This window comes from Malaclemys terrapin, chromosome 11 (genome assembly GCF_027887155.1).
Source record: "Malaclemys terrapin pileata isolate rMalTer1 chromosome 11, rMalTer1.hap1, whole genome shotgun sequence".
NCBI lineage: Eukaryota > Metazoa > Chordata > Testudines > Emydidae > Malaclemys > Malaclemys terrapin.
The window spans coordinates 10,626,940-10,699,028 of record NC_071515.1 but is presented as its reverse complement, the minus strand read 5'-3'; the positions used below and the strand labels follow the sequence as shown (position 1 = coordinate 10,699,028).

At 44.8% G+C, this 72,089-nt stretch overlaps 1 protein-coding gene across 3 annotated transcripts; it reads right to left on the bottom strand.

The window, feature by feature from the left end:
• Positions 1-52,484: 52,484 nt before the first annotated feature.
• On the bottom strand, positions 52,485-67,448 carry LOC128845548 (mitotic-spindle organizing protein 2B-like). Of its 3 annotated transcripts, none has more exons than XM_054044354.1 (4): positions 67,181-67,448; positions 66,979-67,103; positions 62,524-62,712; positions 52,485-52,875 (listed from the first exon to the last, which is right to left on the bottom strand). In XM_054044354.1, the coding sequence occupies exons 1-4, from the start codon at positions 67,348-67,350 to the stop codon at positions 52,718-52,720; spliced, it is 642 nt and encodes a 213-aa protein (XP_053900329.1). In that variant the 5' UTR covers positions 67,351-67,448; the 3' UTR covers positions 52,485-52,717. The 3 variants fall into 3 exon arrangements, with proteins under 3 accessions (XP_053900329.1, XP_053900331.1, XP_053900332.1); XM_054044356.1 differs by having other exon boundaries at positions 62,575-62,712; XM_054044357.1 differs by lacking the exon at positions 62,524-62,712.
• Positions 67,449-72,089: the final 4,641 nt, after the last annotated feature.

The following is a 72,089-nucleotide window of genomic DNA, read 5'->3' as shown; positions in this document are numbered from 1 at the left end:
ACAGTGTTGTGAAGGAGGCTGTTAATGTTATGGAGCTTCTGGTGGAAGTTGGCGTGTCCTGGATAAAACCGGCCCTTTGTGTGGTGAACTGTTTGAGGATGTTTTTTGTGAGTCCTGATATTCCTTCAGTAAGAGTGTTGTAGCCAGATAAGATGGATCTGCCTGGTTTTCCTTATTTGTGTATCTTGGGAAGCATGTAATAGGTCCCTGGATTGGAAAGGGTTCACGAACGGTGAGGCTGTAGAGATTCTCTTGGAGTGGTTTGGGGAAGGAAGGATTTGATGACATCCTTAAACTCCTGGGTGAATAGTAGTGTGCAATCTTCTTTGATTTCTTTATAATAGGTGATGTCAGAGTTGTCGGTTGGCCTTGTTGATGTAGGTCATTGAGGTTGAGAACTACAATAGCACCTCTTATCTACTGGCTTGATCACTATCTTGTGGTTGGATTTCATGGATTGTATAGCTATCCTCTCAGCAGTGGAGAGATTGTGGTGGATGTGATGTTAACGATTCAGTCAATTTTTTTCCTGAAGCAATCAACGTAATGATCAAGTGTGTGGTTTCATTCTCTGTGAGGAGTCCAGTCAAATGTTTCTTTTTTCTTATGACTATCAGTGGGGACGTGGTAGTTGTGGGTGATGTAGTCTTTGTTGTGAAAGAATTCTTCTAGTTCTCCACGTGAGTATGGTCTCAGGTTCTGTGATGGAGCAGATGATCAGTCCCTTGGCGAGTACACAGAATGTGGTTCTAGTTAGGGGTTTTCTTGATAAGTTGATGATGATAGGGTGTCGCTTAGCATCCATGTAGTGAGTCCTGGTTTCTCTCGGAGATGGTGTTCTGTGGGTTGTGGAGTTGTTGTAGTTGGTTTCCCCTTTTTGTTTTTGTGTTGGATGGCTGTCATCAGGTTTTTTGATATTTTGGGTTTCTTGCATGATCTCCAGGCAGGTTTCCTTGGTCATCCTTCCAGTGTGTGGGAAGCATGTAATGATTTCTTGTTTGAGGTAGTTCCTTCTGGAGATGTGAGGTACAGGAGATGGTTCCTCAGTTTTTTTTGAAGTCCTTCTGCAGAGCTGTTCAGCATATTTGAAGTTGTATGTAAGGATCAGAGGGTTATAGATGGTGACTCCTCTGGGGATGATGTTTGTTTCTTGCATTTGCTCAAGAATTCAATGTCACTGGGAAGTTTGGTTTAATTTTTCTTCATGTTGTGGAAGAGTTGTGATAAAGAGCATACATAATTTACATCATCTTGGAATGGATAAAGTGTTTTCCATGCATGTTGATTTCTAATTCCCTCTTTAATCTCATTCATGTGTGTATTATAACATACGTACACCATTCATTAAATCATCCCTATTCATATATTCAGCTTTGAATCCAAAATGTAACATGAATATAACACATAATGAAACCATCAATAAGTCCACATAACAAACCTAAATAGTCATATGACATTATTGTAACCCTCACTTCACTGGTCTCCCACTTCCGTCCACTGTTTGATCTTTTCACTAACTGCGACATGCCTATAATTAGATTGTAAACTCTTTGAAGCAGTGTTTTGTCATTTTATTTGCTTGTAAAGCGCCTTGCAATCAACATCACAGTCAAAAGACATACAAAGGTTCAAAGCCTCCAGTTGTTTGAGAACCATATCTGATCACAGAAGCACAAATCTAAGCTCCACGGTACATGTTTCAAAAAAGCCAAATTCCTACAACAAAAGCCTTTCGAGGGGTAAAAATAGATCTTGGTAACTAACAGAGGTTGGTGGTTTTTAATGCTGTTCAGCAGTTTCAGATGATTCCGATAAAGTAGATCAATATACTACTCCCAAAATAAACTTCAATAGGCCAGCAATCTCCCTTATTCCAATCAGTCTAAAAACAGCTACAGAAATTCACACAGTCATTAGCCTTACTGCCAGACAGACAGAACTTACTTTAAAATAATCCTTTCATTAGGGCTAGCGGGAACTTTAGTTCAATTTCATCAAACAGTTTCTTGTCTTTGAAACAACAACAACAACTTCACAGGTATTTATAACCAGAAAATTATTTGCACTTTGATCATTAAAAATGATGGGAGGGGGCTCATTGTAAGTGAACAAACAGGCTATGAAAATTAAGGATCCATACATACCATGTTTACTTTGTTCACTTTTTTGACAGTGAAGTGTAATTTAATGTTTTAATCACACGATAGTGTAATAGTAAGTGTACTGTAACATACTGAAAAGCAAGAGTCCCAGTGATATGATCAAGTGAGAATTAATGATGTTACAGGAATTCTCTCTCTGCATTTCAAACCATCTATTACCCAAGGAAAACAAAGGCAAGGATACTAAATCAGTTTTTTTAAAGTAGTCTACCAGCCTGGCTGAGCTAGTTTAGTAAAATCAGCAGCATTAAGCACCTTTCTATTTGTAGAAGTTTGGATTTTTTTTAAGCATGAAATTAGAAAAGACTCCTCATTTGTGTGACTGCGTTAATGGCTGCATACTGCCGAGACAAATCCGTGTATGATGCTACAAGAGGTATCACAATAGTTACACAGGGTTGAAGGAGGAATTACTCCTTTTCCACGTGAAAGTTTAAATCAGATGTGTAGTTTGACAGAGTTAGAACTACAGTTTTGCAATAAAACTCAATACTCAAAACACTGATAACCAGTCATGCAGTTTTTTGATGTATTCAAGTTAAGGGCTTAGTATTTTAAGTTTCCTTTCACACTTAAGTCTCACACACATATAGTGATTTCTACATCATGTGACTGTCTTGCTGTTTAGAGTGCTTGTGCATTTACATGGTATACTCTTTTGGGACAAGGACTGTCTTTGTTATGGGTCTGTACAGCGCCTAGCACTAGGGGTCCATAACTAGGACTCTTAGGCACTACAGAAATATAAATAGAGAATACACTAAATTCCTGATAAAATTCCCCATATGAAGAGAACCATTCTAAGCCACACTTAAAATTCTAGTCTTTCAAATGGAATCAATCCTCATACCTCTTACTGCTGCAGCTGCTGGTCACCTGACCTCGCATGTCATATCCAACAACGAAGCCTCTCTGCCTGAAGTCTGAAAAACACCTCTCAAGGTATTTGTACATTCCCTGCAGCAAAACAGAAGCATGAAGAGTTAGGTCCATGATAGTGCACACAGCTCAAAGATTACTCTGTTTAGAATTCATTATGCCACAATAATGGGAATAAGACTTGCTTCACTAGAGCTGGGTTAATGATAAAAAATGAGCATGAATAAGCATTGGTTCAAATTAGGGTGACCAGATGTCCCGATTTTATAGGGACAGTCCCGATTTTTGGGTCTCTTTCTTATATAGGCTCCTATTACCCCCCACCCCCTGTCCCGATTTTTCACACTTGCTGTCTGGTCACCCTAGTTCAAATAGACAGAAAATCTGCTTTAATGGCATTTGCAGTACAAGTACATTTTTGTTCCTAGAGTGTTCACAGGAAGAGAAAGGTTGCAAATACCCACGAGAATCTAGTCAGGGAGCAGAAACAGATGACCAGACAGAACAGACAGAAAATTAGGTAACAAATCCTTGAAGCAGCAAATACTTGAGATTAATCCACAGGATGAAACATGCTCAAACCATCTGTCAGATAATTGTAAATAATGAACCAATTCATAAAAGAAAAATCTGAATAATTCACACACACTGTAGTGAGTCGGTGTGGCTCCCCTCCTGTCCAGAAGAGGGAGCCCACGTGCCGGCACCAGAGTGGGTGGGACCACCACCGCCTGTCCCCGCCCCCCGGAAGTCAAGGGGCGGGACAGGAAGTATAAAGGCCGGCCGCCAGAGCTCAGTTGGGTCTCAGCCACCACAGGGAGCAGACGTGCGGCCGGTAGCTCCTGGCCAGGAGACCGTCGAAGACCGGGGCTTGGACCCTGGCTGGCCTGAGCTACCCCGGGCCCGCTACGAGGAGGAGCCGCCGGAGCCCGTTCACGCCCGCCACTGGGAGAACCCCTGGGAACCGGACCCCACTAACCCTGAGGGTGAGACTGGACCCGAACCCCTTCGCCCCTGCTGCTATCCAGAGGAGCCGCCTGAGGACCATTGGCCGGACTTCCCGGCAGAGCTACCAGACTTGCCGCCGAGCCCGGGCAGAGAGGAGCCCATGGAGATGGACTGGCCCGATCCCGGCGCAACGAACGAGGTAGGCTTTGAGGGGGATCACGGAAGTAGCCCGGGGGTAGCCGACCCCGGTCCGGCTGCAACTGAGTGTGAGCCTATGTCAGTGTGTTGCGGCCTGGATACCCCACTGACCAGCAGCGGCAGCAACCGCTGTTAGGGCCCCGGGCTGGAACGCAGTGGAGTGGGTGGGCCTGCGTTCCCCCCTGCCACCCCCTGCACGGGTGGCAGGCTTCCCCCTCACCCAACGCTCGGCTACAGCAAGCCTAGGCGTACCTTACCAGAACTATCTGCTCGCTCAGCCCCTGCAACAAGGGCCTGAGCCTAACTGTGTTTGCCCCGCCCTGATCCAGGGCCTGGGCTTTGAACTATTTGCTCGCTCAGCCCCTGCAACAAGGGCCTGAGCCTAACTGTGTTTGCCCCGCCCTGATCCAGGGCCTGGGCTTTGAACTATTCACTCGCTCAGCCCCTGCAACAAGGGCCTGAGCCTAACTGTGTTTGCCCCGCCCTGATCCAGGGCCTGGGCTTTGAACTATTTGCTCGCTCAGCCCCTGCAACAAGGGCCTGAGCCTAACTGTGTTTGCCCCGCCCTGATCCAGGGCCTGGGCTCTGAACTATTTGCTCGCTCAGCCCCTGCAGTCAAGGGCCTGAGCTTTAACTGTGGTTGCTCCGACTCTGCACTAAAGAGCCGGAGTTTCGGGACTAACTGACTACTTGTTCCCACAGTAGTGAGTCGGTGTGGCTCCCCTCCTGTCCGGAAGGGTCGAGCCCCGGCTAGGACCTACTACACACACAAAAGGGCTACCTTTGTTATATAAGTAGTTCACTTAAGTCTTCGTGCTTGTGTTTAGAGCACAATCTACGGAACAGAATATGTACTAGTTCTCACTTCTTATCTAAAGTAAATTATCCTTTCAACACTGCACATTACTTTAGAAAAATATGACTCCGTATACAACAGTCTTTCATTACAAGTGAATTTACACACCTACCCCAATGGTGAAGCAGTTATCTCATAAGTGTATTTACTTCACCCTGTTTATCTTTAATAGGATATTTACTACTGATAATGCTATATTAAAAATATGTCTAGCATGGTCTGAATATTCAGTTATTTACTATTTAGATATTAGAAGTTGTTTATGGCAATTGTTGCTATGTAGCAAATGTATCTAGGAGCACTGATGCATGCAGTAAGCACCATTTTGATCCCCAGTGGTGAGAGGCCCTCTCTTAAAATGAAAATGAAAAGCTGCCAATTCCAAAGTGTTTTCAATAACGTCACCATCTTATTGGATCTAGTTTGAACCAACTGCTTTTCTCAAAACTTCCAGTTCCCTTCAGACAGTGGAGGATATGGGAGATGGCACTGCCTGCACTAGAAGACAGAATGGTTACTTACCTTATAGTAACTGTGGTTCTTCAAGATGTCAGCTAAGATGCATCTCCAATTCTAAATGACTGATGAGCAGAGGCCCATTTGGAAGATGGGATTGAGGAGTCCTGCTTGCCACTAACTGCCTTACAAAATTCAGGTATGTGGATGTTTCTAAAGCACACTTTAGTGGAATAAGCTTTGATACCAGCCATGTGATAGCAGCTTGAAATGCACTGTAATCCACTTAGGTTCAGATATTATCTCGGAAACTACTTGTCCCTTAGAAGCACGAGAAATGGCAACAATCAAAACAACAACAACAACAAAAGACAGGAAGTGTCTGAAGGGCTCTGTCCTATCACAGGCCTAAAAACAAACATCTAAAGTGGGGGAATTTCTTCTCCACTGGAGAGGAATGGGGTTTTGGAATGAAGACAGGTATGTAAGGGGACTGTTGCCCCCTTACTAACATTCAGTGGGGGTGTTTGGTTGCTAGCTCCCAGCACTAAAAGGGGAAGGGTCGATGGCAAATCAGGAGCCTGAGACTGACAGTCCCCAGGGGCAATGGGGAGAGGCCAATGCTCCAGATCAGCCTGATTGACAGGGTGGGCAGGCTAATCAGAGAGTCAGGAGGCCAGGGTGGGTCCCGTCCTCCGTGTGAACTGGAATGGCCTGAGTCAGACAGAGTGGGGCCGAGCTAAGGAGAGAGCAGGGGCCCGAGCTAAACTGCTGGAAGCAGAGCTGCAGCCCCAAAGCCAGAGCACAGCCCAGAGAGAGCAGCGCTGCCCTGGGAACAGAGCTGTAGCAATCAGAGGCAGAGGGGCCAGACAAGCAGCCAGGGAGCAGGTCAGAGCTGGGAGCAGAGTCACAGAAGCAGCCTGCAGAGCAGACCTGTGCTGGGGGCAGAGCTGCAGCAACCAGAGCCAGAGAGGCCAGAGAAGCAGCCCAGGGAGCTGAAGGCAGAGCAGCAGCAGCAGCCGTGCTGAGGCAGAGTGGAGCTGGAGCTGGGGCTGGAGCAGTCCGGAGCTGGAGCTGAGGCTGGAGCAGTCCAGAGCTGGGGCTGGGGCAGTCCGGAAGCCGGGTGCAGTCCGAGTGCGGTGAGCAGCTGGGGAGAGTGAGGGGGACCCTGGGCAGTGGGCCCAGCACAGGGAGACGCCTCAGCCAAGAGGCCTTGCAGGCCAGACTTGCAGGGGGACCATAACCCCGACCGGGCGGGGGCGACGCTGGGAAGAAGGGTCCTGCCACCTAGAGCCTGAGAGCGTGTGGCCACCACCGGAGCAAGTGTCCAACCCGCAGCGTCTCTGCAGCACAGACAGGGCCTGAGAAGCAGGCCTGGGACCTACAAGGAACAGACTAAACTGCCCTGACGTTCCAGAGACACTGGTTGTAATGTTCCCTGCCACAGAGCAGGGTGATGTGTTTTCCTCTAACCTTTCCCATTTTTCCTTATTCTTTTTTTAAAATTAATTGTTAATTAAACAACTTGTATTTGCTTTAAATTGTATGAAATGATCAGTGGGTCAGGGAGGTGCCCAGTGCAGAGAGAGTACCCCGGAGTGGGGACACCCTAGCCCCTGTCCTGGGTGACCACCGCAGGGTTGGGGGTCGAGCCCCCCAGGAATCCTGGGCCCAGCCTTGTCGGGGTTTATGAGGACTCTGCCAGACAGGAGAGTGGAAGGGGAGTCCTCAAGGGCAGGGAGGCCTCTGGGTAAAGGAAGTGGGAGCGAGGACTCGGATCCTTTCGCTAGCCCTCTTCACCGGGGTAGTGCAGAAGCCAGGAAAGTTCCCCACAATAGCGGGACCATTCCCCCGCTTACATAACTTAGGTTCAGATATTATCTCGGAAACTACTTGTCCCTTAGAAGCACGAGAAATGGCAACAACCAAAACAACAACAACAACAAAAGACAGGAAGTGTCTGAAGGGCTCTGTCCTATCACAGGCCTAAAAACAAACATCTAAAGTGGGGGAATTTCTTCTCCACTGGAGAGGAATGGGGTTTTGGAATGAAGACAGGTAGATTGGTTCAAATAAGTGTGACAAGTTCAGAAATAAATTTGGGATGAGGTGTCAACAACCACCTTATCTTTACGGAATATTGTGTGAAGGGTCAGCCATGACAGCTTGTAATTCGGTGGCGGCGGGTTAATTTGAAGGAACAGCAGTTGACTCCTGGAGAGAGGGAGAGAAGATTCTTTGGGTGGCTTCTGTGAGGAGAGGAAGCTCCACTAGGTTCTCTAAAGCATAGAATGTCCCTTTCAGTGCAAGAACTAGAAAGGTTACTGACCATTGTTATGTCTAGTCAGGTTAAATAAATTTACTGTTTATCAAACCAAGCAGTTGAAAGTGTAGTCAGTTGGTGGGTTTTGGAAGGGAATTGCAAGGCCCTCGAAAACAGAATTAGGATAAGCAGCCAAAATAGACACGTATCCCGAGAAGACTAGGGAGGTTAAATGGCTGCACTAATGATCCACAGACCCTGATAAATATGGTGTGTGCCCAGGAAGGAGCAGGTCATGACAAGAAGGTTTTATGTGTAGCCTCATGCCCTTTTGGGATGCAGGCCCTTGTATATGGAGGTGGTCCAGGTATGCACTGCACCCTGTTCCTGATGCAGCTGTGATCAATGTCTTTGTAGGCAGTAGTGTGGAGAAGGGTACCAGCGGGTTTGACCACCTGTTCGGTACTGACAGACTGGGAGCCCAGAGTAGAACTGGCATGCTTATTTGATGTTTTGCAGTGTGATACATTGACTTTAGCCAGCCTTTAATGCACATAGATGAAGTCTGCTTAGTAATGTCACATATGTGCAAGCTAACATGTGGCTCAGAAGTTTGTGGCAGGTATTTTCTGTGGTGTCAATCATCTGGATAGAGCAAAATCTATACTTGGGAAAATATATTTTTGCTGATTTTGAATAGATTGACGTTTCTAAAAACTGATACGCAGAGAGATTTTTCATAGTTTACCATGTGGCTCAGCTGTCTGAATTCAGCCAATCATCCAGATATGGAAAATGTGAATGTCATCTCAGATGTTGAGTACTACTGTGTGGATCAGAAAGTATAATTTGCTTTAAGAGTAGAATTTCACTTTGGCACCCTGGTACAGAATCCCCATATACACCAAGGCACAGAAATGTGAATTAAAGCTGGAAAGCAGAAAGAATAATCAAACTCTGAATCTCCTTGCTTGTATGGACTTGGATTGTGAAACAACATTAATGCTGGTTAATTTCCAACTAAACACATCTTAACAGACTGTAGTAATCAATATTTAACACCACGTTCTAGGCTCACACTTGGGAAGTCTCACTATTTAGACATCTTGGCTTGTAATATCTATTAATAATTATTATTCTCATATATATATATATATATATATATGTCTGTGTATTTATTTTTGCTTACTTCCAATTATCCCTGTGTATATGTATATATCTCATTTGTGTGTTACGGTCACTTTGCAGATGGCACTGCATTGCTGGGGAATGCTTACTCTTGAAGCTGAAGCTAGCAGGAAGTATTTCCATTTACTACTTCCCCCACCTCTTCGTACGAGCATTTGTTCCCTTCCTCAATAGATATACTCTGAAATGTCCAGGGGACCCTTACCTTCTGCCAGTGTTCCAGTCTGTTCTGAGGCTGGTGATGGAGGTGGGGAAGGAGGCAGATTAGCTGATTCTTCAACTGCTAGAGATTGAACAATGCAAATGAGAAAATGAGATACAGCAATTAATTCCTGTGAAACCATTAGATGCTGAGTACAAGCTGCAATTCTGGCCTGTTCAGAGAATTCTTAAATGGAGGTTGTGCCTAATAGATTTTCAGATATACTCCCTTTTTCAATGTATTATTTTAAACCTATAATGAAAGGAAAACCTTTCCTTTCAGGTGCCCTGCCTTACGTTCAAGAGTCTGGTCCCAGGGTATAACAAAATAAAATAAAATAAAAAAGTATCAGTCCTTTGTGTTTATGTCCCATCTGTTAGCCAGATCAATACTATTGTTCATTCATGATTTTGAGAAAGCTTCATTCACAAACCTAGGATGGCAACATATTTAAATCAGTGAGATTTTAAAGATTCAGTTCGATCATATGGAAAAGGGATAAATAGGCACCCAATCCCAAGCTTAGTTTACCTTTGGGTAGCTGGACAAACAGCACTTTGCTGGGTTCTTACATTATTACAACCTGGGTATTTTTTTTTTTTTGTTTGTTTCTGCTGGGTTCAGGGCTAGCTGCATAATATATGCAAATGTTCCTTGTCAAAGTATGAAAGGTACCAGCTGGAAGCATCACCAAGGAAGGAAAACAAGTCGATGGGGAACTTCTGTCAGCCACCTGATCATGGTATTTCATCAGAGGAAGGCGCTATATTGAAGCCTAATCTAAGGTTTTAGATTAATTCCCAATTAAGGGTCTTATCCTGTTCCCACTGAAGTCAGAGGAAGTTTTGTCAATGGTTTCAGTAACAGCAAGATTAAGCCCTAAACAAGGTATCTCTCAGGTATACTCAGATTCTTCATCTGATTTCACAGAAATAGTTTTGAGAATTTCTTCAGAGTTAGTACTGGGATCTATCAGGTTTTTTAAACTTTATGCCATAGTATTTCCTGGGCTGCAAATGATTCCAGCAAGCAACTAGGTCTCAATTTATGATTTAGGGCGTGATCCCCAGACCAATGAAATCAATGGAAAGACTTTCATTGACTTCAATGGATATTGGACCAGACCTAGTGCCTCGAATACTTCCTCTTGAGACTGGCTTTTTGATCCCAATGCAGATCATACAACCACATTTAAATAACTCACAGATATACTTTCGTACCTACAGGCGCTGTAACAGAAATCATTGCAAACATATACGTTGTTTCTCAGAGTATGTTGAAGAATGTCTCAACACCCAGGCTGTGTAATTAGTTCTGCCCTCACTTAGGCCCAACTCAGCAAAGGAGTTAAGTGTGCGCTTAAATTCCATAGATCTCGATAGGACTTAAGCAAATGCTTAAAGTCAAGCCTGCGTTAAGTATTTTTGCTGAATTAGGGACTTTCAGGCAAAATTGCACCTCAGTTAACAAGCCACTATCATAATAAACACAATAATAACAATAACGGTCGAAGTTGCTCAGAGAATGTAATGCAGACCTGGTGGGAGATGGACTAGTGAGGATAGGGTCAGCGAGGCAGTCAAAGGTGCATGATAAATTGGGGAAATATGACATTTTATTTATTATCTGGTTACAAAATTTATCCCAGGGTTCTACAATTTATCCATGAATATCAGCACCACCTTTGTGATCTACATGCATTATATATTGTGACCTGATATTAATAATTATATTTATATACAGCTGCACACACAGAGATACCTTCCCCACTCTTGCAAATGCCTTGTTTTACCTAAAGGTAATGGTCCAGGCTGATCTTTGTGCTGGGCTTCTTTTTCCTGTTCACCTTTCAGGACTGCTACAGCTTCAGCTGTTACTACTTGGACTATCCTTGCAGACACTTCCCTCTGTGATAGTAGCAAAATTAACAAAACAAAAACGGTGCGTTAATAAGAGTTTTTAAAAAAACGAAATTGAGTTTGGCTAAAACTTTCAGAGTCAGACTCATTCAGATTTTTTAAAAATGTATTTTCTTTCAAATATTTAGTGAAATCATTAGAAATGAAATTAAAGGACCAGATTTGCAAAAGATCTTAAGCCCCAGCACTCCTATTCTTCTCAGAGGGAACTGCTGGGTGTTGAAAATCTGTCCCTGAATCTGTAAATGTAAAAGTAATTTTGAATCTTACTCCTTGGAGCAAGGACAGTATAAGACATTACTATTAATCACTGCTTCTCATTTTTGGTATGGGAGATATATGCAGTAATTGCAGAACTTTAAAGTGAGAATTTATTAACTGTTTAGGAAGATTTTTCATGTGCAATTTTGCGACCATGGCATTTTCCAACCATGGCCAGGATGACAAGCTGAGATGGATTTTCTGGCATCTAATATATTGAGTTATTTCTATTTTTACAAGTGCTTTGGATTGTATTTTTCCTTCATTAACATACAGTTAGTGTGCATTCAGGGCACTGCACCTGAAGACATTGAAGGGTATGCTGAGGAGGGACTTAAGAAAGAAGGGCCAATGACATTTCAACAACATTAAGATGTATACTTTATCCGCCTCACCTTTTTCAGGGCTGCACCATGCAGGCAACTCTACTTTTGAATCACAGATCTGAGAGCATGCAAATGTATTCCATGTGATACCACTGTCGGGGATGACAGAGGTTCATAGCAATGTGTTTGAGGTGCAGACTTTGCCTCCTGACCACTCAGTTGTGCCATCGAAGCTCAGCCAAAACTAAGGGCCTATACTGCCCCCGGAGGAGCAGAGCTGCTGCAGCACCCCTTGATGAAATGCTGCATGCTACGTGGACTCGTGTGGAGGGGTGCTGAGGTGGGGCCATGACCCAACTTCTCCCCTTTGGAATGCTGTCTGCCCCTGGGGGAGTAGGGAGTGAGGAGTCACTGCGCTCTCCTTAGTGCTAGGAATGCAATTGTTCCTGGTCCTTACATGGGCTGGAAATGTTCCCTACACCCTTCTTCCCATCTCTTTAATGCAGCCAACATGACCCTGATTTACGGACTGATCCAAAGCCCAGTGAAGTCAACAGACGTCTTTCCACTTCAAAGGGTTTTGGATCAGAACCTTATTCCACTATGAACGTTCATACAGTTACACATAAGGCACATTCGTTTTGGTTGAACGGCCGATGCTATCACAGGATGAAGATCACCGAAGAGAAATTAGTTGGGTACTTTTCAAGCACAGCATCTGTTGCTTTGTACAACACAGCAACAAGGAAATAGCGAAGAAATCCGTTCAGTGCAATTTACAGCCTGGACGTTTCCTTTTTGCTTTTAGTTATTGAGGAGGGGATTTTCAAGCCATCTCGGGGATTTGGGTGCCCAATTCCTATTCAACTGAAGAGGAACTGGGCCTACAAATTCTCATGCAGCTTTGAAAATACCACACTCAAGTCATTTTAATACATGCAAAAACTTCTCCCATTTGTAACTTAGTGCCTTTAGATGGACTGCATGAGACTTCCACATCTGGTAAAAATGTGGCCTGGAGGACGGTACGCTATTACCCAATGAATTTACATAAGAACATAAGAACGGCCACACTGGGTCAGACCAAAGCTCCATCTAGCCCAATATCCTGTCTTCTGACATGGCCAATGCCTGGTGCCCCACAGGGAATGAACAGAACAGGTAATCATCAAGTAATCTACCCCCTGTCGCCCACTCCCAGCTTCCGGCAAACAGTCTAGGGACACCATCCCTGGCCATCCTGGCTAATAGCCATTGATGGACCTGTCCTCCATGAAATTATCTAGTTCTTTTTTGAACCCTGTCATAGTCTTGGCCTTCACAACATCCTCAGGCAAAGAGTTTCACAGGTTGACTGTGCGTTGTGTGAATAAATACTTCCTTTTGTTTATTTTAAATCTGCTGCCTATTAATTAATTTAGTGCTAATATGCATGAAGATTTTATAATACTTCTTAGGCTAACGGCCCAACACTGAAATGGCAACTGCAAATGCAGCTGCAGGATTCAGGCCTAAATTTGCAAAGGATTTGTTAAAGGCTGTCTTATGATAACTCTTACACACAGTGAATAGCACCTTACTCCACGTGGAGTCCTATTGAGGTCAATGGGACTATCCATGGAGTTAATACTACTGACCGTGAGTACGGATATCTCAAACCCGGCCTTAGGGGTGCAGTGGGATGTAATCAGGCATGCAACTACATATGGAAATAGCCAGGAAGATCTGCCTAGTTGCCATTTTAGGTCCTTAGGGCCAGATTTTAAAGGTATTTAGGCACCTAAATCTCACTGAAATAAATGAGAGTTCGGTGCCTACATATGTTTAAAAATCTGGCCTTTAATGAAATAGCAAATTGATAGTACATGCATCCAATTGCAGAACCATTTACAAAATAAATAAACCATTATGTTTCCTGCCATGCAGCCCCTCATACTTGGGAGGAGCTCCCATAAATATCTGCAAAACTAACTCATTATCCTCCTTCAAAACCCTCCTTGAAACTTGACTTTGCCACGTGAGGCCTACAAAATATTTGAGAATGATTTGGCTTCTCGTGTGCTGACCAATATTGTCTCATTGTTTCTTTGTACTTCCCCATCTGTCTCTATCCAGCTGTTTCCTCTTGTCTTATACATAGATTGTAAATAGTTTGGGACAGGGACTGTCTTTTTGTTCTGTGTTAGTACAGTAGCTAGCACAGTGGGGTCATGGTTCCTGACTGGGGCTTCTAGCTGTGACCGAAATACAATCAATCAATAAAATAAAATTCAGAGAAAAGTTGTGGGTTTCACATCTGCATATCTATCTACACTCCCTGGCTCATTAACATCCAGATTCCTTTCTACTTACAGCCATAGTCACTGTATTTTCCAGGTATTCCTGTCAGCAGGTGGGAATTACTTTCAGACATTGAGGGCCATTCTACATGGTGCTGAGTGCCCTCACATGCACTGAAGCCAACTGAAATCATAGCAGACTCAATGCCTTGCAGTTTCAGGCCCACTATATGCATGGCCCAGACTTGCCCTCAGAGTCTTACCAATACAAGCATTTCCACTATGTACCCATAAAATTCAATGTTGCTGTGGATGCCAATTGCTTTACTACAAATTAAATGCAACCCATCAGTGTCCAACGATGATGATATCATGGAGCATCCAGTGAGAGCAAGGATGATAGCACACCAGATATCATTTCCTTTAGTATGGGTGAGCAGGTGGAGAGGGCGTATATTTAAGTCAATGCCCTGCACATAACTTTACAGCAACTGCTTTCGCGGGCAAGTAATGCAGGCTACTAGATTTACAGTTGACCTACTATCACCTTTAAAGTTTAAATGAACATTCCAAAAGGTTTCTAAAATAATCATTTTTTCTCCGTGTTTTTCCTTCAACAAGACTGAGTTTCTTCTGAGAACTAGAGATATGGCTGCCTGTCTTCCACAGTCACCTGAGTCTAAAAAAATGCTGGGACAAAGCCAATGTTAATTTCTTTACTGCAGAAACTTCATATGTAATGAGGTATCAAGACACTTGCAGGCAAGGAATATTTCCCTCACAATTGTTGGTCTTCATAACTGACATAATTTACTCCCCTCTTGACTGGTAGCCAGAAGGGCAACTGATAATAATAAAGTTTTACTGACTGCAGCCAGCAGTAAATGACAATGGAAGAGTACGCCAGTCCCAAAATGCATCCAGAATATACCAGGCAATGCTCCATTTTGCCACCCAACCTCTTACATAACCATAGCAATGCAATACTGACCGTTCACCAATGTTACTCAATATTGTGTGTGGGGGTTTATGAGAGTGACTCATCTTCCAAAGTTGACCTGTGTAAATAGCTGTTTCCACTGACTAGAGAATATGGATTGTTGATTTGGAGCCCATGGTTTCCCTTCTGAAGCATGTACAGAGTGCAAAGTGGAAGAACTGCACAGAAAAGACAGGAATGGGGGAGTGGTAGCTCAACTGCACAGTCTATCTGCTTCTTGGCAACCTCTGGTAGCCCCTCCATCACAATGCCATATGGTTAAGGCTCTGGGATACTTTGTATAAGTAGACTGGGTATGCAGGGACCAGGGAACATCCATTCTGTATTACATGTTCCCCTGCCTAACCAGTAGTATTTCCCCTACCTTTTCGGGGTAGGAAATTAATGACACCAATAAAGATCCAGGCTTCAAGGGACTTGGTGGGTGTGAAGAGCAGCATGGAGCTTCACAGATACCCATGGATCTGTGGGTGTGGGGGGATAGTGTCCTGGGTTCCACTGCATAAAAGAGCCAGGTACTCAGTTGTCAACACAGACCAGTAAATCCTGGCCCATTTTATTGTTTTTTAACCCCTTTACAGGTTTTACCCCAGGAAGAAACTACTTTGTCTGGAGTTTTCATGAAGTGGCAATTCTCAGTACTTACTACCTCGCTGAAGAAAGTAACATCACTGAGTCATTTACGAAGTTGTGCTGTTAGCTCAAATCAATCCCTGTACTGGGAAAGTTTGCACAGAGAACCAACTCCGGGTGCTGCTGCATGCCTTATTCTGGGAAAACAGGATAGAAAAGAGGAGCTATTTTCAGAATAACATTTTAAGGAAAGACCACAAGAGATTAATTTTTCAGATGCAAACACTAGCACACAGTGAGATGAATACACAGCTGGCACTGTGGATTATAATCAGCAAAGCACAAAAGTTGGAGAGAGGAAAGACCTAATAGGTCATTCTTTGTCCATCTCCCACCCAGCACAGGTCTGTTCCCAGCAATATAAGCTGAAACCCTATTAAAAGTTACCTTCCTTGCTATAAATTTAGACTTCTTTGCATTTAATCGTTCTCAACAGAGTGAAGGGATCCTCCAAAGGACTGCAGGTAGCTCCTACCATCTCAGTTCCTATTCTCATTCCATTTCCCAGAGGCAAGCATTATACTGAGAAAAGAGAGAGAGAGAGAGAGAGAGAGAGAGAGACTGCCCTTCTGAATAATGGAAGCTTAATTTCAGACATCCCCCAAATAAATATATAAATTGCCTCCGAGGATTTTTATCAAGCAAGTCTCACTTCACAGCACTCCACTGATGGATATTTTTGGTGACATGGGAGATACAGGCAGTTCATCAGGAACAGTGATTTTGCTGTTAACGACTGCTGGAAAAGGACAGACACTTTTGTACTAATGCACCCTATAAATAGCCGATCCAGTGGGTAAGTCAGATACTTGGAGGGTAGCTACTGAGACTCTTCATCATTTCCTCATGGTTCAGTGAAAGTTCAAGGAAGACGAAAGATAAATATCAACGACAAAGAAGAGTACATCCTTCCTGCCAGGATGCCAGGCATCATGGGAGCTTTGCTTCTGTTAGAGCTTTTGTTTCTTCAGAGATTCCCCCCACACACACCTGTTTAACTAGAAACACATTGTCTTCCTCTACTTTTCGACACTGAAATGACAGCAACAGGTACCGAGTGATGCAGAACATGAGTTTCTCAAAGGCACTAAAGATTCCAGCTTCGTGTGTGACTTTACTTGAATGGAACAGCGAAAACTCAGCTTCAGAATGTTTTCCTCTCAATCAGCCACTTCCCTTTTTTATTAGGAGAAGGGATGCTCACGCTGATGGGATGTTGATTTAGAATTTCTCTTTGTAAACTTGCTAAGTTTGAATTTTGAGAACATGTCAACAGAAACGATGGGCTCACTAAAGAAAAAAGCACTGAGAAGAAGTCAATGCAGCTACACTGATGTACACCAGCTGAGGATCGGGTCCAGAATATATTTAGCTAAGGAAGAGATGAAACAGCTAAATGGAGCATGGAGGGTACAGAAGACAGGGACTGCGATAGCGTTACCTCAATGTCATTGGTTAATACATAGCCCTCCATCATGGACTCAATAGTGAATGCAACATTATGAATTACCTTCTGATGGCTCTTTAAAAAACCACCTTGACAACTGGCAGTCTCAGCAGAGAGGCCAAGAACTAATAGGCATGAGGACTGAACTTCCTTCTCACCCTCAGAGTTGTCACTTCTCATACATATTGAAGCATATTGCCAGGTCACTGTGAGGAAGTCTGCACGGCTGCTGCCAATGATATTGTAGCTGCTCTCTAGATAGAAACACAGAACTCCAGTCTCCTGTGCTGGTATGTTTCAGGAGCACTTTTGTTTCATTCAAATTCATTTAAAACAAAATTAAAGCTCAACTGAGTCAGGGATCTGTGCTGCTAGGCTAGAAAAAAACGGTTATCTACCTTTTCGTAACTGTTGTTCTTCAAGATGTGTTGCTCATGTTCATTCCATTCTAGGTGTGTGCGCACCCACGTGCACAGTTGTCAGAGATTTTTGCCTTAAAGGTATCCGTAAGGTTGGTTGTGGCGCTCCCTTGAGAGCTGTGCCCATGTGCTGGTATGTTAGGCACCATCGACCCTATGCCCTCTCAGTTCCTTCTTGCCAACAATTCTGACAGAGAGGTAGGAGGTCGGGTAATGGAATTGACATGAGCAACACATCTCAAAGAACAACAGTTACGAAAAGGTAGGTAACCATTTTTTCTTCTTTGAGTGCATGCTCATGTTGATTCCATTCTAGGTGACTCACAAGCAGTATCTACGGAGGTAGGCTCGGAGTTCACAGTCTAGCGACTTGCAGCACTGCTTTACCGAAGCCAGCATTGTCCCGTGCCTGCTGGATAAGTGCGTAATAGGATGTGAACATGTGGATGGATGAGCAGGTGGCCGCCCTACAGATGTCCTGAATAGGCACCTGCGCTAGGAAAGCTGCTGAAGAGGCTTGTGCTCTGGTTGAGTGAGTGGTTACAATCGCTGGATGGGGCACCTTTGCCTGATCGTAACAGCAAAGTATGCAGGCAGTGATATAAGAAGAAATTCTTTGAGTGGACACTGGACAACCTTTCGTCCTGTCAGTCACCGTGCCGAACAATTGCGTCAAATGGCGGAATGGCTTGGTCCTTTCAATGTAGAAGGCTAGCGCCCTCCTGACATCTAGGGAATGCAACCTGTGGTCCTCATCTGACTTATGCAGCGTTGGAAAAAAGACAGGTAAGTAAATGTCCTGGCCCGTATGAAACTGTGAGACCACCTTGGGCAGGAAAGCCAGGAGCGGCTGCAGCTGGACCTTGTCTTTGGAGAAGTCCGTATAGGGCAGTTCCGAGTTAAGCGACCTAGTCTCAGAGTCCTGGCGTTTCCATCATAGACAAGGTTTACAGTTTGGTTCAGTGATATGAATATGATATGATATGAATTGTTCCAGCACCCCTTCACGTGGCCTACCCTGAAGGAAGAGTGAGACCCCTTGGGGGTCTGGGACACTGAAAGGTTTCCTCCAAGAGACTGTTTAAAAGCAGGGATGTAGCACAGATGCTGGGAGGTGGATCTTCCCATATGCAAGCAGCGTTTCAGATCACTCTGATGCCATCAGTGAGCGGTCTTAGGCTCCTCATATAAGAGAGGAACCATCTCTGGTTATTCTTTCTATCCACAAGTCTATCTTATACTAGTATGATGAAAATGGATCTTGAGCTTGCAGTACCAGTGGACTATTCCATGTAGCTTCTATACAAATATGACCTGTTTATGGTACGTGCAGAAGTTTAAATTTAATCTGCTGCAAGGCACAATGAATGCTCTAGGAAGAAACTGGAAGAGAGGGATGTTAGGAGGGAAGGTTAGGAAAGAAATTGATCTTCTACGGAAAGAGACAGAGGCTGTATCAGATAGCATATGCATTCACAATGCCACCAACAAGAAATTAACAGTGGTTTGGATTAAAGTGAAGGAGAATTCAGGCTGACAGTTTGCAAGCAGAAATTAAAACAGGGTTAAGGAAAGATGCAAATAGTTACAAAGAATTAAATAACACCCTCCACCCCCTCCTAATTTTGCTAAATTTTAGGCAAACACAAGAAAAGCATGGTGAAGAAATCAGCTGTATGTGTGCTTGTGAAACTGGGAAAACACAACATTTCAGACAGAATGCTCCCGTCAAGAATCTCAATAGGGTGCAGAACAGTTTCCTAGGTAACCAACGCTAATTACTGCCAAGGTGGAAATAAGTCAACAATGAAGGCACTGAGTAGTTTGCAGTTCTCAGCTAAGCAAATATCCTAAATAAATTCCTTGAATAAGGAAAGAAGAAAAGTTACTATTTGCTGTCTATGACTAATTTGAAATGTAAATAGGGCCTGTGGAATTCCTATTTTGCTGTATTGCAATTCACAGTGAAGGCCTAAAGACCAGAGAGCTATTCTGTTTGTTACTAGCAGGGCCGGCTCCAGGCACCAGTCCACCAAGCATGTGCTTGGGGCGGCGCCTGGAGGGGGGCGGCGTGGCGGGGCGCTCCGGCCAGAGAGCGGAGCCGCAGCGGGCTCGCCGCCCTCCCCCTGGCGCTCTGGCCGGTGGGGGAGAGCGGGGCCCCGGCCGGGCTTGCCGACCTCCCCCCGGCGCTCTGGCCAGTCGGGGAGAGCAGAGAGCCACAGCGGGCTTGCCGCCCTCCCCCCAGCGCTCTGGCCGCCGGGGGCTCTCCGCCCTCCCCCCGGCACTCTGGCCACCGGGGAGAGCAGAGAGCCCTGGCCGGGCTCTCTGCCCTGCTCCCGGCACTCTGGCCGCCGGGCAGAGTGGAGAGCCCCGGCTGGGCTCTCTGCCCTCCTCCCGGTGCTCTGGCCGCCGGGGGCTCTCCGCCCTCCCCCCGGCGCTCTGTCCGGTCGGGGATTGTGGGCCCGCGGCTGGGCTCGGCGCCCTCTCCTGCCGCGTGAGGGGAGAGGGGGGCAGGTTTGGCGGGTGGCTTTTTTGCCTAGGGCGGCAAAAAAGCCAGAGCCAGCCCTGGTTACTAGACATCCACCCAGGGCCTAAGCCTGAAGTCTTGACTCAGGCTGAGCTCCCTCTGAAGTCAGTGGGAGTTTTGCCTGAGTAAAGACTGAGTAAACAGTGAAAAAAGATCAGGATTTCACCTAAAGACTTTTTTGGTAGGAGCATTTACAGACAGGAAATAGGAATCACAGGCCAGATCGCAGTTGATGTGAAGTAGCCTAGCTCTGCTGACTTGAAAGGAGCGATGCCGATCTAACCAGTTGAGGATCTGGCCCCATGTTTTCACCTGCTAGCTGATGGCTACAAAATAAGTTATTGCAACTCCATCCAGCGACCCTGCAATATGTGAAAATACAACATCGCATTCAATCATCCTCGAGGCTTCAAACACAGTGAGGCAACAGACCAGGGAAGAGGACGAATCAGGGGGATGGAAATAGGCTACCGGCCTTTCACCTTTAACTCACTGATTTAGTCTTGACCCAGATGGTGGTGATTGGAGGCAATTACCTGTTTGGTGGCCTGTGACAAATAAACTGGGGGTCTGCCTCAGTCTATTTCCTAGTTATCAAGCGTCCACATCATGATAAACACGACATGCTAATGGACATCCCTGGATGCAGTGTCACCAGAGCAGCCAAGAACTGACCCTGTGTAGAGTCTGAACTAGCCTCTCCTTCCGAGAGGGGTGGTCCATTGAGCTAAGTGGTTAGACATATCAGTGGGGTGTAGCTGCGTGCTGAACTGCATGTGCTGTGGATAAATATCGGACTCCAGACACTTGGGTTTTTTCCACATTAAGGGCAATATCCTCTCCCCTATGATAACCCACAGTAAATGGGTTTAGTGAGAGGGTGCTCCTCCTGGGATGTAATCCCCTGTCGCCTCCTCCTCCTCCGGCTTTGGAGTGCCTGCAGCCTCACTCCTCCAGTAATCTCTGCAACTGTGCTCAGTTCCTATGACAACTGACTTTGCCCTGTTGGGAATTCACCATCCCTGTATATTCAGATTAAAAAGCAACACTCAAAAAACCTCACAGACTAACTGCACTGCTGGAATTCTGAATAAGGGACTCCTTTCAGCTGCAGTCCTTCTGCCTTTAACCTCCTGGTCTTCAGGAAGCCACCCTCACAGGCATTCTCTCTTCAGGAGTCACTGCTCCAAGCCTTGCCCAAAAGAACTGATGTTAGCACAAGTGTTTTGCCAGCTAATTAATTTTAAAGGCTATTTCCCCCCTCAAAAACGAGTGATATTTGGAATTAGCTATGTGACAGATGATGTCCTGTTCTACAGAAAAAAGCAAAAGCCTATCAACTCCTCCAGCAGAGGGAAGACATCAGGAAAAAAAAATGCCACAGGCAGGAAGGAGAGAATTAAACATTGAAATTAAGAATTCACCAGTCTTATGCCACAGGCTGGCAAAAGGAAAGTTAAGATCGTGTAAAGGGCAGTTTTACCCATGTATCTTTTGTCTCTGGGTGTATAATACTTAGCCCTTTTCATCCATAGATCACAGAATACCCCAATTTTACAGGTAAGGGAACAGAGGTACAGGAAGATTAAGGACAAAAGAGGCCAATGATTCTGAACACCTCAGTTTTTGAGAGAGACACTTTGATTTTCCTTAGTGCTGAGTACCCAGCACTCAAAGCGGAGGCAATGGAATCAGCAGGTCAGGTGCCCCGCGTCTCTGAAGACCATGCCACAAGGCATCTCAAGCTGAGCACCCAAAAATCAAGGCATTTGAAACCAGTGGCCACTTCTGAACATTTTACAGTGAGTGACTTGCCTAACTCCCTCAGGGAACAGATGGGCAGGATCCCCTGGGAGAATAACATGAAGGGCAAAGGGGTCCAGGAGAGCTGGCTGTATTTTAAAGAATCCTTATTGAGGTTGCAGGAACAAACCATCCCGATGTGTAGAAAGAATAGTAAATATGGCAGGCGACCAGCTTGGCTAAACAGTGAAATCCTTGCTGATCTTAAACGCAAAAAAGAGGCTTATAAGGAGTGGAAGATTGGACAAATGACCAGGGAGGAGTATAAAAATATTGCTCAGGCGTGCAGGAGTGAAATCAGGAAGGCCAAATCACACTTGGAGTTGCAATTAGCAAGAGATGTTAAGAGTAACAAGAAGGGTTTCTTCAGGTATGTTAGCAACAAGAAGAAAATCAAGGAAAGTGTGGGCCCCTTACTGAATGAGGGAGGCAACCTAGTGACCGAGGATGTGGAAAAAGCTAATGTACTCAATGATTTTTTTGCCTCTGTCTTCACGCACAAGGTCAGCTCCCAGATTGCTGCACTGGGCAGTACAGCATGGGGAGAAGGTGGCCAACCCTCTGTGGAGAAAGAAGTGGTTCGGGACTATTTAGAAAAACTGGACGTGCACAAGTCCATGGGGCCGGATGCGCTGCATCCGAGGGTGCTAAAGGAGTTGGCGGGTGAGATTGCAGAGCCATTAGCCATTATTTTTGAAAACTCATGGCGATCGGGGGAGGTCCCAGATGACTGGAAAAAGGCTAATGTAGTGCCCATCTTTAAAAAAGGGAAGAAGGAGGATCCGGGGAACTACAGGCCAGTCAGCCTCACCTCAGTCCCTGGAAAAATCATGGAGCAGGTCCTCAAGGAATCAATTATGAAACATTTAGAGGAGAGGAAAGTGATCAGGAACAGTCAGCATGGATTCACGAAGGGGAAGTCGTGCCTGACTAACCTAATTGCCTTCTATGATGAGATAACTGGCTCTGTGGATGAGGGGAAAGCAGTGGATGTGTTATTTCTTGACTTTAGCAAAGCTTTTGATACTGTCTCCCACAGTATTCTTGCCACCAAGTTAAAGAAGTATGGGCTGGATGAATGGACTGTAAGGTGGATAGAAAGCTGGCTAGATCGTCGGGCTCAACGGGTAGTGATCAATGGCTCCATGTCTAGTTGGCAGCCGGTTTCAAGTGGAGTGCCCCAAGGGTCGGTCCTGGGGCCGGTTTTGTTTAATATCTTTATTAATGATCTGGAGGATGGTGTGGACTGCACTCTCAGCAAGTTTGCAGATGACACTAAACTAGGAGGCGTGGTAGATACACTAGAGGGTAGGGATCGGATACAGAGGGACCTAGACAAATTAGAGGATTGGGCAGAAAAAAACCTGATGAGGTTCAACAAGGACAAGTGCAGAGTCCTGCACTTAGGACGGAAGAATCCCATGCACTGCTACAGACTAGGGACCGAATGGCTAGGTAGCAGTTCTGCTGAAAAGGACCTAGGGGTCACAGTGGACGAGAAGCTGGATATGAGTCAACAGTGTGCTCTTGTTGCCAAGAAGGCTAACGGCATTTTGGGCTGTATAAGTAGGGGCATTGCCAGCAGATCGAGGAACGTGATCGTTCCCCTTTATTCGACATTGGTGAGGCCTCATCTGGAATACTGTGTCCAGTTTTGGTCCCCACACTACAAGAAGGATGTGGAAAAATTGGAAAGAGTCCAGCGGAGGGCAACAAAAATGATTAGGGGTCTGGAGCACATGACTTATGAGGAGAGGCTGAGAGAACTGGGATTGTTTAGTCTCCAGAAGAGAAGAATGAGGGGGGATTTGATAGCAGCCTTCAACTACCTGAAGGGGGGTTCCAAAGAGGATGGAGCTCGGCTGTTCTCAGTGGTGGCAGATGACAGAACAAGGAGCAATGGTCTCAAGTTGCAGTGGGGGAGGTCCAGGTTGGATATCAGGAAAAACTATTTCACTAGGAGGGTGGTGAAACACTGGAATGCGTTACCTAGGGAGGTGGTGGAGTCTCCTTCCTTGGAGGTTTTTAAGGCCCGGCTTGACAAAGCCCTGGCTGGGATGATTTAGCTGGGAATTGGTCCTGCTTTGAGCAGGGGGTTGGACTAGATGACCTCTTGAGGTCCCTTCCAACTCTGATATTCTATGATTCTATGATTCTATGAACTCGGAGAATCAATGGCAGATCCAGGAATAAAACACAGACCTCCTGACTCCCAGTCCAGGACTCTCATAAAAACAACAACCAGACGAGCACACAAAAGAAACACCCCTGTAATGATGCTTATGAAAAAAATCCTAGAATGTCATGGTTTATTTTAGTCCTATTGCTGGAAGAGTTATTTCCCCGACCTTGTGATGAAGAATGCTTTTTTGCTTCTACTTTTTTAAAACAATGGGCCATATTCTCAGCTGGTATAGAATGGGCATAGCTCTGGGGAAATCACTGGAGCTATGCTGATACACACCAACTGAGAATATGCCCCTTTGTTCTGATGTTATATTGAAACAACAAATGTAGAGTAGCATTCAAAAAGAGTACAAATTACTCATACAACACAAAACCAGACATTTCCCTCATATTACATGTTCAAGTTTAATTTTTTTTAAATTAACATAACTTTACAGAATTCACATATTTGCTCTCAAATGGATTTAGTGGGAGCAGATATTTATCTATAAGTAGGTCCTTGATTTTGATGTCAGTAACATTCACAATAATTGGCAGGAGGATGTGAAAGGCAAATAATGGGAATGTAGGGTTTCAAGTTAGCCACCCAAGCCAGAACTTTTTTTTTTTTTAATAAACGGCACCACAACAAACCTCCCCTCCATTATCAACACTTTAACTATTTGACGGCACAAGGTGCAGGGCAATGGTGAATCTTTTTTGCACCCCATGTTTTATTTTACAGTATTTAATGGGAGGCACTGGATGACTTCTCCAAGGCTTTTGACTTTATTTGCAAGATGAACCTGGTGGAGAACCAGCCCTTTTGGGTTAGACTGTGTGGGATACTGCCCATCACATGGTTTAGACATTGATGTAAACAATGTAACAATTTTCATACAATATAGCATTTATAAAAGGATGATATTGTTGCCGGCACAGAGGCCCGAGGACAGCAACAGTGGGGTTCGGTGCCCGGAGTGCTTCACGCCAATAAACATACCGGGGTGGAGAAACAATCAAAGTTTATTTGAGATCTCAAAGTGGTGCAAGGAGACAGGCAAGTCTCAAATCGAGCACACCAGCAAAAACAGTTTCTCTCTTCTTTATACATTTTACAACTAAGCCCCCCCCCTCCCCCTCTCTACCACCCCCCTCCCCTCTCTACCAAAGGCATGTTTATACATTTAAGCAACTAAATCATTCTAGGGCTATAAATCTAGCTTGTTAGTAACTTCTCTCTAAACAGTTATTTGGTCCTGTTTACCCTTAGTTTATTACCCCTTCCCCAGCTAGAAACATGCAAACCTCATTATTACTGTTTGGTACCTAGTATGAACAAGGTCGTAATTGCTAACTGGCTATTTACACATTCCAATTCCTGTCCTTGGTTGTTAAGGTCGATCAGAGTTAAACATGGAAGGACAGAGTTAAAACATGGAAGAACTCTGACTCAGGCAGGCCTAGTAACTCTAACAGTTCCCTCCTTTGAGAATACTCAACAAGCTTTTGGCTGAGTTTTCTCATATTCTATAGACAAGATATGATTGAGTGCCATGGAGGTGGGGTTCTCAATGAGAGAGAATGCTGGGATTTCTGGGGAACGGGGGGCACACAGCTTACGGAGGAGCAATTTAAAACAAGCAATCAGGAGGAGGGTGACCACGCACAGTACCACACCTGTGAGGAGGAGATGCACAAGGCTATTTCCCAGTCCTCCCAGGTTAGGCAACCAACTCCAAAGGGAATCAAATCTGTGGGTTCCCTTTCCTGAGCCTTCCACTGATCAAAAGCCTGTTTGGCCGACAGGACGTGCTTGTTAATGTCCTGTGAGTTTTCTGGGACATAAGTACAACATGCACTCCCAATAAGGACACACACACCGCCCTGGGAGGCTAAAACATAATCTAAGGCCTGTCTATTTTGCAGGGACAGTAACCGGAGCTGGTAAAGCTCTGAGTTAAGGCTTTTCTCTATGGCCAAGGTCTCATTGGCATACTTGGTGAGAAACACAGAGAGCCTACGATAAAATTGAGCCAGTCGTCCTACCCCATAGGATGGGAGAAAGATCATACCCAATCTGTCTCCTTCTGTAATGGGCTCTGGGGTGGCATACAAAGATCTATGCTGCCTGGCGCGGCCAGGGGGCAGTTTAGGGAGGACACGAAGGGGAGGGGCAAGATATCCTAGATAACAGCTTCCATACCACTGATGCGGTAGCCACTTATAGATTCATAGATTCATAGATTCTAGGACTGGAAGGGACCTCGAGAGGTCATCGAGTCCAGTCCCCTGCCCGCATGGCAGGACCAAATACTGTCTAGACCATCCCTGATAGACATTTATCTAACCTACTCTTAAATATCTCCAGAGATGGAGATTCCACAACCTCCCCAGGCAATTTATTCCAGTGTTTAACCACCCTGACAGTTAGGAACGTTTTCCTAATGTCCAACCTTGCTGCAGTTTAAACCCATTGTTTCTGGTTCTATCCTTAGAGGCTAAGGTGAACAAGTTTTCTCCCTCCTCCTTATGACACCCTTTTAGATACCTGAAAACTGCTATCATGTCCCCTCTCAGTCTTCTCTTTTCCAAACTAAACAAACCCAATTCTTTCAGCCTTCCTTCATAGGTCATGTTCTCTAGACCTTTAATCATTCTTGTTGCTCTTCTCTGGACCCTTTCCAATTTCTCCACATCTTTTTTAAAATGCGGCGCCCAGAACTGGACACAATACTCCAGCTGAGGCCTAACCAGAGCAGAGTAGAGCGGAAGAATGACTTCTCGTGTCTTGCTCACCACACACCTGTTAATACATCCCAGGATCATGTTTGCTTTTTTTGCAACAGCATCACACTGTTGACTCATATATAGCTTGTGGTCCACTATAACCCCTAGATCCCTTTCTGCCGTACTCCTTCCTAGACAGTCTCTTCCCATTCTATATGTGTGAAACTGATTTTTCCTTCCTAAGTGGAGCACTTTGCATTTGTCTTTGTTAAACTTCATCCTGTTTAATTCAGACCATTTCTCCAATTTGTCCAGATCATTTTGAATTATGACCCTGTCCTCCAAAGCAGTTGCAATCCCTCCCAGTTTGGTATCATCCGCAAACTTAATAAGCGTACTTTCTATGCCAATATCTAAGTCGTTGATGAAGATATTGAACAGAGCCGGTCCCAAAACAGACCCCTGCGGTACCCCACTCGTTACACCTTTCCAGCAGGATTGGGAACCATTAACAACAACTCTCTGAGTACGGTTATCCAGCCAGTTATGCACCCACCTTATAGTAGCCCCATCTAAATTGTATTTGCGCAGTTTATCGATAAGAATATCATGCGAGACTGTATCAAATGCCTTACTAAAGTCTAGGTATACCACATCCACAGCTTCTCCCTTATCCACAAGACTCGTTATCCTATCGAAGAAAGCTATCAGATTGGTTTGACATGATTTGTTCTTCACAAATCCATGCTGGCTGTTCCCTATCACCTTACCACCTTCCAAGTGTTTGCAGATTATTTCCTTAATTACTTGCTCCATTATCTTCCCTGGCACAGAAGTTAAACTAACTGGTCTGTAGTTTCCTGGGTTGTTTTTATTTCCCTTTTTATAGATGGGCACTATATTTGCCCTTTTCCAGTCTTCTGGAATCTCTCCCGTCTCCCATAATTTTCCAAAGATAATAGCTAGAGGCTCAGATACCTCCTCTATTAGCTCCTTGAGTATTCTAGGATGCATTTCATCAGGCCCTGGTGACTTGCAGGCATCTAACTTTTCTAAGTGATTTTTAACTTGTTCTTTTTTTTATTTTATCTGCTAAACCTACCCCCTTCCCATTAGCATTCACTATGTTAGGCATTCCTTCAGACTTCTCAGTGAAGACCGAAACAAAGAAGTCATTAAGCATCTCTGCCATTTCCAAGTTTCCTGTTACTGTTTCTCCCTCTTCACTGAGCAGTGGGCCTACCCTGTCTTTGGTCTTCCTCTTATAGGCAGAGGTACCGCAAATATAAAAGGAGTGGCCATTCCCTACCAAGCCATTATAACCGCTACTCCACCTATTCACTTGTCTGTCATTAAACGATCCGAACCGGGCAGTAGAGTCGGATTTGCCGTTAACATAGACAGGGATGGAAGCATCACTGTCAGGGGATAAATAATACTGACAGGTGCTATTCCCAGAAAATCAGGTGTGATTGCTGGACTTAAACTGTTGATAGCACACCAACCCAGGGGCTACTGGCCGTAACCTAATAGGGGAAGGGATATATGTTGAGTTGGCCTGCGGCTTCCAGGGGTCGTCCCTTAATGCATACTGGGACTCAATGGTACAGTTCTGTGACAAGGGGGTACCTGAGGCATTTTTCCCCCTACTGAACCATCCCCAACAGATATCTGACTAATTCTGGGGAACCACCCTCCAGGGTAACCCTGCAGCATGCTGTGGGATTTGGGAGCATACCCAGCAGCTGGAGAGGTTAAACTCTTGGGCAAAGCAAACCTTCAGGGACTCATATGTGTTTGTCTCTAAGTTAGTAGGGATTCCTTTCCATCCCGCATGTGCCTGAGGGGGAAATGGGAGTTAACAAGAGGAGTGTTCCTATGGCAAAGAGCACCACTGTGGCAGACCCTGGATCTAAACTCAGATTAGGCAGGTGACCCTATGGCCTAACAATCACAATTCCCCAAATACCCACAAAATAACAATTACCAATAGCAAGCAGATTAAAAACAAAAGGGACCAGGCCACCAAGTTAGGCCGGTCCTGTGAAAACAAACACAACCAACGCTCAAAGGTCTCGCAGGGAGTGCGCTGTGACTGTCCAAAGAGATCACAGGGCATTCCCAGCAGACACTATTGTCGTCTGAATAACAGCTTAAGTCCCAAATCGTCGCTGGCAGTCTTCTCTGCAGGCTGGATGGTCCACCGTTCAGGAGCAGGCACTGCTTTCAGACGAGAGTGATGAATCCAGTTTTTGTGTCCCTCAACCTTTGCTGCTGTATGGGAGACCAGCAGGACAGTGTAGGGTCCCTTCCACTTCTCTTGGAGAGGCTCGTCCTTCCAGGTCCGGACGAGTACGGAATCGCCTGGCTGCAAGGAGTGGATCGGGGCATCCAGCGGGAGAGGTTGCAAATCTTTGGTATACCTGTGTAGAGAACAGAGAACAGCAGACAGAGAGCACATGTACTGAGATAAGAAGCCACACCCCATTTCCCACTCCCCTGCCAGAACCGGTGTACCATTCATAGGCCATGCCCTTCCAAACATAATCTCAAAGGGACTGAGCCCTAACCTGCCCTTAGGGAGAGCGCGAATGCGGAGCAGAACAAGGGGCAAAGCATCAGGCCACTTAAGGGAAGTCTCTTGGCAAACCTTTGAGAGGTGCCGCTTAAGTGTCTGATTTGTACGCTCCGCTACCCCACTGGCCTGCGGTCGCCATGGCGTGTGAAGCTTCCAGGGGATCTGTAGGGCATCCGATATCTTCTGAACGGCTTGGGATGTGAAGTGTGTTCCGTTGTCAGATTCCATCCATTGGGGGAGCAATCTGAGCCTTACTCTGTGCTACTTGATATTCTCGAAGTCCAACAAAGTCCAGGAGGCTCACAGTGGCTTTAAGGCAAGAGGTTAGACCCACTGCAGCAATTAACAAGTCATCCACATATTGCAGGAGGAGGACTTCGTCCTCGTTGTCCCACTCCTCCAAGTCTCTACCCAGGGCCTGGCTGAAAAGGGTGGGGGAATTTTTAAATCCCTGAGCCAGCACTGTCCAGCAAAGCTGCTTTCTAACCCTCCTTTTGTCCTCCCATTCGAAGGAGAAAATCTCCTGAGACTGGAGGTCAACCGGAATCGTGAAGAAAGCATCCTTTAAATCCAGGACTGAAAAATGGGTGTACTGCCCCCCTATAGAGGCCAACAATGTATACGGATTTGGAACAAGGGGGTGTAGAGTCTTAACCCGCTCATTAACTGCTCTCAGGTCCTGGACCAGCCGGTATGTGCCATTGGGCTTTTGTACAGGCAAGATTGGAGTGTTCCAAGCTGACTGGCATTCTCGAAGTACCCCGCACTTTAGGAACTGGTCTATAGTTTCCTGCAATCCCTCTCTGGCTTCCCTTTTGATTGTATACTGCTTAATTCGCACTGGACCTTTTCCTGGCAAGAGCTGAACAGTAATAGGAGTATGATGGGCTGCCTTTCCTGGGATCCCTGATGCCCATACCAGAGGAAAAACCCGCTTCTCCCATTGACTCCACTCTGGGGCTTGCATGGCTGAGGGCTCAATTGCAAGTGTCATTATCCAGGCATTCTCTGGAGGTAAGGTGAGGCTTATTTCACTTGAGTGAAATGCAGGGTGGCACCTAAGCGACAAAGCAGATCCCGTCCCAATAGTGGCATTGGACAATCAGGGAGGTAAACCAGCTTGTGTGATACAGTTCTGTTTCCCAAAGCACATTCCGCTGGGGCATATACTGGGCACTTAGTTCCTTTCCCTGTGGCTCCCACTACAGTGAGAGAATCTGCCACAGGCAGCTGAAGGGGTTGGTTTACAGCAGTTCGTGCAGCTCCAGAGTCTATTAAAAAGTCTATGTCTGAATCTCCCACCCGCATTTTTACTTGGGGTTCCGGGGGCAGGATAGTCCGTCTCCCCTGACACCCCTATTCTTGATCCTCCGCTGCCATCATAGGGGTACCTTCCCTTTCGGGGCACTCATTTTTCCAATGTCCCTCCTTTCGGCATATGGCACACTGGTTGCGACCCAGACGCCTTTCCTGTGAGCCAGGGCGCCCATGCCCACATCCTCTCATTCCCCGGCCCCTTCCACCTTCCTGAAATCTTCCCCTGCCACCAGCCTGTACTGCTGCAACCATCATTTTCACTTGCCTCTTTTCCTTTTCTCCCTCCCTAAGGCTGTAAGCCCTGTTTGCAGTTTCCAAAATCTGTGCCATTGTCATGCCCATCAAATCCTCCTTTTTCTGCAGTTTCCTTTTAATATCAGGGGCGGCACAGCTGATAAAGATACCCTTCATAATTGCCTCAGTAGCCTGATCATCGGGGTTTGCATTAGTAGTTTGCCTGATAGTATCCCGAATATGCTGCAGAAAAGCAACCGGACTCTCTTTTGGCTCCTGTACTAGCTCATACGGCTTAGCCCAATTGTTATGTCGGATAGCTGAGTGTCGGAGACTATGTAATAGGAGCTCCTTGTATACAGTGAGACAGGTGAGATCTGCCGGCACGTTGGGATTCCACCGGGGGTCTGCTGTAGGGACCTGAACTGCAGCAACAGGAATGTTTGCTGCGTTTGCCTCATGTCTAAGCTGTGCCTCCTCCCGTGCCTTAGACACAACCTGATTACGCTCCACCTCAGACAGCAGGGTCCGCATAAGGACATTACAGTCATCCCAGTCAGGCTTATGGCTAGCCAGACACCCTTCAAAGACCGAGATAAACTTGCTTGGATTCGTAGAGAATTCCCCTGCCTGTGCCTTAAAAGCTGCTAGGTCCACTGGGTTAAAAGGCACATGGGTATAAACCTGCATTGTAGTGGCTGGGCGATTTTCTGTTCCAGTACGGGCTATCCGAGTCTCAGTAATCAATGGATAGAATCCCACCAAGGGGGCAATCTCTGGGACCTGAGGCACCCTATCTTTATACGGTGGGGGTGTTGGAGCCGAAGGGGACACCGACTCTGCCATTACAACCGGGGGAGGGTTCTGAGGACTAACAGTAGTTACTACCGAACCTGTCGGAGTCAAATTACACTTTTGCAAAAGATCTGATCTATCTCTTAACAACATAAACAACTGTACATACATATGTTCATTCCATTTACCTGTACGCTGACAAAACAAAAGCAATTGAAGGATCGTATTATAATTAAGTGATCCCTCTGGTGGCCACCTTTCCTGGTCCTCTAGCTGATATTGAGGCCAGTCTACTGTACAGAATCTTTTAAATTTACTTTTAATCAACGGATCCGATCCAAACACTTTCCAGTTCACCAGAATGCATTCTAAGGGCATACACCTTGCCCTGCCTGCAATACTCTGTCCCTGCCCCATACTCTAGGGAGACACTGGGCACTGGACTGTTCCTACCTTATCCAAGGGTCCGGTTCTGCACCGTCGCCCACAGCTGTTTCTCCACTAATCAAGCGCGTTGCACCGTTGTGCCCTCCGGGGTCGACCAAATCACGTCTCCGCCGAGGCCCCCGATGAAGTCACCGGTGCGCGCTGGGCGTCGGTTGTCGCCGCAATCCGTCGACCTCTTAGAGGGGTCCGGGCAAGGCTAAATTTCAGCCTCAAGCCTACCCAGGGACGCCAAGACTGTTGCCGGCACAGGGGCCCGAGGACAGCAACAGTGGGGTTCGGTGCCCAGAGTACTTCACGCCAATAAACATACCGGGGTGGAGAAACAATCAAAGTTTATTTGAGATCTCAAAGTGGTGCAAGGAGACAGGCAAGTCTCAAATCGAGCACACCAGCAAAAACAGTTTCTCTCTTCTTTATACATTTTACAACTAAGCCCCCCCTCTCTACCACCCTCCCTCTACTCCCCCTCCCCTCTCTACCGAAGGCATGTTTATACATTTAAGCAACTAAATCATTCTAGGGTTATAAATCTAGCTTGTTAGTAACTTCTCCCTAAACAGTTATTTGGTCCTGTTTACCCTTAGTTTATTACCCCTTCCCCAGCTAGAAACATGCAAACCTCATCATTACTGTTTGGTACCTAGTATGAACAAGGTCGTAATTGCTAACTGGCTATTTACACATTCCAATTCCTGTCCTTGGTTGTTAAGGTCGATTAGAGTTAAACATGGAAGAACTCTGGCTCAGGCAGGCCTAGTAACCCCAACAGAACCTTCCTTATTATCCTTTGGTTTTAGCAATGGAGAACTTGAAACCCCATGCATTTTCCCACTCAGAGGTTTCTCGTAACGCTTTGTTAAGTCTCTTTTCTTCCACTTCAGTATTCCTGCTCCAAACCTACTGTGAACACCCTTGTACTCACACCCTACACACAATTGTAATGATCTTTATATAAGGCATGCCTTGTAAGATATTTGAAAACACATAATTTGCTGGTCAGTATTGTCCTGGTAAAATATGTGTGTGGCAACATTGTATGTGAAGTTATAAGATTTCCCTGTATGATGTTCAAAACACATAAGAACGGCCATATTGGGTCAGACCAAAGGTCCATCTAGCCCATCAACATGTCTTCCGACAGTGGCCAATGCCAGGTGCCCCAGAGGGAATGAACAGAACAGGTAATCATCAAGTGATCCATCCCCTGTCACCCACTCCCAACTTCTGGCAAACAGAGGCTAGGGACACCATCCCTGCCCATCCTGGCTAATAGCTGTTGATGGACCTATCCTCCATGAATTTATCTAGTTCTTTTTTAAACCCTGCTACAGTCTTGGCCTTCACACCATCCTCTGGCAAAGAGTTCCATAGGTTGACTGAGTCGTGTGAAAAAATATTTTTTTGTTTGTTTTAAACCTGAAGCCTATTAATTTCATTCGGTGGCCCCTAGTTCCTGTGTTATGAGAAGGAATAAACACTTCCTTATTTACTTTCTCTATACCACTCATGATTTTATACACCTCTATCATATCCTCCCTTAGTCATCTCTTTTCCAAGCTGAATAGTCCCAGTCTTATTAATCTCTCCTCATAGGCAGTCATTCCATACCCCTAATAATTTTTGTTGTCCTTCTCTGAACCTTTTCCAAGTTCAATATATCGTTTTTGAGATAGGGTGACCACATTGCATGCAATATTCAAGATGTGGGCATGCCATGGATTTATATAGAGGCAATATAATATTTTTTCGTCTTATCTATCCCTTTCTTAATGATTCCCAACATTCTGTTCGCTTTTTTGATTGCTGCTGCACATTGAGTGAATGTTTTCAGAGAACTATCCACACTGACTCCAAGATCTCTCTCTTGAGTGGTAACAGCAAATTTAGACCCCATCATTTTATATGTAGAGTTGGGATTATGTTTTCCGATGTGCATTACTTTGCATTGATCAACATTGAATTTCATCTGCCATTTTGTTGCCCAGTCATCCAGTTTTGAGAGAGCCTCTTGTAGGTTTCAGAGTAGCAGCCGTGTTAGTCTGTATCCGCAAAAAGAACAGGAGTACTTGTGGCAAACTTAGAGACTAACAAATTTATTAGAGCATAAGCTTTCGTGGGCTACAGCCCACTTCTTCGGAATTCTTCTGCATCTGAAGAAGTGGGCTGTAGCCCACGAAAACTTATGCTCTAATAAATTTGTTAGTCTCTAAGGTGCCATAAGTACTCCTGTTCCTCTTGTAGGTCTTCACAGTCTGCCTGGGATATAACTATCTTGAGCAGTTTTGTATCATCTGCAAATTTTGCCACCTCACTGTTTACTCCTTTTTCCAGATCATTTATGAATATGTTGAATAGAACTGGGCCCAGTACAGACCCCTGGAGGACCCCACTATTTATCCCTCTCCATACTGAGAACTGACCATTTATTCCTACCCTTTGTTACTGTAACAGGGCAGACTCACCCTTGCGGCGCCTCCTGCTGGTCTCTCAGGGAATTAGCTCGATTTCCAGCTCGGAGCGCCCTCTGCAGGCCGGTGTCCCACTACTGCTTGGCCTGTGTACCTCCCTGGACTCCAGTGCCCTGTTAGCTGGGGTGCTGCCCCCTGGCAGTAACCCCTTTCTTTCAGGGTCCCCCCTTCCTGGGGAACCCCCACCCACTATCCCCACCTCGCCTCAGTATAAGGCTACTGCCAGTCATCGTCTAGCCCCCATGCCCTGGGGCAAACTGCAATATCAGCCTACTCATCACTGCCAGGTTGGGTTTGGACCTGCTGCCTTTGCCTACCCCTGGGCTGCCCTCTGCAACCCCCAGTACCTGTTGGCCTTATGCTAGGCCGCAGCCTGGGGCTTTCCAGGCTGGAGCTCCCCAGCTCCTCTGCCTTTCCCCAGCCCTGCTCCACTCAGGTACCTTGTCTCTAGCTCCCTGCAGCCAGGCCCTTTTCTCTCTGAATGCAGAGAGAGACTGCCTGAGCTCCTGGCTCCCAGTCTTCTTATACAGGCCAGCTGCGGCCTGATTGGGACATGGCCCAGCTGTGGCTGTTTCCCCAATGAGCCTAGTAGCTTTTCCCCTGCCCCAGCCCTCTCCCAGGGCTGTCTTTAAACCCCTCTGGGCAGGAGCGGGTAACCCCCCCACTACTGTTTCCTATCTTTTAACTAGTTACCAATCCATGAGAGAACCTTCCCTCTTATCCCATGACTGCTTACTTTGCTTAAGAGCCTTTGGTGAGGGACCTTGTCAAAGGCTTTCTGACCAAACTCTTAATGTCAGGACCCCCTTCCCAAAGTCCAACAACTGTTTCTTTGTCTTAGGTGAGATGCTAGAGCCTGACAGAGAGGCAGGGTTGTCTCTTGGGGATGTTTGCCCCTTCTTTTTATAGTTTTAGTCCCCCTTGTGAAAAAGATTTCCAGCTGGGAAGTAGGAGACAAAGTCTGTGTGGAAGGATGTTCCCTACTCATAGACTCATAGACTTCAAGGTCAGAAGGGACCATTATGATCATCTAGTCTGACCTCCTGCACAACGCAGGCCACAGAATCTCACCCACCCACTCCTGTAACAAATCCCTAACCTATGCCTGAGTTATTGAAGTCCTCAAATCGTGGTTTAAAGACCTCAAGGTGCAGAGAATCCTCCAGCATGCTGTGACTGCAGTACAAAATGGTGAATTCTATCCAGAAAGTCTTAATTTTCTCTGAAAGCAGGTTTGATACTTGGGCTTCTAATCCTTTAACCTTCTCTTCCAACATGGAGACCAGCTTGCACTTCGTACAGATGAAATCACTTCTATCTTCTGGGAGAAAGACAAACATGGCACATCCTGTGCAGGTCACAACAGCTGATTGCTCACTATCAATATTGTCTTACTTCTAAGAGCCTCTTCAGATGTTGTATTTACTGCTCACAGAAGCCTGAAAGGCAAAAAACTCTGTGGGAACTCCCCCGAGGCAAACTGTTTCTTTTTAACCTGTTCAAGCTTCCTTCCCCCACCCCCACCCCCACCCCCTTCCCAACTTGATGACTGTTTACTGCTTAAATGCAAATTAAGGCAAACATGCTCCTTTGCTCAGAACAGGTCTGTTTGATCAGTTTGGTGATGCATGTTACCAAATGCAATTAATAGGCAGCAGGTTTAAAACAAACAAAAGGAATTATTTTTTTCACACAAGACAGTCAACCTGTGGAACTCTTTGCCAGAAGATGCTGTGAAGGCCAAGACTATAACAGGGTTAAAAAAAGAACAGGTGCAGCTGATCAGGTTAATTAGCATAATTTAACTGCCTGGGCCTTGTATGGGGTGAACAAGTCATCATAGACCTGTCCTTCTTAGGAACCATAACAACTGGTGAGGCCCAGGAACTGAGTCCTTAATTATCCCCATTTCCAGCATACTTTGTATTGCCTTATAAATTTGCTCCTGCATTTTCCCCAGAGGTCTGAGAGGCTCTGCTAGGGGTGGGCTGGGGCCCTATTTTGTCAAACTTACTGGACAGTCTTATGAGTCAGACCTGACTTGCTGAAAAATGCCTGCTGGTGAGACTGCAACATACTTGTAAATCTGCCTTTTCAGCTGAGGTTAACTCTTTACTTGGCTCAGTGCTCTCTAGTGTTACTGGAAGATTGGTGTCCAATTATACTATATCAATGATATTGCCTAAGAACACTGCTTTAATTTAAAACCTTCTACTTTATAATAATCTAACCCAGTAACCAAGGTTGTGGCCCACCCTAAAGGAATTGCCAGGGAAGCAAGCTGGCCTTGAAAAGACACGGATACAGTTCTCCGATCAAGACTAGACAAGCAAGCAGTACATCTTCAAAAACAAAAATAATATTTATTTAGAAGTGAGGAGTTACAATTGTAAGCAGAGTCAGGATGAGCTCTACCCTGACATCTGGTGGTGAATTATGGCGAGTGTGGAAAAGAACTCCAGGGACTGATCTTGTTTGCATAGGCACACCCACCCGCTGGCATGAGACAACAGCAACGGAAAGTGGTTACTTTGGCTGGTGTGGGATCCCCAATTTCTCTGTTATTGGGGCAGGAAGAATAAAGTTTTGTTACCCTGATTCTGTGAATCAAGGCCAGTGGAACTGTTGTATGACAGAAGGACTCACCATTAACTAAGTAACACTCGCTTGACACCTGGCATGGGTTACAAAACCTAGTGAATTGAGAGAATTTGTACCTAGTGGTGTGGGCCCCTTTTGTGAGTCTGAAACACCAATTGCACCTTCTCCTCTCTCCACTGTTGAATGTCAGAGCTAACTTTGATTCCATTAGGAGTCTAGTTACAGGCTGCTGAGCTGAATTCACTTTAGGCCAATAGTGCACCAGCACTGGGGCTCCCCTACTACTAGCTGAAATTACTAAGAGCTGAAATTACAAAAGAGCTAAAGTTACTAAGAGCTGAGATCACTGAGTGCTGTGTTAACTATGCTCTGTTAAGCGGCTGGCGGAGCAGTTTGTGGGGATGGCTGGAGGAGCAGCTAGCAGAGCGGAGCCTAGCGGGGACAGTTGGAGCGGCCCAAGGAACAGTGAGCGGAGTGGAGCCATTTGTGGGGACAGCTGGAGTGGCTCACAGGTCGGGGAGCGGAGCGGAGCAGCTGGTAGAGCAGAGCAGTTCGTGAGATGGCAGGAGCGGCTCACGGGGCGGCTGGTGGAGTGGAGTGGCTCATGGTGAAGGCTGCGGCGGAATCCCACAGAGAGGCAGCCGGTCAGCCTCGGATCACGTAAGGTGCCTCTTAACACCGTGCGCACACACACCCTTTGAACTCTGGGGCTGCACTGACCAGGGACAGAGACTTTGGGTGATTTTTGGGTTGCTGGTTTCAAGAACCAAGGGGAAAGGACACGGCCCAATTTGCTGGGGTGGGTCTTCGCTCATGGTTTGGTCTATGAACTCTAGTTGTGGTCTTTTCCCAATTTAATGCTATGTCGTTTACCTCATGTTATTAAACATTTTCTGCTACACCAAGACTCTGTGCTTGCGAGAGGGGAAGTATTGCCTCTTCGAGGCGCCCAGGGGTGTGTGTAAGATTTTCCCAGGTCACTGGGCGGGGGCTCAAGCTGGTTTTGTGTTACGCTGTTGGGAGGGGACCCCTATGTACTGAACCCGGCCCTTACTGCTATCAACTCGGCCTGGCAGAAGGGTTACACAATAAAAGAATAAAGATGGATAGAAGTAGAAACAAATACAATTAAAGTTACAGTTACAGGAACGAAGTGGCACAATAAATAGAAGATGCAGACACTATACCATATAACAGTAGAATCATTCACTTAATATTCTATAAGATACAACAATTAAACATTCAATACTAAATACTTAAAGCTAAACATCCAGTAAGCACTGGGCGATGTGACAGACCCAGACCAGTGGGGTAGAGGAGTCTGGTAGAGGGCAAATATACTGGTCACTGGATGAGTAGTTTTCTGTTCCCTGAGTGACCAGAGAAGGGGCTGCACTAGAGTAATCAGGAACCTGCTAGAACCAGTTAAGGCAGGCAGGCTAATTAGGACACCTGGAGCCAATTAAGAAGAAGCTGCTAGAATCAATTAAGGCAGGCTAATCAGGGCACCTGGGTTTTAAAAGGAGCTCACTTCAGTTTGTAGTGTGAGAGTGTGAGGAGCTGGGAGCAAGAGGCGCAAGGAGCTGAGAGGGAGAGGGCGAGCTGCTGGAGGCCTGAGGAGCACAAGCGTTATCAGACACCAGGAGGAAGGTCCTGTGGTGAGAATAAGGAAGGAGTTTGGAGGAGGCCATGGGGAAGTAGCCCAGGGAGTTGTAGCTGTCATGCAGTTGTTACAGGAAGGACTATAGACAGCTGCAGTCCACAGGGCCCTGGGCTGGAACCCGGAGTAGAGGGCGGGCCCGGGTTCCCCCCAAACCTCCCAATTGACCTGGACTGTGAGTTCTTCCAGAGGGGAAGGTCTCTGGGCTGTTCCCCAACCCACATGGTGAATCTCTGAGGCAAGAAAATCCTCCAATAAGCACAGGACCCACCAAGATAGAGGAGGAACTTTGTCACAGCGGTTACTAGATGGGTAGGGGAAGATCTCACTCAGACCACAGACACCCAGTTTTATTTCCAATCAAAACCCATATGCTCTTGGATGGTAAATCAACGAAGATTAAACTTACAAAGGCTTTCTAAAAACCCCTCTGAGACCATCTTTGGTCCTTCTGCTCTCTCAAAATTTGTGACCTTTGTCCAGTAAGTGCTGGCCTTTCGGTTACTTAGCGGGTAGGGAGAATCTCACTCAAGCCACAGGCATCCAGCTTTATTTACCTTTGAAACCCATACGCCTCAGGATGTTCGGGACAAAGAGATTTTCATTTACAGAGGCTTCTTTAAATTCCCTCTGAATTGTCACAAATGCTCCTTCTGCTCTGTCAAGTCTTTCTGAGAACGTTGGCTGGGGAGCGTTGTTCAGAGGTTGGCTGTTGGGTTGCCCACTGCTGGCTCCTCAGGTAAGATAGACAGAAGCCCATTGGTTGCTGCTGCGGTGCTGCTGCAAAGGCCTCCTGCTGGCTGGGTGCCAGGAACAGCCACTGCCCAAGGCAACCCTGGAGCCTTGGGGTGGGCTGCTGTTGTTCTGGCATTTAAGCAGCTCTTCAGTGCAGCTTCTCAAATGGTTTCTCTTGCACAGGTGTCTTCTGGTAGGTGTCTGGCAGCATTCTGCTCTCTTGCTGGTCCCTATCCCTACAGAGATTTAGCCTGCTGGCTGCCGGTCTTATCTACTGTTTGGCCACTCCAATTCAGCCAATCAGCTTTCAGCCCCTCCCCTAGATGCTATCTTTAGAAAGTATTTTTAGCCGGCTAGCTCCACCCTCATGATGCTATCTTTAAAAGGTATTTTTAGCTCAGCAGGGCTCCTATTTTTAGATGCTATCTTTAGCCTATGGGTTTTTGCTCAGCTGACGTTTAGATGAACCCTAGTGGAATTTACCATTCCATCATAAAAAGTAAACTTATTACATAATTTGCAATTGACCCCTACAAGCCGTAGAGATGGAATCTCCCATTCTATACATCACTCTACAACTGCCATTACAGGATTTTCTAATTTAAACTATTCTTAATTTGTATTTAATTAAAGCCTTGTTATTAAAATGAATTACTGTTCTAAGCAAGTTAAAGGGTTCTGACACTACCACCACTCATTTTATGTTCAATTAAGAGAATTACAACTTTGACAATTTTAAACTCCTCCCAAGATTTTTCTGCAGATTTTCCCATTAGAACATAAGAACGGCCGTACTGGGTCAGACCAAAGGTCCATCTAGCCCAGTATCCTGTCTACCGACAGTGGCTAATACCAAGTGCCCCAGAGGGAGTGAACCTAACAGGTAATGATCAAGTGATCTCTCTCCTGCCGTCCATCTCCACTCTCTGACAAACAGAGTCTAGGGACACCATTCCTTACCAATCATGGCTAATAGCCATTAATGGACTTAATCTCCATGAATTTATCCAGTTCTCTTTTAAACGCTGTTATAGTCCTAGCCTTCACAACCTCCTCAGGTAAGGAGTTCCACAAGTTGACTGTGCATTGTGTGAAGAAGAACTTCCTTTTATTTGTTTTAAACCTGCTGCCTATTAATTTCATTTGGTGACCCCTAGTTCTTGTATTATGGGAATAAGTAAATAACTTTTCCTTATCCACTTTCTCCACATCACTCATGATTTTATATGATTTTAAGCTCTTCTCATATGGGACCTGTTCCAAACCCCTAATCATTTTAGTTGCCTTTCTCTGAACCTTTTCTAGTGCCAGTATATCTTTTTTGAGATGAGGAGACCACATCTATGCACAGTATTCAAGATGTGGGCGTACCATCGATTTATATAAGGGCAATAATATAGTCTCCTTCTTATTCTCTATCCCCTTTTTAATGATTCCTAACATCCTGTTTGCTTTTTGACTGCCTCTGCACATTGCGTGGACATCTTCAGAGAACTATCCACGATGACTCCAAGATCTTTTTCCTGATTTGTTGTAGCTAAGTTAGCCCCCATCATATTGTATGTATAGTTGGGGTTATTTTTTCCAATGTGCATTACTTTACATTTATCCACATTAAATTTCATTTGCCATTTTGTTGCCCAATCACTTCGTTTTGTGAGATCTTTTTGAAGTTCTTCACAGTCTGCTTTGGTCTTAACTATCTTCAGCAGTTTAGTATCATCTGAAAACTTTGCCACCTCACTTTTTACCCCTTTCTCCAGATCATTTATGAATAAGTTGAATAGGATTGGTCCTAGGACTTATTCTTGGGGAACAACACTAGTTACCCCTCTCCATTCTGAGAATTTACCATTAATTCCTACCCTTTGTTCCCTGTCTTTTAACCAGTTCTCAATCCATGAAAGGACCTTCCCTCTTATCCCATGACCACTTAATTTATGTAAGAGCCTTTGGTGAGGGACCTTATCAAAGGCTTTCTGGAAATCTAAGTACACTATGTCCACTGGATCCCCCTTGTCCACATGTTTGTTGATCCCTTCAAAGAACTCAGATTAGTAAGACACGATTTCCCTTTATAGAAACCATGTTGACTTTTGCCCAACAATTTATGTTCTTCTATGTGTCTGACAATTTTATTCTTTACTATTGTTTCGACTAATTTGCCTGGTACCGATGTTAGACTTACCGGTCTGTAATTGCCGGGATCACTTCTAGAGCCTTTTCAAAATATTGGTGTTACATTAGCTATCTTCCAGACGTTGGGTACAGAGGCTGATTTAAAGGACAGGTTACAAACCCTAGTTAATGGTTCCACAACTTCACATTTGAGTTCTTTCAGAACTCTTGGGTGAATGCCATCCGGTCCCGGTGACTTGTTACTGTTAAGTTTATCAATTAATTCCAAAACCTCCTTTAGTGACACTTCAATCTGTGACAGTTCCTCAGATTTGTCACCTACAAAAGTTGGCTCAGGTTTGGGAATCTCCCTAACATCCTCAGCCATGAAGACTGAAGCAAAGAATCCATTTAGTTTCTCCACAATGGCTTTATCGACTTTAAGCGCTCCTTTTGTATCTCGATCATCAAGGGGCCCCACTGGTTGTTTAGCAGGCTTCCTGCTTCTGATATACTTAAACATTTTGTTATTACCATTGGAGTTTTTGGCTAGCCATTCTTCAAACTCCTCCTTGGCTTTTCTTATTACATTTTTACACTTAATTTGACAGTGTTTATGCTCCTTTCTATTTACCTCACTAGGATTTGACTTCCACTTTTTAAAGGAAGTCTTTTTATCTCTCACTGCTTCTTTTACATGGTTGTTAAGCCATGGTGGCTCTTTTTTTAGTTCTTTTACTGTGTTTCTTAATTTGGGGTATACATTGAAGTTGGGCCTCTATTATGGTTTCTTTAAAAAGCGCCCATGCAGTTTGCAGGGATTTCACTTTAGTCACTGTACATTTTAATTTCTGTTTAACTAACCCCCTTATTTTTGCATAGTTACCCTTTTTGAAATTAAATGCCACAGTGTTGGGCTGTTGAGATGTTCTTCCCACCACAGGGATGTTAAATGTTATTATATTATGGTCACTATTTCCAAGTGGTCCTGTTATAGTTACTCCTTGGACCAGCTCCTGCTCTCCACTCAGGACTAAATCTAGAGTTGCCTCTCCCCTTGTGGGTTCCCGTACCAGCTGCTCCAAGAAGCAGTCATTTAAAGTATCGAGAAATTGTCTCTGCATTTCATCCTGAGATGACATGTTCCCAGTCAATATGGGGATAATTGAAATCCCCCACTATTATTGAGTTCTTAATTTTGATAGCCTCTCTAATTTCCCTTAGCATTTCATCATCACTATCACTGTCCTGGTCAGGTGGTCGATAACAGTTCCCCAATGTTATATTCTTATTAAAGCATGAAATTACTATCCATAGAGATTCTATCGAACATGTGGATTCACTTAGGATTTTTACTTCATTTGATCCTACATTTTCTTTCACATATAGTGCCACTCCCCACCCCGCCGCACGACCTGTTCTGTCCTTCCAATATATTTTGTACCCCGGAATGATTGTGTCCCATTGACTGTCCTCAGTCCACCAGGTTTCTGTGATGCCTATTATATCAATATCCTCCTTTATCACGAGACACTCTAGTTCATCTATCTTATTATTTAGACTTCTAGCATTTGTGTACAAGCACTTTAAAAACTTGTCACTGTTTATTTGTCTGCCCTTTTCTGATGTGTCCAATTCTTTATGTGAATGTTTCTCGTCTGATCTGGCCCTTACATTATCCTCTTTCATCCTCTGCTCCTGACTATAACCTAGAGAATCTCTATCAATAGACTCTCCTCTAAGAGAAGTCTCTGTCCGATCCACATGCTCCTCTGAAGCAGTCGGCTTTCCCCATCTCCTAGTTTAAAAACTGCTCTGCAACCTTTTTAATGTTTAGTGCCAGCAGTCTGGTTCCACTTTGGTTTAAGTGGAGCCCATCCTTCCTGTATAGGCTCCCCCTCTCCCAAAAGTTTCCCCAATTCCTAATGAATCTAAACCCCTCCTCTATACACCATAGTCTTATCCATGCATTGAGACTCTGAAGCTCTGCCTGCCTACCTGGCCCTGCGCGTGGAACTGGGAGCATTTCTGAGACTGCCACCATAGAGGTCCTAGATTTCAGTCTCTTCCCTAGCAGCCTAAATTTGGCCTCCAGGACGTCTCTCCTACCCTTCCCTATGTCACTGGTACCTACATGTACCATGACCACCGGCTCCTCCCCAGCACTACATGTAAGTCTATCCAGATGCCTCGAGAGATCCGCAACGTTCGCACCAGGCAGGCAAGTCACCATACGGTTCTCCCAGTCATCACAAACCCAGTTATCTATGTTTCTAATGATCGAATCTCCCATTACTAACACCTGCCTTTTCCTAGTGACTGGAGTTCCCTCCAACGGAGAGGTAACCTCAGTGCGAGAGGATACCCCGACATCATCTGGAAGGAGGTTTCCCCACTATGGAAAGGTTTCCCTCTGCTCCCATTGACTGCTGTGCTTCCCTGGCCCTTTCATCCTCCTCAACAGCACAGGGGCTGTCTGACCGGATGTGGGACAATTCTACAGTGTCCCGGAAAGCCTTATCAACATACCTCTCTGCCTCCCTTAGCTCCTCCAGTTCCGCCACCCTGGCCTCCAAAGCCCGTACGCGGTCTCTGAGGGCCAGGAGCTCCTTGCACCGCTTGCACACATACACCACCCGCCCACAGGGCAGGTAATCATACATGCCGCACTCAGCGCAATAAACTGGATAGCCCCCACTCTGCTGCTGGGCTTCTGCCTGCATGGTCTCCTAGTTAATGAAGGGGTTGTTTAAAGCAAGAAGTTTTGAATGTAGTTTAGTTTATAGTTTTAAAAAACAGCAAGGGGCCCTTGCCCCCTTCCCACTCTCCCCTTCCAAACTCCCTTGCAAAACTCCCTGTTAGCAACCATGCTTGCTTGCGCACTGCTTTATAAAGCCCTGGCCTGCTTGGTAGCCCCGCCCACTGACTAAGGCTCAGCCAATTAACAGAGGCTTCTAGCTTTCAAACCTTCCTTTGAAGCTCACAGCTTCCAACTGCCAGCCACAGCACACGGTCCTTCAAACAACCATTCAACCAAACAGACGGACAAACACAAGCTCAGCACACAGCGAGTAATCCCCAAACACAAACAAACATACACTACAGACTTGGGGTAAGTGACTACTTACTCCAAGGGTGCTGTGTTTGCTCCTCCTTCACCTGGAAAACTCCCTTGCAAAATTCCCTGTTAGCAGCCCCTGGTCGCAAAGCTTGATAAGACATTCCGGGCAACTGAGGCAAAATTATCTCGTCATAGCTTCTCTGCTGTGATGGCTTTCAGCTTGTTCACATGCAAAGTCTGTGGAGTAACCTTGCCGCAGGGCTTCTGCATAATGATATTATTTAAAGTAACTCTTTCCACTGCCTCCTACGGCCCCTCCCATGAGTTCTGCATCTTGTGCCTTTCCCAGGGAGTGACTTCAGCAAATGACTAGTCACAAGCATTATGGTTATACTAAGCTTCCTGGGCAGCTTGAGTTTTCAGGAGGTTCAGCTGAACCATTTCCATCAGACTAAATCTTTCCAAAAATTTAGTACATCTTCAGCCATTTGTTTCCCTTTAGGGACTTCGGGGAGTGTGACACTTGTTCCAAGGTCCCCTGGATCTCATCAACCTTTCTGCCATACAGGAGATCAATTGGGGCAAACCCTGTGGCCTCTCAGGATAACTCCTTATAAGCAAACAGATAAGGTAGCATTACATCCCAGGCACTTTGGTTGCATCCATTCCCAACATAGATGTAAGGTGGGGCTCTAAAACCTGACAGACACTGGGAACAGAATTCTCTGGAGCCTCATGATATCCAGGTTTGGAAGCATGTGGCTCCTGCCTAGTTAACAGAACTCTGGAGGTGCTTCCCTATCAGAGGCAGCATTAAAAAACAACTCTGCCAGGTGACTCTCAGGCCTCTAAATCCTTGGCCTCAAGGATTGTATTCCTCCCTGGAAACCAGTACACTGAGAGGGTAAGAGCCTATGGTGGCAGAGGGCAATTTCCTGCAATATCTTGGAGAAAGCTTACTGCATTCAATTTAAATATTTGAGGAGCCACCTGCATTAAAATGCAGATGTTTAGATCCTATTGTGGGATCGTATGCAGCGTTAGGAAGAAGACAGGATGCAGTATATGGGAAGTATTGTGACCTTAAAGACTTTGTGGAACAATGTGGCCATTTAGGGGTTATGTAAGGAAGTGGAGAATTGGTTGGGTGGCTCCCATGGTAGATGAGACTTGCAAGTTAATAGGCATAGAGCAAGTCTATAAACTCTGCTCCCCCACCTGAAATCATGGTATCTATACAAAAGCCCATGTGATGTCACCAGCTGGGAAATGGGCCAATCAATATGCAGATAGTCAGCCTGGGACAAGGGAGATGGTACAAAGCTGACCACAAATCAGGATCCCTACCCCCCTCAATGGGAGAAGAGGGACCTCCTTGGAAGGAACACTGGACTGAACCCAGAGGTGGGTGGGAGGCAACAGTGGGGAGCTGGGAGGCGGAGAGCAGATGCCCTTGCTGGACCACTGAAAGGAAATCCAGGTGCAGTTGCCCCGAATTGTGACATACAGGACCAGGTCTCAATTTGCAGGTTTTGGGGTAAGAAGAGGCATGTGAGAGCTCAGCTGCAGAGGATCTAAAGAGAAATTATACAGGAAGGTTGATAATCACCTGTGCATGGATTTTTGAAGTACATACGCTGGCTGCTAGCAGAATGGTTGTTATCTGAACAGGTGAAATGTGACAATAAAAAAGGTAATATAAGAACCACCATTTACAGAATAAACCTGTCCAGGCAATAAGATAAAGTGTTTCCCTACGGTGACAGTCAGCATCTGAGATGTACCCAATATTTTAGGGATGTGTGGATGGGGAGGTGGGATCTCCCACCTAGTAGTTAGGGCCCAAGACAGCAATCACACCCAGTGGTTCGTCTCTGGTGACAGCCTCACCTAGTGGGCACAGCTATTGAGCAGTAGCCCCACGTGATGGGTATGTCTCCCAGGCAGGGTGCAGGAATCCAGGCCCTCCCACTCCACCAGGTTCTGACTCGGGTCCCTGGGAGCTGGTTTTGCTCACCCAGCGGTGCCTTACATCAGCCGCAAGTCAGATTCCCTGGGTCACTTCCTACCTCCCTCTGCATCCTAGCTGGCTGCCAGCTATCCCTGGGGAGTGCTGTCTTCTGGGCTTCCAGCCCTGGTCCCAATTTACAGGTATTGCAGCTCTCCCTGTTCTTGGGCTTGCTGTGGACTCTGCACATGTCCGCCCCTGGAGCTCCCAGAGCACATCCTTCTCCCTGGCCTGCCCATCCCTGAGTGAGGGGTCTGTCTACCTTTTAAATCCCATCTCCAACCTGAGCATGCTCAGCATGGGCAGAGCTTCCTTAACCCGCTCCTATCCAGCGAGTGGTTTATATACCCTCTCACAGGGGGAGAGGGCAATTTCCTGCAATATTCTGGACAAATCTCATTGAATTAATTTAAACCTAATGGCATTGTTTCAGTATTTTAGGAGCCCGTTGTATTAAAAATGTAAATGTTTAGGTACTACAGTGGGACTGTATTCAACCTGTGTAGGAGGAAGCCAGGATTATTGCACTATCTGGGAAACACTGTGAATTTGAAGACTCTGTGGAACAATGTGGTAGACATGCCTAATCTTTTGGGACAGTATGTGGGAAGTGGAAGTACTGGGGAGGACAGGATTGACACCCATGCACCTACGCACTCAGCCTTACAAGCTTAGTGTTGGCTGCTGATCCTCTATTACAAGAGGATGGTTCAAAGATCCAAACTGGAACCACCAGGGACCAACAGACAAAGAAAGACTTTGGAATCAATAGCCTGAGTTTAAATTGACATTGGGTCATTGTTCTGATCCAGTAAACAGAGAGCACCTCCAGTCCACGCAGGGCCCAAATCTGTAGGGAAGGAATGACACTGCCCAGAGCTCTTGTGGTGAGGGAAGCTTATCATCAGGCATGTAAATTCTTTTATTATTTTTAATATGTTCTCTCTAATGCTTTCACGTTCAGAATAAACTAGGCTTGCTTAGGAAGATCTGCGTGGTAACTTACAACTGTGGGCAGTTACACTGTCTCTGAAGAGAAAGCAAGCAGGCCTTATTAGGTAGGGTGTGTTTTGCTGGGAATAACACAGTGAAGGCAGGGAACTGTTCAGCCTGAAAAAAACCTGGGAGGGAGGGGGAGGGGGGGGAGAGGGGGTGAAGAGAGAGAGAGAGACGCAGGTCTCAACCCAAGAAAGGCAATGACTAGGGAGTCAGAGACAGAGCAGATGCCATTGCCCTGAATTGTGATGCCTACTACTGCTGCCATGGAAAGAAACTGGCTGGTTGAGCTCAGATGTAGAACCATGTGCTTGGGGATTGATTCTGACACTTAAATTCCTATTCCAGACCCATCCTGAAACTAGAGTAGGATATTTGCAAGTTTAGTTTGACAATCAAGGAACATGTTTTATAAACATCACCACACTGGAGAAAGCCTCCTGATTAATTTCAGATTTATTTCTAATGATCTAGCTGCCAAATTTCTTTTTCTCAGCACTGATCCCAGCCACCTGAGAGTTTCCCATCTTCTCTCTTCTGGCTTTGATCCCTCAAGTGCAGCAGCTCCCCACAGAATCATAGAATATCAGGGTTGGAATGGACCGCAGGAGGTCATCTTGTCCAACCCCCTGCTCAAAGCAGGACCAATCCCCAGACAGATTTTTGCCCCAGATCCCTAAATGGCCCCCTCAAGGATTGAACTCTCAACCCTGGGTTTAGCAGGCCAATGCTCAAACCCCTGAGCTATCCCTCCCCCCAAAAAGATAAAGCACCCCCCATGGGGCTCAAACCCATGACCCTGAGATTAAGAGTCTCATACTCTACCAACTGAATTAGCCAGGCTGTCTAAATATCCAGCTTTCCTCTTTCACTTACACCCTTCACTTCTTTGGATGGAGCTGCATTTGCCATTGGGCAAACGCAATGGAGCAGTGGGGGCAAAAAGCCTACAATGTCATGTAGCCAACCTGTGACTGGTACCAGCAATTATCTCGCTGGGACATTAGATGGGGAGGGCTCTGAGTTACTACAGAGAATTCTTTCCCAAGTGTCTGGCTGGGACATGCTCAAGGCCTAACTGATCTTCATATTTGAGGTCAGGAAGGAATTTTTGCCTGGGTCAGACTGTCAGCCCCACATTTCCTCTCTGGTGTGTGCCACAATTTAGGGGGGCCCAGCCCATCTACAGTGGTGTGACCTCTTTTCCATGCCCCTCCTTGTGTGAGCCAGGTTCTGGAAAAGACCTTGCCTTGCTGAGAGCATCTGAGCCCCACTCCCTAGCCCGTTTGTTTACCAGGGTCTGGGGAAGCCCTGACCCTCTGGGTGGAGAGCTTAGAACAGACATGCTTAAAGCATGTACTAAGAATACACACTGTGAAGAGCTGAAAACCGGTATGTTTGACACATCAGAAACTCTTCAGAAAAGAACACCCATTGATATGAATGGAACTGTTCACTCATCTCACAGCTATTGGTTTGGGCTGTATACATCTCCCTTGGATATGCTCTTTCAGCTGAGAACACGTCATTGAGATGAATGGGCCACTTTACACCTCTCTGCTGATGATGAAAGTGTAAACTTTTCCTCTGCTCCACTCTCCCTCTAATTTCATACAATATTATAAGTGCCAGTTCTGCTCTAAGGTTTGGAAGCCCTTCCTGTTGAAAGGATGACTCTTCTTAGTGATCTAAAATTTATGTGCTTACATGGATTGTCTTAAAATTTGCTATGCTCCAGAGAGTATAGGATAGGGTAAAGCTAGTCTAGAAAATTAGGCTGGATTAACTATGCTGATGGGGAATCCTTCGTCGGCATAGGTGGTGTCTACACTGAAGCGCTACAGCGATGCCGCTGTAGTGGTTTACATGTAGACATACCCTTAGTAATCCAACTCTGCGGTCATGCTCCCAAGATACAACTCACAGAAAAAACAGCATTTCCTTAAATTTAGATTCTAGCAATCTTGAAGTTCGAAACCCAACCTGGACAGAAATTTGACAATGAAGTGTAAACCTTTGGGGAAAATCTTAATTTGGGCAACTTTTCTTTTAAAGAAATGTAATCTGATAATGCACTGAAACTATTTTTAAAAAGTAAACAAATTACACATGCAAATGCTCACTGGAAGGAGAAGTGATTGGCATGCAAGAGTAGGAGGAGGGGTTTGAATCTGCAGCCTGGGATGGGAGTATTATGGGGAATGGGTAGCAGGGGGGCGGAGGGTTGGGGATCTCAGTTGAATTGGAGGGGTGGGATTTAGGGGGAGTGGGAGGGAAGAAGACAGGAGGGACTGGAGAATGTGAGGGAAAGTACTGTAAGCTGGGGGTTTGGGTTGGTGCTATCAGCCCTGGGCTTGTGTGTGTGCATGCACATGTGCACTCTAGGATCTGGGGGAGCCCTACCCCTCTGCATGAGTGAATAAGCATTATTAATAGAAGTGACTTGAGGCATAAACTTGGGTTGTTAGGTAAACATTTTTGTTTTAACTGGTTTTAGCAAGTGTGGTAGGGGAATTTTTAGATGTTTTGTAATACTGGTTACTGCAGAATTTGCACTAACACAAATGGTAATTAGAATGATATTTTTTATTAATAGCCAATTAGTAGAAGATATTTGGGTTTGAGGGTACAGATTAAATATGGTAGCAGAATAGATATGGTAAAAAGACAGATTTAATGTTAGTTATCTTATAATTTACTATAAATAGGGTAACTCCCAATTGAGGGAAAGTTCTATATACCACCACACACAGCTTAAAAGAAGGACCCTCCACCCATTCTGTCATCAAGGGACTAACCACCCCTTGATATTATTTCATCTTAGGAATGTGAGTATAAATGTAGAGTGAAGTGGCTATACTCTGACTGTTGTATGCATGCTTGCTTTAGTGTTATCATATAGTAAAATTTTGAATTTCACCATTCATTGCATCACTCAAGGTTCTTAGACTGAATTAAATAAAGTATCTGGAACCAAACCAAGGACCGAACCTCAAGCTTATTTTATTTTTAAATTTTGCATTTAAACATATTAATGGGAATAGCTAAATCAAAGATTACAAGGGGTCTGAGCCCCCTTCCCTGTGTGTTCTGGGGGACGCTGCTACTCTCAGGGTGACTGAGCCACTAGCCCTGTCCCTCCATGTTGGCTGGGATCTGGGTTGGAGGAAATGAAGATAACAAATGTAAACATCAGAAATCAAGAAAATGAAGTTACGATACACATCGCCTGTGTGTGGGGTTGGAATGTGTGTGTGTGGGGGGGGAAGAGTCTTGTTTGGAGGTGGAGGTTGACTGGACTGGGGCATGGCTGGGAAAGCCTGGCTGAAGCAGGACCAGGAGTCCCAGCTGGGAGTGGGTAGTGGGAGGAGGCATAGCTCAGCATGCAGCTTGGGCTACATAAACAAAGCCATGTGCAGCCTTCCAGTTAACTCCTGCCTGTGATCTGTGTATACTGCAACATAGTGAAGGAGACATCAAGGAACAACTTCTTACATGTTAATGGCTTTTATGGTACCAACAGCTTAATAGGACAGGAAGGGGAGAGGAGCTGGAAATGCTGATGGGGGAGGGGGCCTACATGTTCTGGGAAATGGTGGGGCAGGGGACGGAGAAGGAGAGAAATACCAGTCTTCTCTCATGCTTAAAGTTACTGTAACCACCATGTAATGCTGTCAAGGTTTTGGGACACGGACCATTGATGAGATGTCACTCACTGGCTGTTAGCAACTACAATTGCAAACATTTCAAAGCACAACCATTATCCCCATTCACTAGACCAAAATGTACAGGAGGGGAGAGGAGCTCTGAAGAATCATGTAGCAGGCAGGTGACCTAGTGGAAAGGTCACTGGACAGGGACTATTTCTAGCTCCGCCACTGGCCTGCTGGGTGATGTTGGACAAGTCACTTCACTTATCTTTGTGCCTTGGTTTCCCATATGTAAAATGGGGATAATGATATGTTCTTTGAGCACTACTAATGAAAAGCACTATATAAAAGCTAGGTATTTGGATTATTACCTAACCACAGTAGCACATCAATTGCAAACCTAGGTGAGATCTACAACTGCCTAAATGACTTAATTAACTACTACCAACAAATGTTTCTATTTTGTTTTAAAAAAACCCTAGGAAATTAAAAGGCAAAATGCTTCATAATGCACAGTTAAGGTTGTCTGCTGATAGTTGTGACCTTCCAGAACACTTGAGTTCAGCAAAACTCAAACTTGAGAAAACCAGGAACTGCTGAGTTCAGATAAACACCCATGCAAATGTAGCTCTGCACTCTGAGTAATGTTCAAAGTGCCCATAACGCGCACACACTCCCACTAAGGTGCAACTGACCTGAGGTAAGTGACTGATCCTTTGGGACTGCGAGTAAACAGAATATTGCCATGATCCTTAGCATAAGGCACCATCCATCACAAAGGTAAGCCCACCTGGGTGGCAAGACAGATTGCTGTACCAAAGGGGAGGGTCTAATGACTCCAAGTTAAGGCTGTTATAGACCTGAGGAGTTTACACATGATAATTTCAATCACCAATGTATATATAAAACTCCCAATTTATGGTTTGTGTCCTGGCTCATAACAGTCTGCCCCGAGGTTGGTACTCATGTTCTTGAGCCATTGCAGGACAGCTTGATAGAGGCATCTCTAGCTGGTGAGTTATGAGAGATTATACTCTTGCACGAGCTAGACTACTCATAAGGCATGGAGCAGGCCAGACACTATGAATAAGAATGAAGAATAACATCTCACTAATTTAGTGCAATGCTTTAAACAGAATTCTAATTAAAAGCAATTCCCGAAGAATTCATGTTCTTTATTAACAGATGTATCCAAAAGAAATTTAGGAAAGGAAAACAGTAACTGACACTTTGCATACATCACCTGTGATATTCTATAGCATTCATAAATACAAAATACTGGAGCAGGTTCACAATCTTGGATCATTTGCATTTTTACATGTTGTGCTGCATTGCACTTATTTTAATGGAGAATTTACAAAGGTCCTCAGTGCTCTATTTTGAGTCTCTATGTACTGCTGCCTCCACTGCTCTTCCCAGAAGTTCCAGTCTTCTGGAGCCTGCTAGTGCTTGGCTGCCGGGGCATTCTTTGGACAGATCCTTCCCGGCTGCAACGTTCTGCAAGGCCTTGGGTCCCGCTGACTGAAGAATTGGTTTTATTTCTCCCTGGATGGACAAATAAATATGTTAATTCTAAAGTTCTAATTTATCATAACTGCACCCAAGCTGCTAGTGTTCCTCGAGAATTCATGTTATAGGTAGGGTTTTATTAGATGATGAAATTTTACCAGCATCCAATATAGATACAAAATTCATGAACTGTAATATAACAGATGTCAGGTAGCATAAATCCTAAACAAACTGCAGTAGTAGGACTAATCATATTCATCACAATTTGTTCCTCAGATAAATCAAATAGCATAAATCACTTTGTTTTTTAAATGTGTGAACACATTATGTAATTACTTTCATTTAGCATAGGAACACCAGCACTGCAAATTGCAACTAGGGAAGAATTTAAAGAGCATCTAACATGTCATGGCTAGGACAAGTGAACCAATGTTCAAGAGTTGATTCCTCTCACAAGCAACAGTGACAGGGTCCAACCCTGCAGAGCCTCTCCTGTTTGTCACTTTGTCAGACTAACAGACCTCAACTCTCCTGGGTATTCTGGTCATGCTTTGGGGTTCTCTGACAGCATTTGGATTCCACACAGGAGCTGCCATTCACAGATTGTCTTGCTGGGTTCAGAAGGGAGATAGAATACTCCTGAGCCATCTTGCTCTTATCCTACCACTACTAGCTGTGTCTATGATGCAACACAGCCGCAGGGCAAACCACTGCGTAGCACTGTGCAAGCTGGAAGGGGAGAGGGCAGGAAGTGTGGTGCACACAGCTAGCAAGAGACCTGGAGGGGACCCCTTCCACGGTCAGCAGGAGGAGAAAGGGGACAAACTGAGACTTGCTGCAAGCAGGACAGGTGAGGGGAAGAAAGAGACCAAAGTGAGGTGTGGGGAGACAGGGCCTGACACACCTCCCTGCATCGGGAGAGGGACGTCTTAGAGGAGGTACATCATGTAGGGTAACGAAAAAGGGTAAGGAGAAAATTACACAAGTGAAAGGTCAAAAAGAAACGTGGGAGAACAATCTATCCTAGGAAGGGATGAGAAGGACGGAGCTAGCCAAATAAACAAACAACAGGCTCCAATGCTTTAAAGAGTTTTAGAAAAAACACATACCAGTAAAGAGATCAGCGCAAAAGGCAGGCATTTGGTAAGCTAATTTAAATATTTTCTCTGCACAAATTAGTTACATTAATTACCTGATTAGGATGTTGAGATGTTTTGTAAGACAACTGACTGATGGCTATACAACAGGGGTTGGCAACCTTTCAGAAGTGGTGGGCCGAGTCTTCATTTATTCAGTCTAATTTAAGGTTTCGTGTGCCAGTACTACATTTTAACGTTTTTAGAAAGTCTCTTTCTATAAGTCTATAATATAGAACTAAACTATTGTTATATGTAAAGTAAATAAGGTTTTTAAAATGTTTAAGCGGCTTTATTTAAAATTAAATTAAAATGCAGAGCCCTCTGGATCGGTGGCTAGGACCCGGGCAGTGAGTGCCACTGAAAATCAGCTCACGTGCCACCTTTGGCACGCGTGCCATAGGTTGCCTACCCCTGCTATACAATATATAGTAGCAACCCACTTATGTTGTTTAGAATCCATCATCTCTGCAATTTGCGTGGCCAATAGAAGAGTGAACTGTAGAAACTTTATTCCATTACTGCATTACTTTCCAAAAAGTCATTCCTATGGAGCACCATTCCTGCCCCCTGAAAGCCACTACTGCCAACAGCACAGATTTACAGCATAGTGCACTAGAGAAACATTTAAATTGCTTCCAAGGAATAAAAATGTAAGTGGCCCATTTGCATCTGTAAATAGTTTGACAAACTAACACAATAAACAGCAAATGCATTCATTTGCTTCAGACATGTCAACTGTTCTTTAAGAAAAACCTACTACTGTAGACTTCTCATCTGTCAGCCCAAAGCCAGCCAGCCAGTTTTGCAATTCTCCTTTGCTGAAGCTCAGAAGCACTCAAGCAACTTTATTAATGCAAGTGCTGTCAATGAAAGTGCACAAATTGCAGAGAGGAGAAATTTCACTTTACTTCATCAAAGACGGCAACAAAATCATCCCCAAAGATTATCTGATTTTTTTAGCAAGTAAGTAGGTGCACATTTGTGCATGTAAATACCTTCCTCCCTTGAATGCACATGTCCAGTTACAGTGCAAATCCTTCATTTGTGTGGGCACAAAGTAACGTACATCTCTCTCACAAAAAGGGGATGTTGGCCCACAGGATAGGCACACAAATGCCCAACTATCTGGCTCCCGGAAATCTGGCCCTTTATCCTCAAATGATATAAACTCCTCGGAAAAAAAGAATGACCATTTTATGTATATATAAATATAGGTATGACGTCAGTCTTCCCATTTTGATCAATGGCAAAGCTCCCACTGATTTCAATAGAGGAGGGTCAGACCATGTGCATGGAAGCCACACCACAAGGCCCAACAATCAGAGTTGGTGTGCTGGGTGCACTTCTGCCTCAACAGTTGTATTAAACAATATTGAACATTAGGGAAATCAAGGCACATTAGTGCAACCCATGAACGGAAAGGATTTCAAGAGACTTCCCCCTACAGTTAAGAAACTAATACTGATGCTAACAAAAGGCTCCCCCACTTAATTGAATTGACACATGATGTCCTGCTACTTTGAGGTGCATACTTGGTTGTTTTTCAGAGACCCAGTGTTCTGTAAATATGCAGCATGATACAAATACAAGTGATACTCCACATGAGAGACTTCATTTGAGTACTTCAAAAGCTCAGAGAAGATGACTGTAATAGGAGCAGTCAAGTGTGTGTCCTACAAATGGGCTGATGTAGGTTCATAAGACCAGGTGCATACAACTACATGCAAGGATACATACACCAGCTTGCGATGGTTCATTCTTCCGTCCAAACAATACTGAGATGGGTTTAAAACCTAGTTGGTTCAATAGATAGATGTATTCAGGAGGCAGGCACGGCTGCACGGTGGCACTATGGAGTGCACACTGGCAGCAGACAGGACACTGCAGTGGCATAGAAGCAGTGTCACAAAGGTCAATCGGGCCCCAGGGAAAGCTTCCTGTAGTCCTCAGGTGTTTTTAGAAGTAGCCACCTACAGCACCATTCTCTTTGCTCTCTGCCCAGACTGATGTTGCTGCCCCCTTCATTCCTCAGTAGCAGAAAGGACTGTGGAGGTTCCCCATCCCCACTAGAGCAGTATCTTCTTCCCACAGGGAGTGACCCAAGGCTCAGACTCTGCCATTAAGGCTCCAACTGCTCTTCTTACTATTCCTGTTTGTAACACAGTGAGGGCAGTGCTTCCAACCAGGATCCAGATAGGAAGTGGACATGAGGACTGGGAGACACTAGTCAATTTGAAAACCAGAGTTAAAAGCTCACTGCTGCTGCCCAGTCCTGAGCCCCTGCAAGGATCAGGGGGGTTCACAATCACACACACACCTCTATTTAAAAAAAAAAAATCCCCCCCCCCCTTGTTGTGTGAGACCCAGACAAATAACCGGGGAAAGCGACAGACTGGCTTTAGTGGGAGAACAGTAACACTGCCTCTACACACAGGCCTGGAAGAGACACAGAAGCTATTTTTTTCAGTCCTTTCTTTCAGTTATATTAGTTGTTCCTGGTAACAATAAGAGGCAGTGGGATGATTTCAAAGGGATGGTGTGCCTTTTATGCAATCTACATGTTAATGTAAAAAGGTGTACTCCAGTTAGAGGCTTCTTATAATTCATGCATAGAAAGGAAATTAGCACAAGCCTTACTTGAATCATTAGCAGGTTTTGAAAAAAAAAATCAAATGTGTCCTAAGCAGAGAGTTTAATTCCTGTGGCCTGGCTGAAAAGCCCCTAGGGCTGAGTTCCTCTCCTGTCCCTGGCCCCCAAGCAGACTACTAACGCTATGCTGCTCTGCTCCCCTGGCTTTCTCTTCCAGCAGATGCTTTACAGCCCATTCCACCCACATCTGTAACAAAACTCATCCTAGGCTCCTTAACTGGGAACACCTTGACCCTTGTGCAGTGCAATCCCTGGGAGAGTGCTTGTGCCTATGCAGAGAGGCCCTGAAAGGGAAGGGGCTGGGTAACAGAGGTAGCGGAGAGGGAGGGAGTGGGAAGGATCCAGCTCTCCCTTACCTCCTTTCCTTAACTCAATGACTCATAAGAGGTCAGAGCACTCCAACAAACCACCCTGTCAGCTGACACAGGGTGTTCGGACAGGAATGCTTAACAGCAGCATGGAAAGAATCATAGAATCGTAGGACTGGAAGGGACCTCAATGGGTCATCTAGTCCAGTCCTCTCCACTCATGGCAGAACTAAATATTACCCAGACCATCACTGATCTCCAGTGATGGAAATTACACAACCTCCCCAGGTAATTTGGTCCAGTGCTTAACTGCCATTACCATTAGGAATTTTTTCCTCATGTCCCAATCTAAATCACCCGTGGTGTAATTTAAGCCCATTTCTTCTTGTCCTGCCCTCAGTGGATAAGCAGAACGATTTATCACCCTTCTCTTCTTGTACCTTTTACATACTTGAAGGCAGTTATGTGACCCTAGTCTTCTCTCCTCCAGACTAAACAAACCCAATTTTTTCAGTCTTTCATCATAGGTCATGTTTTCTAGACCTTCAATCATTTTTAATGCTCTTCTCTGGATTTTCTCCAATTTGTCCACATCTGTAACAAAGTGGGGGCCCAGAACTGGACACAGAACTCTGGCAGAGGCCTTATCAGTGCTGAGTAGAGTGGAATTATTCTTGTCTTGCTTTCAACACCTCTACTAATACATCCCAGAATGAGGTTTCCTTTTTTTGCAACAGCAAAAAATTGTTGACTCATACTGAGTTTGTGATCCACTATAACCCCCAGACCCTTTTCTGCAGTACTCCTTCCAGTCATTCCCCATTTTGTATCTGTGCAACTGATTATTCCTTCTGAAGCACAGTACTTTGCATTTGTTCTTACTGAAGTTAAGAACCATTTAATAATTCAGACCATTTATCGACTTTGTCAAAATCATTTTGAATTTTAATCTTGTCCTCCAAAGTGCTTGCAACCCCCCTCAGTAAACAGACAGAAGCCATGGTCTTTAGAAGGCTCCAATCTTTAGAGTAGCGTTGGAAGGACTGGACCTGCTGAAGCCCCACAAGACATTTTTCTTCTGAACTGAAGCTGTGATTAACTTGTAACCTCAAGGAACCCTCATGGGTGAGAATCTGAAGGACTGTTCCTGCAGAATCCATGTTGGGGTTGAGGTGAACCCTGGTAAGCTTATTAGCATGCATATAGGTTCTTTTATTGCTTTAAATGTGGTTTTTTTTTTCTGTAGTGTCTTAACCTAAAGAATAAAATTGGCTTGCATAGAAAGAACTGTTTGGTAGTTTACTTCTGTTGACAATCACTCATCAGTTGCTGAAGAGAAAGCAAGCAGGTGCACTTGGGCAGCCTGTCTCTTCTGGGAATAACACAGGGAAGGCAGGGAACTGTGCAGCTTGGAAATACCTGTCAGAAAGCAGAGAAATGCAGGTCTGCAACCCAAAAAGGCGATGGCCAGGGAGCTGCAAGCCTGAGAATAGGTGTTTTTGCTAGACCACTGAGAGGAAATACAGGGGCAGTTGCCCTGACCCGTGACATTTATGGTGGCATCGGTGGGATCTGCAGCAGTGTGAACTGCATAAGTGTCAACAGCAGTGAAAGCAAGTTACCTGGAAGGGAAAACCACAGAGCAAAAAGTCTCAATAGTCTTTTTGGGAAAGGAATGACAAGAGCTACAGCGTGACGAGAGAGACAGAGAAAAAGGAATTATGAACAGCTGAAGAAAAATCAGCTGGTTGAGGTATGCAGAGAAAGGCAGCTTAACACTGAAGAACAGACAAAATGACACTAGTAGATCTGCAATATTCTAAATGACCAGTCAAGGAATGATGGTTCAGGTTTGCAGAGAACCTCCAGCTTGCTGGCAAAAGGTCCACCATACTGGAGAGAAACAGGGAACAAACAGACTGACAGAGGAAGCAACTATGTTCTGTCCTGACCAGCACACCACTGAAACAGGAGTGGCAGACTGCCAAACAGGAAAGGCACAGAGTGAATCTGGAAACCCAACACCTTGGAGGCCAGGAGCAAAAGAGAGCAGACCAACAGCATCAGTACAAGAGAGAAGGTCAAGAAGTGTCAGGAGCGGCTTCAGATGGAGAGACTGCACCAGCAGAACCAGGAACGGCAGGATCAGCTTAAACTGAGAGAGATTGCGCCAGTAGAACTGTAGTCTGGCTGAACTTGCCTCCAGGAACAACCATAGCAAGAGGCCACTTGATCCTTGCAGGCTCTAGGAGCGAAAGCCCCAACACACATTGCATGTATCCTGCAGATGTGCTTCTCTCAAGCAGAGATGCTGCGCACATGAAAGCTTATGCTCCAATACGTCTGTTAGTCTATAAGGTGTCACAGGACTCTTTGTCGCTTTTTACAGATCCAGATTAACACAGCTACCCCTCTGATACTATTTATTAACTGACTCCTGCAGTATAATTTCATTTTTTAAAAACTCAAAGAGAAACAGAGACCTCACAAAAGTTTCAAGTAAGAATAATTTTTGTGATCTTTCAAATGGAGAAGCACTGCTCAATTCCATGCAATTCTCTATTTCACTCTGAGTTACTTTTTTTTGGTAAATTACAAATTTCAATTTGTCTTTATAATGCAATCCTGGCTGCAATCTTAGCTAGGGTGTGACTATCCCCTTTCCATAATTACAAAGCTTTCTGAAATGCTACAATAGTCATACGCTGATCAAAACCTGCAGTTTAATCCTCCACAATTTCTTGAAAAATCCAACCCAGTTTGTCTCATCAGTTAACAAAAACATCCATGCCCCAAGCATCACCTCTGACCTTCCAGACCCTCACATTGTTCATCTTCCAGTTTGTCTAAAACCACCTTCCTTAACCAATCTGACCATGTCATTCTTTGCCTTGAATCCTTCAACTGGCTCCCCCACTTGTCCTGTCCATTCCATCAAGTTTCAGCTTCAAAGCCCTGCAACACTGCCCCAGGTCTCCATCTCAGATGCAGGTCATCATGTGTCCCCTGCTTCCCGACAAGGATGCCTGACTTTGCTACCCGGTTTGGCGGCTTTTTCAACACTCCCATCTCTACCACCGTAATGCCGAAAACCACATGACTTTTCAGTGCTCTATGTCTTGCATTTGTTTCCTAAGTCTTTGGGGGGTTTTTTAAAAGAAAAATGCACCTTTAAGGTGCATGTGTATTCAGGTTACTGTTTTAGTTCACAAACTTTCCCCAGAAATACTTCTATAATAGAATGGACACTCTAATGTTTCAGATTTTATTTGTACTGTTCATCTGCGACTCAGCTATTCTCAAGCTATTTTGAGTTCAAATATTTTCATGAAGTACTTGATGCAACTGGTTTATCATGCCTTATGTTTTTAACGGCACAAGTTTAACTCCAAGTGACTTGCCCCCACCCCCATTTGGCAAATAGCTGTAGTATATACGTGACACACCAGTAGGGGGAACAGTAAGATGTACTCAGACAAATCTGATAGTCATGCAGTTTTGTTCTGTGTAACTCAGGGGTTCTCAAACTGGGGGTCGGGACCCCTCGGGGGGGTCACAAAGTTATTACATGGGGGGTTGCGAGCTGTTAGCCTCTACCCCAAACCCTGCTTTGAATCCAGCATTTATAATATAATGTTAAATATATTAAAAAGGGTTTTTAATTTATAAGGGGGGGAGAGCTCAGAGGCTTGCTATGTGAAAGGGGTCACCAGCACAAAAGTTTGAGAACCACTGGTGTAACTAAACATTGCATATGAAATCTGTCGTTGCTTCCTACTATTACTCCATTTTACTATACTGCTTCTGTGCTTTATTGTTTAAATTGATTGAATACTGCTTGTATCACTCAAGTTGTATACTATTTATAACTTTGCCACAGTACAACAACACATTACCCGTGTATCTAAGATAGTACACAGTTATTTGGTGTATTATAGCTGGAAGTGTCCATTGCATTAAGGTTGCCAATCACTTTCCATTATAACATGGTTTTCAGTTGCTTGCACTGGGCCTCAGTGAGCCTCCTGCAGTATTCTGTTGGGTCCACACAGAGCTATAAATGCATCTGAGATATGGGCAAGATGAGAATCCATCAACCATCTCCCCCGTCACCCCAAATACTTTGGGGCCAGACACAGAATGATGAGGATAAAAGGAGTATTGAATTGCCCCATTCACTATAATGCCATCCATCTTCTGCACTGATAGAGGCAGGGGTCATGTGGGGAAAAAGGTATGACAGCATGAAATTGGAGACTACGGTAACACATACACAGATGGGCAGAATTAAGGTTGAATGGGATATCTTCACTCTGGCAGTTCCTGACTTAAGTGCATTTTTTAAAAGTTAACACTCTTGTATTGTACTTCTAAAAAGTGGAATTGGACAGTTTCTCTGGGACCTGTAGCACTAGTGCTTCATTCAGGAATTTTCTGCTTGCATAATTTCAAGAACTATGGAAGACAAATCTCAACCCTATACTGTTCTGTAGCAATTCTCAAGATGTGCATGTTTAAAACAAAATTGGTCTGTGATAGTTTTAAGCTCTAAAGGTTTAGAGTGGTCATGTTCTTCCTCCAAGATATCCCAGCTCAAAAGCAAGCAGGCATTTCTCACCTATGTATGCACAGCAGCATATACTGAAATGGCTACACTACAACTTGTTTGGAAATGGATTTTAAACCTACAAAATCACACAATGGCCATAGAGGTGTGTGCACATGCCATATTTATGTGTGTTGGCTTCCTTACTTCAGCCACAATCTTTAAAGTTTAGTTTTTAAGACAGAGTGACAGAACTCACCCTATCCCCACTCAAAAAGAGCTAAAGGGATTTTACTCAAGCTTCCAAAGACAATCCGCCAGAGACAGAAGAATGGAAGACTTCAACCCAAAAAGATAACTTTCTGAAACACACATGGAAATCAGAAAACACGGGCCTTAAATGGAAACAGGTTTGCAAGCCTTAAACCTAATGGCCAATGCATATGACCGATATAAATTCGAGCATTATTTGTCTTTATAGCGAGTCATCGCCACACAAGCTCTCCTGTAGAGTGCATGCACCAGTTTGCGTTTATAAAAAGCCACTGATAAAAAACTTGACAAAAATATCCACCATGCACAGGAAGTTCTTAGATTCCAATCCTGCAATTCGTTAAGAATGAACAGCCTTCAGGGAAGCTCTGAATGGGCAAAGCAGCCCACCCTAACACAACTGTCTGCAGATTCTGGGCCACAATATGTAATTCCTAAACTTACTTCTCTTGCTTGTCTATGCGTATGGCACTTTCTAGTCTAAGACAGAGAAAGAATTTTTCACAATAGATTTCAGTCTCTTAATTCAACAGCAAAGTGAATCAGTTTTCATTTTTAAAATAAGATTTACATTTTATTTTTAACCTGTACATTTTAATTATTTTTAAAATTACCCATTCCTGACAGTTTATTAACATTAGAATGTATTGTTTAGAGGATACACCTTTTAGTTCTTTTAGTCTAAACTTAAAGGACTCACAATGCAAGTGCGACTCCTAACGTCCTAACAGACTGCACCAACCCCAGTAGATAAACTAATAAACACAACCTGTAAAAGGAGAGAACAGGCAGCAAGAAAACTGGAAGGAACGAGGGGGACCTTGAGAGAGAGGCGAGCAAGCATCAGCAGGACTGTAGACCACAATCTTAGGGGCTGTTAGTCTTGGAGATCGAAGGGCAGAGGAAAAGGAGAGTGGTGCAGGGATTTTACTGTTCTTGGCAGAGAGAAATGAGACCTCTAATTCAAAGAGAGACACAGAAACACATTAAAAACACCATATGTCTATTGAAAAAAGAACAGAGTCGTGAATGTAAATGAATTCTCAATACCCTTAAAGAAAAAGAAAAGTTGTCTCTTGACAATGGTAACATAGCTCACATGCTTTGTTAAATACATCAATTTCATAATCTTGTCATCTTAACAGTCTACTTTTATGTTGCCCCTCTAAAATTTTGAAGTCCCCAGATGAACACTTAGACTTGAATAGTTATTACATTAAAATGCTGTTAAACAAAAATCATTTCATAGTAATAAATGTACCAATATTTTTCTCAAATGTTTCAAATATAATTTCATAATTGCACTTTCCACATTGCTTGCCAGCCATTAATACAGTAAAACAAGCCTTTTAAGCCCACAGTGCATTTTCCTGAAGTACTTAATTGATATTTTGAGTTAATAAACCCCAACATTAAATAAATGTTGTAAGTAAATGCACAAGTGTACACCATTTCCTAGGTAGTTGCTAAAATTAACTGTGATGCTTTTCTTTTCTTTGAAGGAAGTACGCATCAAAGATGAAAAAAAAAAAAAAACAAGGAGTCCGGTGGCACCTTAAAGACTAGGATTCATTTGGGCATAAGCTTTCATGGGTAAAACACCTCACTTCTTCAGATGCATGGAGTGAAAGTTACAGATGCAGGTATTATATAATGACACATGAAGAGAAGGGAGTTACTTCGCAAGTGGAGAACCAGTGTTGACAGGGCCAATTCAATCAGGGTGGATGTAGTCCACTCCCAATAATAGAGGAGGAGGTGTCAATTCCAGGAGAGGCAAAGCTGCTTTTGTAATGAGCCAGCCACTCCCAGTCCCTATTAAAGCCCAAATTAATGGTGTTAAATTTGCAAATGAATTTTAGTTCTGCTGTTTTTCTTTGATGTCTGTTTCTGAAGTTTTTTTGTTCAAAAATAGTTACTTTTAAATCTGTTCTAGAATGTCCAGGGAGATTGAAGTGTTTACCTACCGGCTTTTGTATGTTACCATTCCTGATGTCCGATTTTTGTCCATTTATTCTTTTACGTAGGGACTGTCCGGTTTGGGCAATGTACACCGCAGAGGGGCATTGGGTTGGGTCCTCTAATGGCGTCGCTAGAGTAGATATGGGGACAGAGTAGGCAATGAAGTTTGCTATAGGAATTGGTTCCTGGGTTGGTGTTTCTGTGGTGTGGTGTGTAGTTGCTGGTAAGTATTTGCTTCGGGTTGGGGGGTTGTCTGTAAGGAAGGACTGGTCTGTCTCCCAAGGTCTGTGAGAGTGCGGGATCATTTTCCAGAATAGGTTGTAGATCGCTGATGATGTGCTGGAGAGGTTTTAGCTGGGAGCTGTATGTGATGGCCAGTGGTGTTCTGTTATTTTCCTTGTTGGGCCTGTCCTGTAGTAGGTGATTTCTGGGTACCCATTTCGCTCTGTCAATCTGTTTCCTCACTTCCCCAGGTGGGTACTGTAGTTTTAAGAATGCTTGATAAAGAGCTTGTAGGTGATTGTCAGGGGGATTGGAGCAAATTCGGTCGTATCTTAGGGCTTGGCTAAGACAATGGATCATGTGACAATGGATCATGTGATGGAAGCTGGAGGCATGTAGGTAAGTATAGCGGTCAGTATAGGAAACAGATTGACAGAGCGAGACAGGTACCCAGAAATCACCTACTACAGGACAGGCCCAACAAGGAAAATAAAGAAATCACTCTAGCGACACCATCAGAGGACCCAACCACATCAGCCACATCATCAAGGGCTCATTCACCTGCACGCCTACTAATGTTATATATGCCATCATGTGCCAGCAACGTCCCTCTGCCATGTACATTGGCCAAACCGGACAGTCTTTACGTAAAAGAATAACACCTGGAATTGACACCTCCTCATCTATTATTGGGAGTGGACTACATCCACCCTGATTGAATTGGCCCTGTCAGCACTGGTTCTCCACTTGTGAGGTAACTCCCTTCTCTTCATGTGTCAGTATATAATACCTGCATCTGTAATTTTCACTCCATGCATCTGAAGTAGTGGGTTTTTTACCCACGAAAGCTTATGCTCAAATAAATATTAGTCTTTAAGGTGCCACTGGACTCCTTGGTTTTGTGGATACAGACTAACACGGCTATCCCCTGATAAAGTAATTTTTTTCCCATCTAAATACCTAAAAGACTGTTTTACTATTGTTTTAAATACCTAAAATGTGATCCTTTATTCTGGTACTGAGATCTCTTCATATTCATTTCCATTCTGGCCAAAGCCAAGCCATGTGGAGTCCTGCGGAGCCATACCACAATTGTGTCTCCTTTATATAATCACCCACAGCCGCTCACTGTAGCCAGGTGGGGTGAACTGGAATTGTATTTTGGCATCTTTTAGTTTTGATCAGGTGTCACAACCCATCCCAAGCTAAGTATGCCACTTACACAGCACTTTTTAACTGCTAACAATTCAGACTAAGAATAAAGGCATTGCCAGAAACATACAAGTCTGTATCATTCACATGATAAACAGCTCTCATTTTGACTTTCAGCATCAACTGCAATTTTGTTTTCTTATGATTTAATATAATTTGTTTCCAATATTGAAGGCTCCCAGACAGCTACTTCCAAACCAGTTTAAATTTGGCATGCTCAGTTTTTATAATCCTTCAGAAGCAATGCAAGGGAGGCTCAGCTGGTCTTCCCTAGCAAGGCCAATAGAAGCAACAGACTGCTTTGCTAGTGAGTCTGCGGGTATGATCAAGAGGGATAGGACAGAAGGAAAACCAAGGAAAGAAGGGGAGAAACACTAAAAAGCAGAGGATGAAAACTGCACACCATAAGGCCCTGCACCTAGAGTACAGTTTTTGGTTCCAGATAAACAGGTACGAACATTTGCTTGCATTTACAGTGGAGTTAATCAACTAATATTAACTGGAAACTGATTAACACAAATTACAACATGTCAAAAACCATGGCAAGAATATGTCAGAGAACAGACTAAAGCTAAGGGGCCCAGATGAACCAGTGCTGTGACAGTACATACTGGTTTGGTACAGACCCCTTGCTGGCCAACTACAGCTTTGAACTTTCAGTCCCAGGCTTCTGGTGGGGAACTCCTCTCTAACATGCTTCTTCTGCTTGTCACAGTATCTATAACACTCTCTTGCATCTGAAGAAGTGCGGTTCTTACCCACGAAAGCTTATGCTCCCAATACTTCTGTTAGTCTCAAAGGTGCCACAGGACCCTCTGTTGCTTTTTACAGATTCAGACTAACACGGCTACCCCTCTGATACTATAACACACTTATCACTTAACATGAATGCCTGCTGAAAGCCTGGTAGGACTAATGGAAAGAACATTCACTAGATACAGAGGAAGATGCACCCAGCCCGCCTCAGCAGGAAAGAATGTCCCCTCCACCTGAGACAGCGGAAACTGTGATACAATAATATACTCTATTTCCAAAAAAGAATGGAAAGGGGGAAAGAGCAGCAACAGAATGTACATATTTTTAAAAGGAAAATAGGTCTTGTGCCTTTTGCTTCTTTATTGTGAAAAACTAGAGCCTGACGTTTTTATCAAAAAAGGTCTCTCCCTACTTCTTACAGTGTTAGAAATTAGACTCTGTCTAGAATGGAGGTGGTGAGAACTGGGGAGTTGGAGTAAGGCCTGGTCTACACTTAAATGTTTTACTGGCATTGCGTTCTCGGGTTTGTGATTTTTTGTTTGGCCAACAAAACTATCCTAGTTAAAGCCATAGCGTAGCTACAGTTATGAGAGTAGATGAGACCATGCTACGGTTTAGGTTATTTGTTTTTGATATTTTCAATATGGCTAAAGGGGCTTAAATTCAGACTTAAGTGATGACATAAGAAGCAACAAGAGAGTGCGAGATGAGCTAGGAAGAGGGCAAGATTTTTATACACTTTGTTTAAAACCCCTTAGTTTCAGCTAACATACATGAATGTCTAATTGGCATCTTGCATAAATGAAGGCTCCCAGCCCTTTAATTGAGGCAACAGAGATCGCCTCCGTCCTGCAGCAAAACCAGCCGTGGCAGCCCAGAGACGGTTACGCGGGAGGGATTTGCCTGCTTAGTTCCATACCGCCCTTTCTCACCCCCCTGTCCCGGCAGACAGCAGCAGCCACGGGCCCGAGCCCGGGCACCTCCCTGCGGGGAGGGGGACATGAGCCGGGCCCGGGCTCCCCCAGGACCAGCCCGGCGGGAGGGGGGCCCCTAATAACCCGCAGCTCCTGACCTCTCGTCTCGGGGGCGGTCTCGGCGGGGCCGCTGGGAGCCGGTCTCTGCCCGGCGCACAAGGACTTCAGCATCTGGAACACGGCCAGGGGCGCCACGTTCATCCGCAGCAGGTCCAGCAGCAGCCTGCGGGGAGAGGGCGTGGGGTCAGCAGCTCGGACCGCGCGCGCGCGGCCCCCCCCGCCCACCATCGCCCCCCTCACCTGAACACTTCCGGGTCGAGACCGATCCCCGCCGCCTGCGCCAGCTCGAACAGCTCCGCCTCCTCCGCCGTCGGCAGCTTCCGCCGGGACCGCACCGAGGCCCCCACTTTGCCCAGGGCCGCCTCCAGCCCCGAGTCCGCCCCGCCACCGGCCAGGCCCTGGTCGGACATTCCCGGCACTGACCGGAAACGCGCTTACCCACAGCCGGCGCCTGTCTCCTACTGAGCATGCGCGGAAGGCGAGCGCCGGAAACAGCCGCGCGGGGACGAGAAAATGCACACCTCGCTTCCTGTTCAACTGGGCATGCGCGGTTCTGCCTGTGCATTCCCTGGGGTGTGGTCTCCCAGTAGGGAAGCTCGCCGTTGGCCCGTGGGCCGTGCTTGTCCTGGCTGAGGTGGCCAGTGCCGGGGTGGAGCTGTGCTGCGGCTTCGGGGGGAGGTCTCATGGGGCGAGGCGGCTGCTCGGTACCGCACAGGCTAGTGCAGTCAGGGCCAGCCTTAGGGGAAACGGCCCCCATGCCTCTCCCCCCATTCTCCTGGCCTCCAAGGGCCACCCTGCCTCCCCCCAGTGTATTGAAAGAGATGCTGGGGCTCAGCCCCACCACCAGTTGAGTGCTGGCTGGGGGCTGCCCCACTGTGAAGGCAGCACTCCTAGCGGCAGAAGTAAGAGTGGCAATACACCATATACTGTGCCACTGCCTTCCAGCCACCGAGCCCTGAAGGCAAAATAAAAAATAAAATAAAAGTACAGAGAACCATTAAGTTACAAGAAATTTGTCACAATATGCGAGGTGAGCCCCCCCCAAATACACTCCCAACTGCTATACTGAACAACAGATCTGTCTGTACATCATAAAAGAGCTAGAGCTTGTCTCATATCTGCTCGGTCTGGCTGGTTTAATACAATGCCATGAGAAAGGATCATTTATAGATCGGCTTTCCTTCGTGCTAGTTTGTTATTGCCAAATTAATATTTTCAAACAAACCGGATAAAGACTTAGTGTACCGGTTTTGTTTTTGTAATTTTTTTTTAAAGTAGGGGGTAAGTAATCTCTTTCACACATTACAGTAAAATAGGATGGACACTGCATCATCTAGTACAGGAATTTCCATAATGTATAGCTATGGAAATAGAGGCTCAAGAGATTAAGGCTTAAAAAACATTTGCAATAGCCAGTCAACTAGAATACAGAACACACAGCACTTGCTTCGCCAGGATTCTGTTGTTATAATTGCATAATTTAGCAACCAGGGTTGGATTTAGGGCCAGGCGACTGGGATGCCAGGCTCGGGGTGCTGTTTTTGTTGCCACAAAAGGGAAAATAGAATGTTTGAAGTAAAATGTTTCAGGTATTCTATATATGGATTCATTTTTCATTAGCCTAGAATTTTCTGGACCTTTGTAGAATCTCATGAAAACTTGCAGACTTTCTGAGCACTACATTTTCCTTGAACCTCCTAGAATGTTGTCAGCTATGCCATCGCAGGTATATAAGGGGTGAGATGTCACCAGTCAGTGAGAAAGAAGAACGAAGTGAAGTGAGCCCAGCTGCGATATTGTGAACCTTGTTTGATTGTGTAATTCTGAAAGTGTACTTGTGCTCTAAGACTTGAAGACTGTAAGTGTCAACTAATAAAGGACATATTTAATGAGACGCCAGAGATATCTATCGAACCGCTATTTATACAACAATATGAAAGAAATACTGTTTTTGTATTACCTTAGTAAGCTTCCAGCAGACAGGAAAACACTCTTGAACAATAGTATGGACCTTCACGGGACGCTGACACATGGGGAATGTTCGGACATCAATGATAAAGACCTCAATGTCAAACTGGACAACATCCGTCACATTTTGCAACACAGGAAGCATTCTCCACTCCAAGATCTCCAATTAATTCATGATGCAGAGCTGATGGATGCTTTTCCAATGTGTGGATAACTTTGACCATTCTGCTCACATTGCCAGTCACAGTCGCAAGTGGTGAGTGCAGCTTTTCGGAGCTCAGGCTCATCAAAACATATCTTCGATCGACATGGCCAACGAGAGATGACATCACTTGCTGTTTTATCGCTTGAAAATGCCATTGGCCAGTCTTTGGATCTCTCTCATGCTGTGCTTCAGTTTGCAAGGGCAAAGGCAAGAAAAGCGACCTTTTGAACTAAAGGACGAGCATTAACATTCTAAGGCTGCACCTACTGTAACACTGTTTAATACTGGTCCACCCAATGTTGGTGCACAGTTCAATTTCTTCATGTTAGTACATTTCAGTTATTCTTAAAATTAAAAAGTTTCTATAAGCTCAGAGGAAATGATTTTTATTTGCTTATATATGGCATGAATAAATACAGATTAATGGATCCTAACATGCAAATTTATTGTCTTATATGACAGGAATAAATCATGCATCTAAATTGTTCATCAAAGTTGTGAAATGGGCTACAAATGTAATAAAAATAAGGTATTCAAAAGTTTTAAGAAATGGAGGGGGCGGTGGTGAAAACAGTCCTCACGTGGCTTGCCATTTGGTCTAGGGCTGGCCCTGTTAGCAACTTCTATGTTCACTAAAAATAAAAAGCAATAATATATAAACAAGTGCAAAACTGTGGCATAAAGGTTATATGTGACAGGTTGGATCACAGAAGCCCCCTGGGGGCTGCCAACTGATGTGCCAAGACTACTTCTGCCCCTGCTTTCTTCGCCTCGCAGCTTGGGACTTCAGTGCCCTGCCCGGTTTGAGCCAGACCCGCTAGCCTGCTGCAACCCAGACCCAGGTCTGAACCACGTCCCCTAACAGCTGCGGGCTTAAACTGAAAGCAGCTTAAGAAGTGTTCCTGTCTTTAATACTCAAATTCACAATTCCCAGTGGGGTCCAAACCCCAAATAAATCCGTTTTACCCTGTATAAAGCGTATCACAGCTGTTTGCCCCCCCCCCCCCAGGTATTAATACATACTCTGGGTTAATTAATAAGTAAAAAGTGTTTTTATTAAATACAGAAAGTAGGATTTAAGTGTTTCCAAGTAGTAGCAGACAGAACAAAGTACATTGCCAAGCAAAATAAAATAGAACACGCAAGTCTATGTCTAATACAGTAAGAAAACTGAATGCAGATAAAAACCTCACCATCAGAGGAATTCCAGTAAGCTTCCTTTTACAGACTAGTCTCCTTCTAGTCTTGGTCCAGCAATCACTCACACCACCTGTACTTACTGTCCTTTGTTACAGTTTCTTTCAGGTATCCTTGGGGGGGGGTAGGGGGAGGAAGTGGCGATCTCTTTAGCGAGCTGAAGATAAAATGGAGGGGTCTTCCAGGGGGTTAAATAGATTTTCTTGTTGGTGGAGACTCCCTCCCCTCTCCTTTGCAAAGTTCAGTTCCAAGATGGAGTTTTGGAGTCACATGGGCAAGTCACATGTCCATGAATGACTCAGAACTTACAGGTAGCAGCCATGGTTCACATGCTGCCTTGAACGTCCTCAAGTAGACTTCTTATGTGGAGTGGAGCCTTCCAAGATCCATTATCCGTTAAGTGCTTCTTGATTTGGCACTTAACTTGCACATTCTTTTCTCAAGAAGCTGACCAAATGCTTTACTAAGGCTACTTAGAAATCAAGCAAGTAAACAGCCAATATTCATAACTTTGAACACAAAAATGATGTATGCATGCAAATAGGAGGAATGGATTCAGTAGATCATAACCTTTACATAGATATGGCATATGTAGCATAAAACATATTCCAGTTATGTCATCTATACATTCATAAGCATATTTCCATAAAGACTTATGGGGTGCACGGTCACAGTATACATTTTGGAGTTGGACATACATTATCTGCTATTAAACAGTCTTTACAAAAACTAATAATTTGTTTAGGCTAATCAATATTGCAAAAGTTGATTCCAGTACTTATGCTGAAGAAATTATCTCTGTTAGGAATTAATTTGTAGGGAAATTCCTCCTGTGCAAACCCCATACATTCTAGCTTTAACAACATTACACTTCTGCAATGTCTGTCTCAGAATCAGCAAGAAAATATGCTCTCTCTCTCACAACATGTGCTATATATAGCCAACAAGAGTCTGCCATATGTGATTTTACTTCAGGATACAAAGACTGTACAGTAGAACATGGAATAATTCTTTATTCCTCATGACAGCAGCAGAACATTAAAATGTTTGCAAACAAATCAATACAAATATAGTGCTGTTCCAAAACTTTGAATTGCTAAGCTACAGCAGGACCTGGGGACAGATCCTTCAACCTTCATGAGTTCAATAGGATTAAGTGTCTGATTAAGTACTCCTTGGTGAGAAAAGTTTTCAGGATCAAACCTTTGGCTCCTGCTGATAGGTTTCTGCATGCTCCCAAGAATAAAGTAAAGGAAGGCGAGAACCCAGGCAGATGGAGGGGGAGAGAGACCCATATTAAGATAGTGTAGAGAAGCTGAGAGATGGTAGGCACTGTTGAGCATGATTTCAGGCATCTAATCTGAGATGTATGTGAAATTATTTGTAAAATATACAAGAAGAATAATGAATAACCCCTGCTGCAGCTCTTCTCCACAACCCCTCCTGCTGTTACCCCAAAATTCAGCCATAAGGCATCCCACAATGGCCTTCCTACCCTAATAACCTAGTTGTACACAGTTTTGTTCATTTTGGTATGTAACAGGAGGTGGCCTGCCCTAGAGGAATTGCCTGACTTATACCAGGGAGTTTGTCTCTGACCTGCAGAGGACTCCCTAGAACAGACTAGCTTTGTTAACCCTTAGGAGAACACGATACAGCCTTCCATTCAAAAGAATTAACACACAGGCAGTAATTTCTTTGAAAACAAAATAACTTATTTAACACAAAATATTCCCTAATACAATAAATATAAAATATATATTAAATATATAAATATTC

Bases quoted from the DNA above. Each gene is read 5' to 3' on its own strand.
- LOC128845548 (XM_054044354.1), bottom strand. From the start codon at position 67,350: ATGTCCGACCAGGGCCTGGCCGGTGGCGGGGCGGACTCGGGGCTGGAG. The intron at 67,104-67,180 runs GTGAGGGGGGCG...CTCTCCCCGCAG, and splicing joins CTCGACCCGGAAGTGTTCAG to GCTGCTGCTGGACCTGCTGC. The intron at 52,876-62,523 runs GTTGTGTTTATT...TTGTCCATCCAG, and splicing joins CCTGTTCTCTCCTTTTACAG to GGAGAAATAAAACCAATTCT.